This window comes from Myxine glutinosa, chromosome 5, assembly GCF_964187855.1.
Source record: "Myxine glutinosa chromosome 5, kmMyxGlut1.1, whole genome shotgun sequence".
Taxonomy (NCBI): Eukaryota; Metazoa; Chordata; class Myxini; order Myxiniformes; family Myxinidae; genus Myxine; species Myxine glutinosa.
Window position 1 is genome coordinate 51,269,865 of NC_136265.1, and position 72,089 is coordinate 51,341,953.

A 72,089-nucleotide genomic window follows, 5' to 3' on the forward strand; every position below is an offset into this window, starting at 1 on the left:
GATCCCACGCCGGCTGCAATCCTTCGGGCAGCGTCGGCAGGTTGGGCCTCAGCAGGAGCATTGAAGTCAGTTGGCTCATCAGCAGTTTCATTTGCCAGAGTGGGTGTGTGTAGGTCGTAAGAGCAGCCGCCAGATGGCGCTCGAGTCACGTGAGAAAGATCTCTGTCGTCTGCAGATTCATATGCCAAAGTGGGTGCATGTAATTCGTAAGAGCCGCCGCCAGATGGCGCTCGCATCACGTGAGAAAGATCTCTGCCGTCTGCAGATTCATATGCCAAAGTGGGTGCATGTAATTCGTAAAAGCCGCCGTCAGATGGGGCTCGAGTCACGTGCTGCGTTTGCCGCACATCGAGAGGAGTTTCCAAAGCAGGAGCATGTCGCTTGTTTGAAGTAGGCGTTCGAACGCCAGTCAAGGTCGGTCGCGCTGTGGCTGGTCGCGTTCGCGCCATTTGTTTCGGCGGCCCGGTGTATCTCACCAAGGTCGGGCGTGTAGCCAGAGGCCCGCGAGAAGGAGAGCGGCTCTTCAAAGCCGAGTGAGGCGCCCCGTCCGGCGCTCGATCCGTTGGCTCCGCGATGAGCCCATTCAAGGTCGCGCGGGGACGCGTGCCCCGAGCGGCCTTCCTGCAGACCTTTGCAAAATGGCCCTTGGTGGAGCACAGGTGGCATGTAGCCTCCCGGGCCGGGCATTCAGAGCGAGGGTGCTGCCGATTCCCGCAAAAATAACATTTTGCATACCGGTCAGGCCGTGGCCGGGCAGCGGCGGCAGCAGTGAGGCCGGAAGTGGAGTCCGCTTCAGGAGCTCCCAGAGACTCGGCCGTAGTGGTCGGGTCCTCCTCCGTATCCTCGGCGGTAGCCCTCTCCGGTCGCGCGAGTTGCGAGGTCCCGGTCGCGCGAGTTGCGAGGTCCCCGCCACGACTCGTGGGTGATCATATGCGGTGGATTGTTCTCGGGCATCTGTGTATACGCGTGCCAGCCGTAGTGCCTCTGTAAATGTCAGATCCGCGACCTCCAGGAGCCGGAGCCGCAAAACTCCAGAATTAATTCCGGAGATGAATGAATCTCGGAGCAAGTCGTCCTGCACTTGCTCGTGGGTCCGGACGTCCGGCACGCAGTCTGCCAACAGGTAGCGCAACTCCTGCGCGAAGCGATCGATCGATTCAGATGGTTGCTGTCGCCGCTGAGAGAGTTGATGCCGGCCGTGCACAGCGCTCCGTGTCTTTACGTAGAGGCGCTTCAGCTCGGCTAGAGCCGTAGCATACGTCCCAAATCGAGAAATGTTCCGGAAAACGGTGTGATAGACCTTCGACTGTAACACGGACAGCTTTATCGCTGCGGTGGGCTCTGTTTCGTGAGCAGCAAAGTAATTCTCCAGCGTTTTGAGCCAGTGAGTGAACTCCGATGCTGATCCCTCAGCTTGAGGGTCGGCTCCGAGAATCGGTACCACGATCATCTTGTGGTCAGCCATTCCGGCGATCTAAATGATATTAAATGTCGTGAAAATCAAGCTCAGACACGACTTGACCTCTGGGTAGGTTTAATATCATTTAGATCTGTAGTACATCCTGTAAGAATACATGCATGCAACAGGCATTAAAATCAGAGTATTTCATGAGCAATGGTCGATTCAATATAGCAATGGTCCAACAGAGAGGACAGTCAGCGCAGCATTTAGGGGCGTACATACCATTCAAACTACAGGACTATGTCACAGTGAGTTCCGCTGGAGTGTCCGCGCGCCCCGGTTGTCCCGGGTCTTATAGACGCCCCTTCTGTAGCGAGCACACCCTGGGTTCACCTTGGTATAATTTCACTACATAATCTACCTGGTTTTCCCCTAATATTAGTGCTTCTCTGTTATTCCTTATACTACGCACATCCCATGTCATTATCAACCAACTAGTCTACTCTACGTCCCCACTACAGGTACAATGTCACTACTTAAATCTTGTGTCACCTATGGTCATTTTCTAGATCCCTAAACATTTATCCTAACCCTCCTGGGCTAGTTTGTACTGCCACCCCATAATCTATTGCTCCTCTGCCCCAAAATGGATGTGAGGGATGGTAGAGCTACCATCCCTCCACATCACCATATACCATTTGCCATCATCACTATCACTATTCGTTCACTAAACTTGAGCCTCTCGGTGCGTCAATGCATTTCTACTGCTCGGTTTCGAAAAACCGAGCAATGCGTACGGATGGTCTGTCTCCTGCAGGTTGGGTCCGCCCGGCATTCGGATTCAGGGGAGGAGGTTTTGTCGGGCCAAGGCTCCAAGCACCATCCCTACGCAGGGCCTTGCGCTCCCAAGCACGATGGCCCAGCCTTGCCCGGCCGGAGCGCCGCCACCACAAGGGGGCGCTGCTCTGACCCCTCCTACCTCCCCTCGAACCGGGCCGGTCGCCTTGCCTGGCAAAGCGCGGAATCGACCGTACAGGGCGGAGCCCGGCGCGGATCGCGCACGGCGGTTCTTGAGAAACCGCCGCGGCTACGACCTCCGCCGGTCCCCGCAGCACACAAAGCTTGTCACGGACCGAGAGCTCGCCTCGGCGATATGTCGGCCTGAACGCTAACCCGGTTAACGTCGATGCTCGATTCTCACACCACGCGTTCCTTTTCCTACTCACACATCCAGGTGTCTCCATACACTCCGCACATTTCGTCACCGCACTCTCTCTCCGTGCACACCACCCAGGCACACTCATTTTGCTCACAGACTTCATTACACACCTCTCTCGCGCACCTTCTTGCACACACATACCCACAGGTGTGCAATCCCTCGTCGCACACCCAATCACGCGCTCTGGTGTGCTCTCACGCACACGCTCCTCAACCAACCCAGGTGTACATTCCCGCACACTCGCCACAACCAACTCACTCTCCGTGTCACTCTCACTCTCACACATACACTCCACCGTGCATTCTCCTCACTCTCGACAACACACTCCGCTCTCCGGCGCCATTCGCACATGCGCGCCAATTCTACTCATACATCTCACTATGGACCTTCCACAAGCGCCCGAGTGCCGTCTCGATCCCAAATGCGCGAAAATTCTTTTTGCACCATATACATTTCTGTTATATACACTCCTGCTCACCTTGGCGCTTCTTCTTCCTCGCTCCACCACCTGCAAATCTTTATTCAGGTTAAGCACGGCATCACGATGTGGATACAGACTTTGCACAATTCCCATTTCTTCCTTCCACAAGTGCTTTTCTAAGTCCGTCTCTTCCGCCCCAATATCAACTATAACCATTTGATTCTGAATTAATTATTTTCCTCCGACAACCGCCGGCGCATATGAATTTGCCTTGTCCAATTCGGCGGCCGTCGGATTTTTCACACCCTGAGTCGCGATTTCTATCCCGGTCCACCCAGCTGTGCCTTGCTCAACGTCGCTCAACCCGCACTCCTCTAACCGCGTTACCTCATTGCGTACAATTGCGACCTCCTCGCTTGCCCCGCGGTTAACCTCCCTCTCAAATTATTTTGCCTCATACCTGGCTTGCCCCCTCGCTAGTCCATCATTTACTTCCCGGGCTTGGCTTCCCAATTCCCCAATTTAACTTCCCATATCATTTCTCAATTCACCAATTTGACCCCAATTGCTCCCCCATTCTATTTTCCATTCCCTCACTATTGGCCCTCATTTCTCCCATCTCTTTCCTCAATCCCCCAATTTGGCTTCCCAATTGCTCACCCATTCTATTTTCCATTCGCTTGAAGCTATCCTCTGTTTTGACCGTAAAGGCCATCATGTGGGTCACAAATAGGCCCCAGTCTACTGGTGCCGCGGGCTCGGCTGCCGCGGCCATGTGTGAGGCGCCGCCATTTTGTGTGCCTGCAACCCCCTCTACCGCACCTTCATTATTCTCCTCCTCCATTACTCCCACCTCTTCCCTGGGGTCCTGGGTTGACGCTAATTCCTCCTCTACCTCCTCATTTTCCCCACCGGCATCCGATCGCCTTGGGTATCCATGGCACAACTATAATTTGGATGTTAAATAAAATTTTGGCCGCTCGTAATTTTGACCAATTTTTTTTAAGATGGTATAAAAATTTGGTTCTGGTCCAATCCCACTCCCAGACACCAATTGTTGCGGATTCGGGGGTCGGCGCTCCCCTTATCAAGGGGGGGGTTAATCCCCTTGTCTTTTAAGCTGGCCGTCCCCCAATCCTGGAAATTATGACGCTCTTCCCGGTCGGAATCGGCTTGGGTGATTGGTCAATGGAGTCCCAAATACCGACTTACTAACCCCGACCGCGAGCAAGGAAATAACTCCCGCTCGGACCACGGATAAGATGGAAATTGCCGAGCGGTTTAGCAACCCGCGATTCGAGCTATTAACAAGGGCTAACCCGATTATAGCGGTTCTGATCGTGCCACAGGTACTCGATTGAGAGAAAGGACGGATGCGATCGGATGGAGAGGAAAGCAGAGTAAAGAAAGAGCAAGTGAATTTATTAATTACTAGGGCATGCCCGTACGTGGGTGCAATGCCCGTACGTGGGTACGTGGGTACGTGGGTGCGAGTACGGTGACAATCCCCCCCCCCTCTATTTACATGAAATGGTTTGGTCCATGAAATGTTTTGGTCCATTCGCAACGCCAAAGCGAACGGCGAACGCTTTACATGAAATGGTTTGGTCCATGAAATGTTTTGGTCCATTCGCAACGCCAAAGCGAACGGCGAACGGCTTGCGAGTACAGTGACAATCCCCCCCCCCCCCCCCCCCCCTCTATTTACATGAAATGGTTTTAATTAGTTTTAAAACATAGTTTAACGCCAACATAGCGGCAACATAGTTTGCCAACGTGAAATAAATGAATACGCTCTCAAATGTGCCGTCCGAGGCAGAGTGTGTTCGCCACGTTCGGCACACGCGATAGCTCGCTGCTCTCTGATTGGTTGAATCGTTTTTTGGACATAGCTCGGTAAGTAATTGTCCGATTAATATGAAACCTTGAAAAGGCACATCCTCGGGTCCCCAGCAATATACCTGGCAAGTTTAAAGTATATCGGACCGGTAGTTGTCGAGAAACAGCGGTCGCATACACACACACAGAGATTAGTGGAATTATAGATAGATGTACAACCAAACCCAAAGAGGAAACGAAAGGGAAGAATGTACAAGGAGAAGAGGAAACAAAAGGACACAGGGCAGGCTTACCTAAACAGTCTCAACTTATCATGACCCCAGGACAAACAGACAGCCTCACACAGAATGGTAGTGGTAGGAGGAGAAGGTCCAAGCAGATGGTTCCAGGCTCTGGGTCCGCGGCGAAGAATGGCAGGCAGCTAGCGCGTATCGTTGGCGCGCCACTGGACCTTACATATGGTGGGGGGGGGGGGGGGGGGGGGGGGGGGGGGGGGTGGGGGAGTCCTTCGCAAGTCCGTATGCGCAGTTCCTATGAATTCATATGAATTAGGAGTTCCCCAGCGCGGCTCGTTCCAACGCAGCTCTGTCCGTGCCCTCTCTGTTGGCGCGGCTCTCCCACTCAATCTGCTCGTGAACCCCTTACTCAGCTTCTCTCCCTCCTCTCTTCCTGGTGTTCCCTCAACAGCAACGGTCCCCTACGCAGTCGTTTTAAGCAGTCCTCGCGCTTGCGCTTATATAACGCGCTTAGAAATCAATGCGCGCTTCATCGAGCCACGCCTATCAGTGAGCTCACCTCAGCCCTGATTGGGTAGCGAGGGCTCACCGGCTCCGCCCTTGACGGAACGTTGACAGGGCCACGCCTCGTTCTTGGTGCTCCGCCCCCTTCTTCTCCAGCTTGACCGCGTGCGCAATGGCGGCCGGGGCGAGCGCTTAAGGCAGCGATGACGGCTCAATGCAGCGAACGCTGCTGGCAAGCGAAGGCGCGTTATAGAATTGGGAGGGACAAGCCCCGACTGTAGGTGGGCATGATGGGGTAGCTTGGAGAGAGAGAGAGAGGGGAGAGAGAGAGAGTGGTTCGAATGTGATGAATGGGGCCTACCTTATTTGATTAATGCAACGCAGATTCAACTATTGGGAACACAGCCTTATCTGAAAACACATACTAAGGAAATAACTGACAGTCCTATGGATGTCCTACGTGTTGCATATGGACCAACTATGGGTGCGACCTCCGACCTTATGAAATGATGGGATATTTACAAGAGTTATTATTTACAAGTATTTACAAGTGAGGGGTTCTCAAACCACACAATATATTATATATATATATATATATATATATATATATATATATATATATATATACTAGTGGAACCTTGACTTACGAGTGCCCAACTTACGAGTTTTTCGAGATACGAGCCGTCGCTCCGGCGGTTTATTTGCTTTGAGATGCGAGCCGAGTTACGAGCTTTCGCCACCCGGTCACGTGGTTATCTTGCCGTTCAAGTACAGTATCTCTGTCGTATAGCGCTGCATTTTAGTTTTCGCATTTCGGTTATTTTGAGTTTACGCCGCCAGGTGGGTTCCGGTCACGTGGTTATCTTGCCGGTGCACGTACAGTATCCTCTGTCGTATAGCGCTGCATTTTAGTTTTCGCATTTCGGTTATTTTGAGTTTACGCCGCCAGGTGGGTTCCGGTCACATGGTTATCTTGCGTGCACGTACAGTATCTCTGTCCGTATAGCGCTGCATTTTAGTTTTCGCATTTCGGTTATTTTGAGTTTACGCCGCCAGGTGGGTTCCGGTCACTGTGGTTATCTTGCCGTGCACGTACAGTATCTCTGTCGTATAGCGCTGCATTTTGTTTCGCATTTTTGGTTATTTTGGAAAATTTCATGTTCATGTCGAACATTTCATGTTCATGTTCATGTTTTCATGTTCATGCCATGCCAGGCCACAACTTGTTCAGAGTGCCGGCGATAGCTCGCCTTCTCTTGTGGAAAACACGGTGAGATCCTTAACATCCAACAACTATGGGACGCAAACGGGGGCGCCCAGTTTAGCGGTACACACATTGATGAATCACCCTGCCTGTGAAACACCGACATGACAGGTTATAGCTGGGTCGGGATTCAAACCCAGGCTGGACAGTTTAGACTTTAGAATCAAGTGTGCGTACCTCCAGTCCAGGCCATCCTGCCAACTTGTATGCTGCATACAGGTGAAATATAAAGCGCGAGATATTTTTATATATACTGTATATTTTTAAAAAAATTGGTGTGGTTTTTGGCGGGCTGGAACGGATTAATAGCATTTCAATGCATTTCAATGGGGAAATTTGATTTGAGATACGAGCAATTTGAGTTACGAGCTCGGTCACAGAACGAATTAAACTCGTAAGTCAAGGTTCCACTGTATATATATATATATATATATATATATATATATATATATATATATATATATATATATATATATATATATATATATATATTGTTACTGATCGCGATTTAGATGTTATGATGGGCCGGGCGGATGGTCCAACCGCGACCGTTACAGGATCCCCGACTCACCCGATTCCACCCAAACGTTGGCCGGATCGCACCGCAGCTATTCAATAGGGAAAAGACAAAGGCGACACGGATGTGAAGAAGAAGAAGAAGACAAAAAGGTTGGAAATACTACTAAATTTATTCCTACTATTTACATGCTCAAAGTAACCAAGGAGAAGGAAAGATAATAAAATAATATACAGAAGAATCAGAGACACAGTGCAATTATTAGCTTATACAGACTTAATTAACCCCGGGACAGAACAAACAAAACAAACTCACGTACACAAGAAGGGTGGAAAGGCAGGAGGTGGATGGCTGGAGGGAGAGGAAGGTCCAAGGGGGTCCTGCAGCACGATCGGCGCGTTTAGCAGCCGCCGTTCCTTCGCGGCCCTGCTCAAAACCGCCGTTCAGGCCCCAAGCTGCTGTTGTGGCTGCTGTGGACGTCGCGTGCTTTCCCAGGACTTGTTTGACTCCTCTGGTCCAAACCCTCAACTCTTTCTTGGTCCACTCACTCTTTACCACCGACTCCTCACCGCAACCAACGCAACCAACTGACCACCACCACCGACTCCTCACCGCAACCAACGCAACCAACTGACCACCGACTCCACTGACTGACTCCTCACGACTCTCTCTTTTTTTCATTCAACGCTTCTTGCGCGCGCGCCTTTATAGCGCCTCCAGCGATCAAGCCGCCGGCCTTCAGGACACGCCCATCGGTGTGCTCACCTCGGCCCTGATTGGTCGGCACGGCCCTCTAGCTCCGCCCTTGATGACGACGGGCGGGCACGCCCCTCTTCCCCTCTATGACGAGGTGGAGACACGCCTTTCTTCTCCGACCCTGCCTCGTGGTCAATGGCGGTTATTGGAGGGGAGGTAATTGGCAATCGAGGGTTGGCAATCACGAAAGGGGATGTCAAAGGGAATGGAGATTTTGGGGATTGGAATGAAAGGGGATCTATTCTCTTTCACTGGTGCAATGGAGTACTTCAATTAATGGGAGACACAGCCTTACTCTAAAACACAGAATAAGATATAACTATCAAACAGGTGTATTCTATTATTTGGCTGACGTGTATGCTTGTGGACTAATTATGGGATGCCCTTTCACCTTTACACAGCTCCGGAGGCAGGGGGGCGCAGAATAAACAATAATAACAATTCACACAATCAAAAAAATATACAGTTCTCATATCCGCAACAATATATATATATATATATATATATATATATATATATACAGTATATATATATATACAGTGAAACCTTGACTTACGAGTTTAATTCGTTCTGTGACCGAGCTCGTAACTCAATTTGCTCGTTTCTCAAATTAAATTTCCCCATTAAAATGAATTGAAATGCTATTAATCCGTTCCAGCCCGCCAAAAACCACACCAATTTTTTTTGAAATATATATATATAAATATCTCGCGCTTTATATTTCACCTGTATGCAGCATACAAGTTGGCAGGATGGCCTGGACTGGAGGTACGCACACTTGACTCTAAACTGTCCAGCCTGGGTTTGAATCCCGACCCAGCTATAACCTGTCATGTCGGTGTTTCACAGGCAGGGTGATTCATCAATGTGTGTACCGCTAAACTGGGCGCCCCGTTTGCGTCCCATTAGTTGTTGGATGTTGAGGATCTCACCGCGTCTTCCACAAAGAGAAGGCGAGCTATCGCCGGCACTCTGAACAAGTTGTGGCCTGGCATGCTCTTCTCCTCTGCCGTTATATACGTCCTCCTCGGCATCTTTTTCCAGAAGAGCCCTGTCTCGTCACAGTTGAAGATTTGCTGGGGGATGTATCGTTCGGCTTCTATCAGTTCGGCAAAAGTTATAATTAAATCTTCAGCTGCCTTCACATCCGAGCTTGCTGCCTCACCATGCCTGACGACGGAGTGAATGCCGGTCCTCTTCTTAAAATTATCAAACCATCCCCGACTGGCTTTGAATGACTTCCGATGCCTCGTCCGTTGATGTTCCCGCCGTCTGCTGCACCAAATCCCCGTAAATGTCTCGGGCCTTCTCACAGATGATGCTCTCGGTCATGGTATCTCCTGCGAGCTGCTTCTACGTCAACCACACAAACAACAACTTAAAGCGTGGAGTTACGCGCGCTGCTTGCGAGCAAGGAGGAAGCGGACAAGCGGTAACTTATAAGCGTCTTTATTTCAGGAGCTCACTGTAACACTAAGCTGCTCAGGGCTGCGTGCCCCGTGTATATCGTGAGGCCACGCCTCTCTCCCTGGCGTGGCCCATCCCCACTTGGTGTGCGGGGTGATGTCACCACGTCAGTGCTTTCGTGTCCGCCACACGCGCCCCCCCAGAATCCCCGCGCACCTGAAGGGTCAGTTTGCGGGGCAAACGGATGACCCGGCCGAAGCGCCCCCTGGCGACTGGCGGCGTCTGGGATGCAGGGATGCCATCTGGGATGCCTCCGGCTGCAGGACCGGGGGGCGGCGTGGCGGCGGGGCTGGGCGGTGCCGGGGGTCCGCCCGCAGGGGGGCGGCCCCGACGCGGGGGTCGGGCCACTGGCGGTGGATGGTCCACGTCGAGGTGGGCCAGCTTGAGGCGGTCTACAGAAACGCGGCAGGAGTAGCGCCGATGTCCAGGGTGAAGTGCTTCGCCCCGGTCTCCAGCACACGGAAAGGCCCGTCGTACGGGGGCCGCAGTGGTGTCCAGTGGGCATCGTGGCGGACGAAGACGTACTCCGCCGTGCGAAGCTCCAGGGCGACGTGCGTCGGTGGGTGCCCGTGGCATGCCGTTGGCACCGGGGCGAACCTCTGGGCGGTCTCTTGCAGAGCGGAGCGCTGCTGTGCCGCGGACCATGGTGCCGTGGAGTCGGGGAGGAACTCGCCCGGCACCCGCAGCGGTTGCCCGAAGACCAACTCCGCCGCGGATGCGCGCAGGTCCTCCTTGGGCGCCGTCCGGAGGCCCAGCAGGACCCAGGGGAGCCTGTCGACCCAGCCGCCGTCGCGGAGGGTGGCTCGGAGCGCGGCCTTCAATGAGCGGTGAAATCGCTCACACAGGCCGTTAGCCTGGGGGTGGTAGGCCGTGGTTCGGTGCAGCCGGACCCCGAGCCCCTGCGCGACCGCCCCCCAGAGCTCCGAGGTGAACTGGGGGCCGCAGTCGGACGAGATGTCTGAGGGGGCGCCGAACCGGGCGACCCAGGTGGCGATGAAAGCCTGCGCAACATCGGCCGCCATCGTCGACGCCAAGAGCACAGCCTCCGGCCACCGGGTGGTGCGGTCCACCATGGTGAGGACGTGGGTGAAACCCCGCGAGGGGGGCAGAGGTCCCACCAGGTCCATGTGGACGTGGTCAAACCGGCGTTCCAGCACCGTGAACGGGGCCAACGGGTACTGGGTGTGCCGGTGCACCTTGGTGCGCTGGCACGCGAGGCACGTCCTGGCCCAGCCATGAACGGCCTTCCGGAGGCCATGCCAGACGAACTTGTCGGCGATCAACCTTTGGGAGGCCCTCGCGCCTGGGTGGGACAGGCCGTGTATGGCGTCAAACACCTGGCGCTGCCAGCCCGCGGGCACGATGGGGCGAGGACGCCCGAGGGAGACGTCGCACAAGAGGGCCGCGCCTGCGCCGTCGAACGGCACCTCGGTGACGCGGAGGCCCGTGACGGCGGTCCGCAAGGCCTGGACGTCGGGGTCAGCGGCCTGGTCCGCTGCCATCCGGGCATAGTCGATGCCGAGGTGGACTGCATGGGCGACGGCCCGGGAAAGGCAATCCGCCACCGGGTTGTCCTTCCCCGCGACGTGCCGGATGTCCGTCGTGTACTCGGACACGGCCGAGAGGTGACGCTGCTGCCGGGCCGACCATGGCTCGGTGACCTTGCCCATCGCGAAGATCAGCGGCTTGTGGTCGACGAAGGCCGTGAACGCACGGCCCTCGAGCAGATGGCGGAAGTGCCTGACCGCCAAGTGAAGCCCGAGCAACTCGCGGTCGAAGGTACTGTAACGGCGTTCGGGCGGGCGAAGCTGCCGGCTAAAGAACGCCAGCGGTTGCCAAGCTCCACGCACCCATTGCTCGTGCACCGCGCCCACCGCGTAGTCCGAGGCATCGGTGGTGAGGGCGATCGGTGCATCGGGCGCCGGGTGCGCAAGCATGGTGGCGTTAGCCAAGGCGAGCTTCGCGCCCGTGAACGCCGTGTCCATCTGCTCGGTCCAGGTAACGTCGCCTTTGCCCGGCTTACCTCGGAGAGCTTCGTGCAGGGGGCGCAGGAGCTGGGCGATACGGGGCAGGAACCGATGGTAAAAGTTCACCATGCCCAGGAACTCCTGCAGCCCTCTGATCGTGCGGGGGCGCGGAAACCCCTTCACCGCCTCCACCTTGGCCGGCAGGGGGACGGCTCCGTGCCTGGTGACACGGTGCCCCAGAAAATCGATTATGGCGGCGCCGAACCGGCACTTTGCGGGGTTCACAATCAGGCCATGCTGGCCCAGGCGTTCGAAGAGCGTGCGGAGGTGGCGTAGGTGCTCTTCGCGGGACGCGCTGGCGACGAGGATATCGTCCAGGTAGACGTAGACAAAATCCAAGTCGCGCAGGACGCTGTCCATCAGTCGCTGGAACGCCTGAGCCGCATTCTTCAGACCGAAGGGCATCCGCAGTCCGAAGAGTCCGAATGGCATGATGACCGCCGTCTTCGGGATGTCCTCCGGCCTGACGGGGACCTGATGGTAGCCGCGTATGAGGTCCACCTTCGAGAAGAAGGACATGCCCGCCAAACGGGCGGAAAAGTCCTGAATGTGGGGGACGGGGTAGCGGTCGGGAGTCGTGGCGTCATTGAGACGGCGATAGTCCCCGCACGGTCGCCATCCCCCGCCGGGCTTCGGCACGATGTGCAGCGGCGACGCCCAAGCGCTCTCTGAGCGCCGAACGATGCCGAGTCGCTCCAGGGTAGCGAACTCCGCTTTTGCCACCGCCAGCTTCGTCGGCTCGAGGCGGCGTGCCCGGGCGTAGACCGGTGGCCCAACGGTGGGGATGCGATGGGCCACCCCGTGCTTGACGGCCCCCGCCGAGAAGGTGGGCCGCGTGAGGGCCGGGAAGCTGGCGAGGAGGCGGGTGAATGCGTCCGCTGCCGGAAGCGTACAGACCAACGTGGCCGGAACCGAACCCTTCGGCAAGCCGCTTGGCAAGCCGCTCGTTGAGCTGCTCGATGAGCTGGGCAGCGCACAAGCGAGCGAGCTGAACGTCTCGGGCCTGGAAAAGACGTCTGCGCTTTACGTCGACCAGGAGCCCATTAGCGCACAGGACGTCCGCGCCAAGCAGTGCCATGGGCACGTCGGCGGTGACGAACGTCCATCGGAAAACCTGCCCTCCGAACCGCAGAGAGAGGCAGCGTTTTCCATACGTACGGATGGGCGTCCCGTTCGTGGCAAGCAGCGCGGGGCCCCCGCCCGCGGCGTGCTTGTCTGACATACCGGCGGGAACGACACTCACCTGCGCTCCCGTGTCGCACAGGTAACGGCGCCCGGATAAGGTGTCCGTTATGAACAGCAGGCTGCTCGAACGGCCGGCGCTCATCGCCACTTTTGAGCGCCGGCCCGGGCGTTTCCCGACCTGTTGAAGGAGCATGGCGGATGACACTGCCGAGCCTCGTGGCCGAACTTGGCGTGGAACCAGCACCAGGTGGTGGAGCTGGAGGAGCGCGGCTTGCTCCGCCAGGCCGGTGGAGTTGGCGGGTTTCCCCGCGGTGGCGGTTTTCGCCGCGGCGGTGGGCGGGGCGTGGCGGCGGTCACGAGGTGCGTATCAGCATGCTGCGTATGCTGTGTAAGCTGATGCTGTGGATCAGCATCATCAGCAGCATCAGCCTCGAGGTCCGTGACGGCCGCAAAGTACCTGTCCGCCTCGGCTGCCAATGCTCGGGGTTCCGTTAGCGCAGTCCCGGCCAATGCGAGGCGAACCTGCGCTGGAAGTTGGCGATGGAAAAGCGCCCGGAATAGAGAACCGGGGGCTTCGTCGCCCAACAGTGACAGCATATGGTCCATTCGGACCGACGGGCGCGTGTCGCCGAGCTCGGGGAGATCCAGGAGGCGGTCGGCCCATGCGTCGTCCGTGAGGCCGAACGTGGCTAGGAGTAGCCGCTTGAGTGCCTCGTACTTGTGGCCGTCCGGTGGGTGGCGAAGGACGGACACAACTCGAGTGGCCGTGCCGGGCCCGAGGGAGGCGACGACGTGGCAGTAGCGCGTGTCGTCGCCAGTGAGGCGCCGAAGCTGAAATTGGGCTTCGGCTTGGACGAACCAGACTTCGGCCTGGGCCTCCCAAAATTCGGGAAGTTTGATGAAGTTGGCCATGGCAATGGCGTCGTGCGTGGAAGGATCGCTCCGGCAGATCCAACGTCGAGGGTCACCAGTAAAGCGCGGCGTTACGCGCGCTGCTTGCGAGCAAGGAGGAAGCGGACAAGCGGTAACTTATAAGCGTCTTTATTTCAGGAGCTCACTGTAACACTAAGCTGCTCAGGGCTGCGCGCCCCGTGTATATCGTGAGGCCACGCCTCTCTCCCTGGCGTGGCCCATCCCCACTTGGTGTGCGGGGTGATGTCACCACGTCAGTGCTTTCGTGTCCGCCACAAACTTCTCTATCTCTTCATGGACAGAGGTCCGGAGCTTTGAAATAATCGTAACGCCCTTGGCTGGCGTTATAGCCTTTATCGACTCCTTCTGCTTCAAAATCGTACATATCGTAGAAGTACTACGATCGTACTGCCTCGCCAAGTCGACAACACGCACACCTCGCTCATGTTTTTCGACGATTGCGTGTTTTATATCCAAGCACATCTTCTTCTTCTTCTTCTCAGCACTGCCCTTGGCACTCAATTTCTTAAGACCCATGGTTAAAACTAAGAAATTTTCCAAAATAACAAAAATGCGAAAACAAAGCAGCAGCGATACGGCAGAGATGCTTGCACGGCAAGATAACCACGTGACCTGAACGCTCGTTGGGCCAACTAGTGGCGGGTGGCGTAAGCTCGTAACTCAGATCTCGGCTCGCATCACAAAGCAAAAAACCGACCGAGCGACGGCTCGTATCTCGGAAAACTCGTAAGTTGGTTGCACTCGTAAGTCAAGGTTTCACTGTGTATATATATATATATATATATATATATATATATATCAAAAGATTTACATAAGAAAGTCTTGGGCCAGAATGCCGGAGATAGCTACCTTGCCGAACTGCATGCATGCAGTTATTGTTACGTGCATGCAGTTACGTGGTAGTTATTTTGGATAAGCAAACTTACATGCAACTGTATGAATTACAGGTATATTATCTCCGAATTGTTACCCAGTTTTGCCTTTTGTAAAACTCAAAAAACTGCACACAATTTCAACTTGTATAAAAAGAAAGGTGCATTAGACCCATCCCCCACAGGCCAGCGCAAAGCAAATCATCCACTTCTATTGTCTAACGGGAACTCTTTGTCTAACTCTGCAAAATAATTACCAAGTATATAGAATCTTCCGGTCTTGCCGGCGAGGTTTCGTGTATTCGCAGCTCTCAACGCTCTCCATCGAAATCGAAGTTAAGTAATTGTTCCCATTTGTATTTTCGTTATAACTGTATTTATTTTATAGTGTGTGTACGTATATTGTGTCCCGAGGAAGATTTTCGGTGCAAATCTTTCATACCTGTATTGAAAATCGTGTTAATTCGTGTCGTGTCTTGAGGCCTTGTGCAGTGTACAACCTTGAGGCTTTGTTTTTCTCTCAGCGGTCTGTCGTTTGTGCTCCAATAACTTTCGTTCTCTGCTTTTCCCAGTCTTTTCACCCCATAGCCTACTTCCTTGTGTAAATCTCAACTCAAAAAAACCAAAAAAAAAACATTTCCTTCTCTGTTCTTATTCTTTGTTCTCATTCGTTTATTCATTCTTATTCGTTCGTTCGTTCTTCGACCACGTGTTTCTCCCCCATTTCCCCAGATAGTTTTCACTGTTATTAACCTTACAATGTTTACACTTTCCCCTCAAGTTCTGTATTCCGTCATATATTATAACACCTTTTTCTTCTTCTTCTTTAAAAGGCTGCTTTCGACTTGCTCACCAAATCTATTCATCCCAAAAAAAAATTCCATCTCCTATAGTGTCTTTTTTCTACATTCCCTAAACTCTCCTGCACTGCATCCTCCATCCAGAGTCCTTAAACGTATTTTTGACTTGAAGGTCACAAGAAACTCATTTTGCAATAAATGTTCATTTCCCATTAATCGTACACTTTCTAAAATCCAATCTCACCCCTCCCCTCCAAATCTTCCCCATCACCCCTCCCCTCCAAATCTTCCCCATCAACCATCCCTTTCAAATATTCCCCCTTTCCCCTCCTCTCCTAATCCTCCCCATCACCCATCCCTTTCAAATCTCCCCCCTTGCCCCCTCCCTCCTAAACTACCCCCTCACCCCTCCCCTCCAAGACTCCCCCTCGCCCCTCCCCTCCCCTCCTAGACTCCTCCCTCACCCCTCCCCTCCAAATCTCCCCAATATCCCATCCCTTTCAAATCCCTCCCCTTGTCCCTTCCCTCCCAAACTCCCCCCTCCCCTTCAAATCTCCCCACCCTCATTTCTTCTCAATTTCCCCCCTCTCACTCCCCCTCCTCAAAGCATCCTCCCCGCTTCTTCCCCCTTCCAACTCTCACCTCCATCTCCCCCAAACTTCTGCCTCGCTCTTCCCCCTCCTCAAATAACACCTCATTGTGCCTCACCCAATCACCATCAAACCTTTTGTCCGCCCCATCCTTCCCTTTCTCCGAGCTAATCTGAAATCTCTGACACACCTTCAACAGCTCTCCCTACCTCTTCCACCTCTTCCACATCTTACCCTACCCCTCCTCCCCCCTGTTCTGTATCCGATGCTCCCTCTTCCTCTTCATTAACGGTATGGAACTCAAACATCCGGGGCCTTCGTTCAAACTTAACTGATCTCTCCATACAGGTTGCTTCTGTCAAACCAGACGTGATCTGCTTAACAGAAACTTTCCTCCTTCATGATGTCTCTGATTCCTTAGTATCTCTCCCGGGTTACTCCCTCCTCCGGTATGATAGACCTGAGCCTCGTCCTGGAGGTTGGGTTGCTATCTTTATCAAAAACTCTCTTCCTCACTCGTCCTGCACTGCAAACTCTCCACCTCACCCCCAGGAATACCTCTGGCTACGGCTTCCCCTTCGCTCACACCTCTTGTTCATATGTGTGTTGTACCGTCCACCAAACAGTGATGACTTCATCTACATCTCGCTGTCTGATAATATGGACCAACTTCTATCTACTCATCCCAACTCTCTCTTCCTCATATGTGGTGGTTTCAATTGTCACCATGCCAGTTGGCTGGGTGTGGGTACCTCTCTCACCAGCCATGGCTCCTCAGCAAAGGACTTCTGCGACTCACTGGGATTGACACAATCTGTCAATTTCCCAACCCGGATCTCAGTCAACGGAGCATCTTCTCTTCTGGACTTGGTTATGACTAACTTCCCTGAAAATGTCTGCTGCTCTTCTTCTGCTCCAATAGGATCATCTGATCATGTCCTTGTTAAAGTGGACATCTCTCTGACCATTCTCAGGGAGCCTGCTCAGCGTCGATGAGTCTGGCATTTCACTCAGGCCAAGTGGCACGGTCTTCAAGCAGCCACCAATCATCTGGACTGGTCTCCCATCTCTACCACCTCTGACATCAACTCATCCTGGGAATTCTTCCAAAGTAAATTGCTCTCTCTCATGCACAGATTTATCCCATCTCGTCTTCAGTTGTCATACCCTTCCTCCCGTCCATGGTACACGGAATTTTGTGGTGAGGCTGTTGCCCAGAAACAACTTGCCTTCGTCTCCTGGAAAGCAAATCCAACGGAAGGAAATCTCATTTCCTTTCACAAAGCCCGAAACAAGTGTGTGTCCACCCTCAGGAGAGCCAGGAAACAATATCTCTCCGTTCTCAAGACCGAACTCTCTTATCTGTCTCCCTCTTCCAAATCCTGGTGGCGTCTGGTCAAATCTGTTTCTGGTGTTTGTTCCCCCTCCATCCCCTCCCTTACCTCAAACGGCTACACAGCTGACTCCGCACGTGAAAAAGCTGAATGCCTCAACTCTGTGTTTGCCTCTAAATCTTGTGTCCCAAACCCATCCCTCTCTGTACCCACCATACCCAGTCGTACCCAGCTGCTCCTGGACTCGGTGTCCTTTCCTCCTGACAAGGTGGAAAAGTTTCTGTCAACCCTCGACTCTGATTCTGCAACTGGACCTGACGGCATCAGCCCACGGGTCCTAAAATCCTGTTCTTCCACTCTTTCACTCCCTCTCTCTGTTCTCTTCACCCTCTCTTTTGCTCAAGGTCAACTGCCATCTGCTTGGAAATCAGCCAACATCACCGCTTTGCACAAAAAAGGTGCAAAAACAGATCCTTGCAACTACAGACCAATCAGCCTTCTCCCAATTATCAGCAAAGTCATGGAATCCATCATTGCTTCGGATATGAAATATTTCCTCTTCTCCAATGGCCTGATCTCTGATCATCAATTTGGTTTCAGACCAGGTCACTCTACTCTGGACATGCTGCTTCTGCTGTCTCAACAATGGATGGAGGTCCTCAATGCCAAACAGGAAATTAGAGCTGTCTCCCTCGACATATCACGTGCCTTCGATACGGTCTGGCACCCTGCTCTGCTCACCAAACTCTCCTCCTTTGGTATCCATGGAAATCTCCACGCATGGCTGGCGGACTTCCTCTCTAGTCGTCGTCAACGTGTGGCCCTGAATGGGTTTCTCTCATCTCCTCTTCCTGTTCAGGCTGGAGTTCCCCAAGGCAGTGTTCTGGGCCCTGTGCTTTTTCTGGTCTTCATCAATGATCTCTCTGACTCTCTTGAAAATCCTCTCTGTCTCTTTGCTGATGACTCCACTCTCTGCCGCTCCATTCCTCATCCCTCAGATCGGCAGTCTGCAGCCTCCTCACTCTCTGCAGACCTGGACAAAATCACAGACTGGGCAAACAAGTGGAACATGTGTTTCAATCCTGACAAATCTCACACTCTTACGATGTCTCTCCGAAAAGACCGACTGGACAACCCTCCCATCTACTTACTGAATAATCCTCTCCAAGAAGTTCTGTCACTCAAGCTTTTGGGTCTCACTATCTGCCATGATCTTTCCTGGGAAAACCACATTTCCAAGCTGGCCTCCAAAGCCAGTCGCCGACTGGACATCCTCCGTCGTGCGAAGTCCTTCCTTGGCACACCTGAGCTCCTCACCACATACAAGGCTTTCATCCACAGCTCAATGGAGTACTGCTCTCCCCTCTGGGCTGGTGCTCCTGCCTCACACCTAGCTCGTCTTCACGCTGTTGAAACCAAAGCATTCAGAATCATTGGAATCTCCCGCGATGACGCTATCTCCGAGGGCCTTTCACTTAATCACCGCAGACAGGTTGGTGGTCTTTCCGTCTTCTCCCGACTCCTCTCCGGCCTTGCTCCCCCAGCTCTCTCTGGGCTCTGTCCCCCAAATATTCCTGCAGGTCGCACAAGATCTGCCTGCAACCCTCTTATGGTTAAACTGCCAAAATCAAGACTCTCTGCTCACCTTCACTCCTTCATTCCTCTTTTCTCCCGCCTCTGGAACAAACTCCCTCACTCTCTTCAATCCCACTCCTCCCTCCAGGTCTTTAAAACGGCTGTTCACCACCATCTCTTATCTTCCCCAATCCAAAACCTTGATCTTTTCTACCCCCGCTAATTTCACCCCAAATCCACTTTTTTGAGGTGACTTTTGACTTCTTTCCTGGAAGTCCTTGGTGTCCTTGCGTTTTATACCTATCCTGCCTCCCCCCAGGCCCTCTCCCTCCAAAAACATCTCCCGATGTCCCTGCTCTCAAATGTTGTGTTTGTGTGCTGCCTCCCCTTCTCTCCCCATCTTGTCGACCGCTCCCCTTTTTATATACTTTGTTTGCTTGTTTGTTTGATTTGTTTGTTTGATAAATGTTAGCTCTTTCACGAGCCTCGACTCTGTACACAAAAAAAAAAAAAAGTATTTTGCATTTACTTATCAAAACAAGACCTCGCACTGAGTCGCCCACTACTGCCACAATGGAAACAAGTTTGCCGTGCAAATTATTAGTTTTACCAAACAATGGAATTTGTAAACCAATTAAGTGAATGCTAATTACTTCAGACAACCTGGTTAGACAATGTGGCACCAGCTGCTAGTTTGTATTATTTACCAAGAAAACAACATCTTTACTTATAGAACTCAGTATAAAACATTTTCTATATATTTCATTTATCGTTTGGGAAGTACACTATTTTCAAAAAAACATCCTATCTGTAATTATATTACCCTTAGTCATAAAATGATTTACCATTAATAAGAGATTTACCATTGCCTCTCGAGCAAGCAAATTTGGTCAGAGTGCCAGCGATAATTAACCGATACAAAATTGTGTCGCGAGGTGTGCAGGTTGTGGCTCATAAAAATCACTTGATTCATAGATAAATTTACACTTCCACACTGTACATCGAGATTTCTCGATGTCATCGATGATTTCTCGATTACACAGTCCAAGCTATTTCCTATACAGTGCTACCTTTACTATGGGATCCTTTTACGTACCCCCACAAACGTAACAATATTATACGAAAACAAGCACAGCCATCCAAAAAGTAAAACTCAAAATCAACTCTCCGATGTTTCTTGCTAACCACAAGAGCAGGATTAGTCACAGGCAACATTTCACTTGTGATGCACACGCTTTGTCAAGCAAAAGCGAACCACCTGGCATACGCAGCCATTTAATAGGCCACCTGGGATTTCAAGTTGTCCTTACAAGTGAGGTAGAGCATCATAATTGACATATATTCCAGAGCATCATTACTTTCTCTATCAGTGTGACGATTTGGGGTTAAATTTGTATACTTGCATGCATTTTATAATCCATGAATGTGGAACACTATCAAAGGCTTTTTTGGTCTATCGTTCCATAACAGCTTCTCCTACATCAATTCTGTTCTGTCTCTAAAGCTCCTTGTTGAGTGAGGTGTTCAAAAATTTCATCAGTAATTAATCATGTTAAAAGTTTCCATGCTGTTGGTAAGCATGTTATTAGTCTATACTTGTGGGGTCGATGAGTTTCATTAGATTTTAAGATGAGAAGAGTGTTGCCTTCTGTGAACCATTGATCCATTGGCTGCTGCCTGTTGATGATTTTGTTTAATGCTTGAGTGTAGTGAGGGTGGAGAGCATGCAGTTGCTTTAACTGAGTAGTTTGGGATCCCATATGGGCCAGGGATTTTGAAGTCTGCCATATTTGCAAATTGGTGTCTTATCTTTCCTGCATCAATTATTACTGGAGGCATTTCCTTGAAATGTTGTTTCCTCTCTTCCAGGTTTCAGATCCAATCTCCTTCCTCGTTGTGTGTTTTTTTTGTCTTCGCATATCCCTTTCCAGAATTTTTCAAGATCCTCTTTTAGGGGAGGAGTTGCCACATTTTGTTTCCATTTCCCGAGTTCTCTGTATAAATTTTTCAGGTTGTTTTCAAACTGTTGATTTTGCTTTCTTCTGTTGTTGGCCTCATAGTTTTTTTTATTTTCCCTGCTATCTGTTGTATTTTTTGATTACTTTAGGCAGCTAATGGTTCTAGCCCATTATTTTTGATGTATATATTTTTTATTTGTCAGATTCTTTGCTTGAGCTTTGGACTTTTGTTTCCCTTCTTGAATTGTTCTATTTGTCCCGTTTCCTTCCTCAGTCGGTATCTCTGCTTCTCCAGTCTCTGTTTCCATGGTGGTGTTTTGTTTCAGGTCAGATTATCAGATGTATCTTTTTTGCGTTGTTTGCTTGTTATTTTCTATTGGACATACAGTGCTGTTGCAAAACTCACATCGTTAATTTCTCTCAGATTAGGTGATTTGGGGAGCATTTTAGTGACAGCTTGGTTTATTCGCCTTGCTTGTATCTTCAGTTGTTTTTTTATTCGGTGGAGTTGCGGTCTTTGCCTGCGTGATATTTGTCCGATTTCCTCCATTTTATTAGGCAACTCCTCTTCAAGCCTATGCTGTTCGTTGTCAACCTCCTCTTCTTCTTCTTTCTGTTGTTGGCCATTATTCTCATCCTTATTGTGATCCATCTTTGTTGCTCTTATCTGTTTTGTTTGCAAACGTGCTATTTGAGCTGAGTTCGCAACTTCGAGTTGTTCTTCCTCTCGAGGTGTTGCTGCAGCATTTGCTATTGTCAATCTTTGATCCCGTTGTGGAGTTTCCAATTTTGTTTCCCGATTCAATTACTCAGTCTGTTGCCCAATCTCTCTCTAGGGCATTTGTGCAAACTCTTCCCGGTATGTATTCGTTCATGTTCATATAAATGCGATGCTTGAGCAAATGCTTTGGGGCACATGGAACACTTGTAGGGTTTCTCTCCCGTATGTATTCGTTGATGTCGATGTAAAGATGATGATCGAGCAAATGTCTTGTTGCAAACCGAACACTTGTAGGGCTTTGCCCCAGTGTGTATGCTTTGATGTCGGAATAAATTTGATGAACGGTTAAATTCCTTGGAGCACAGGAAACACTTGTGGGGTCCTTTGTGTATTCTTTGATGTACTTTTAAAGATGATAATGCAGTAAATGATTTATAACACACGGAACACTTGTGTGGTCTCTCACTTCCTTGGATATTCTTGAGGATCTCTGTACAACGTTTACAATGGAGTGTGTAAGACACGCTGCGAAATGTGTCGGTTTCTTGACAAACATTCCGAGTCATGTGCTGATTTAAATCTTCCGTGTCAAACAGCTGGGAACAGTTGGAACAAGAAACCAGTTTCATTTGTTTCTCTGTAAAGACAAGTCACAAAAAATCATCAATAATTCACACAAACTTAACAAAATTGACATATATTTCACTCAAATTAGATTGAACATTGGCCATATACCGATGCTCAATTAAAATGACCAGTAAGGATTCAAAAATGAAAGAATTTTGGATCTTCCCAAATGGGTCGACTGAGCACACGGATGTTCTGTCATTCTGGACAGTGTATAGCAATCAAAGGTTTGTCCGACCAATATCAGCTTCTCCTTGCTTCTCACGGCAGTTAACATACTCCGATCAACATTTTGTTGAATCCATCCATTATTAAACCTGTCTGCCAATGCAGAATGACTTGTTCATAGCCTTACCCTCTACAATTTCTAAAAAGAGACGAAGGACAAATAAGTACCAGCCCACTTTTTTTTTCTTTTTTTTTTTTGTATACAAGATCGAGGCTCGTGAAAGAGCGAACATTTATCACACAGAAAGACAAACCGACAAACCGACACATAACCGACAAACCGACACATAAAACAAATAACATCGGGAGCGGTAGACAAGATGGGGAGAGAGGGGGAAGGACACAAACACAACATTTGAGAGCAGGAACCGAGAGACATGAAGACATCGAGAGATCTGTGGGAGGGAGAGGGCTTTGGGGGGGAGGCATGGGAAAGGGGGTGGGAGAGGCATAAAACATATGGACACTGCCAGGACTACCAGGAAAGAAGTTGGAATTACAAACAAGGTGGATCTGGGGTGAATTAGTGGGGGTAGAAAAGATCGAGGTTTTGGATGGGGGAAGATAAGAGATGGTGGTGAACAGCTGTTTTAAAGACCTGGAGGGAGGAGTGGGATTGAAGGGAGTGTGGGAGTTTGTTCCAGAGGCGGGAGAAAAGAGGAATGAAGGAGTGAAGGTGAGCAGAGAGCCGAGATTTCGGCAGTTTAACCATCAGAGGCTTGCTGGCAGATCTTGTGCGACCTGTAGGAATGTTTGGGGGACAGAGCACAGAGAGAGCTGGGGGAGCAAGGCCGGAGAGGAGTCGGTAGAAGACAGAAAGACCACCTACCTGCCTGCGGTGAGTGAGTGAAAGGCCCTCAGAGATAGCTTCATCGCGGGAGATTCCAATGATTCTGAAAGCTTTGGTTTCAACAGCGTGAAGCCGAGCTAGGTGTGAGGCAGGAGCACCAGCCCATAGGGGAGAACAGTATTCCATTGAGCTGCGGATGAAAGCCTTGTATGTGGTGAGGAGCTCAGGTGTGCCTAGGAAGGACTTCGCACGACGGAGGATGCCCAGTCGGCGACTGGCTTTGCAGGCCAGCTTGGAAATGTGGTTTTCCCAAGAAAGATTATGGCAGATAGTGAGACCCAAAAGCTTGAGCGACAGAACTTCTTGGAGAGGATTGTTGAGAAAGTAGATGGGAGGGTTGTCCTGTCGATCTTTTCGGAGAGACATAGTAAGAGTGTGAGATTTGTCAGGATTGAAAGACATGTTCCACTTGTTTGACCAGTCTGTGATTTTGTCCAGGTCTTCAGAGAGTGAGGAGGCTGCAGACTGCCGATCTGAGGGAAGAGGAATGGAGCGGCAGAGAGTGGAGTCATCAGCAAAGAGATAGAGAGGATTTTCCAGAGAGTCGGAGAGATCATTGATAAAGACCAGAAAAAGCACAGGGCCCAGCACACTGCCTTGGGGAACTCCAGCCTGAACAGGAAGGGGAGATGAGAGAAATCCATTCAGGGCCACACGTTGACTACGACCAGAGAGGAAGTCCGCAAGCCATGCATGGAGATTTCCATGGATACCATAGGAGTAGAGTTTGGTGAGCAGAGCTGGGTGCCAGACCGTATCGAAGGCACGTGATATGTCAAGGGAGACAGCTCTGATTTCCTGTTTGGCATTGAGGACCTCCATCCATTGTTGAGACAGGAGAAGCAGCATGTCCAGAGTAGAGTGACCTGGTCTGAATCCAAATTGATGATCAGAGATCAAGCCATTGGAGAAGAGGAAAGATTTCATATCCGAAGCAATGATGGATTCCATGACTTTGCTGATAATTGGGAGCAGGCTGATTGGTCTGTAGTTAAAAGGATCTGTTTTTGCACCTTTTTTGTGTAAAGCGGTAATGTTTGCTGATTTCCAGGATGCTGGCAGATGACCTTGAGCAAAAGATAGGGTGAAAAGAACAGAGAGAGGGTGAGATAGAGCGGCAGAGCAGGATTTTAGGACCCGTGGGCTGATACCGTCTGGTCCAGTTGCAGAATCAGAGTCGAGGTTAGACAAAAACTCCTCCACCTTGTCAGGAGAGAAGGACACAGAGTCCAGGAGCAGTTGGGTTCGACTGGGAAAGGTGGGAACAGAGAGAGATGGGTTTGGGACTAAAGATTTTGAGGCAAACACAGAGTTGAGGCATTCGGCTTTGTCACGTGCGATGTCAACTGTGTGGCCATTTGAGGTAAGGGAGGGGATGGAGGGGGAACAAACACCAGAAACGGATTTGACCAGACGCCACCAGGATTTGGAGGAAGGAGACAGGTTTGAGAGTTCGTTCTTGAGTGAGGAGAGATAGTGCTTCCTGGCACTCCTGAGGGTAGACACACACTTGTTCCGAGCTTGGTGGAAGGAACTGAGATTGCCTTCAGTTGGATTAGCCTTCCAAGAGGCAAAGGCAAGTTGTTTCAGGGCAACTGCCTCACCACAAGATTCGGTGTACCATGGATGGGAGGAAGGGTAAGACAACTGAAGACGAGATGGGATAAATCTGTGCATGAGAGAGATCAGTTTGCTTTGGAAGAATTCCCAGGAAGAATTGATGTCAGAGGCAGTGGAGATGGGAGACCAATCCAGACGATTGATGGCTGCTTGAAGCCCGTCCCAGTCGGCCTGAGTGAAATGCCAGACTCTTCGACGCTGAGGAGGCTCTCTGAGAATGGCCAGAGAGATGTCCACTTTGACAAGCACATGATCAGAAGAACCGATTGGAGCAGAAGAAGAGCAGCAGACATTAGCAGGGAAGTTTGTCATAACCAAGTCTAGAAGAGAAGAAACTCCATTGGCTGAGATACGGGTCGGGAAATTGACAGATTGTGTCAATCCCAGTGAGTCACAGAAGTCCTTTGCTGAGGTGCCATGACTGGTGAGAGAGGAACCCACACCCAACCAGGTGGCATGATGACAGTTGAAGTCACCACATATGAGGAAGAGAGAGTTGGGATGAGTGGATAGAAGTTGGTCCATGTTGTCAGAGAGTGAAATGTAAATTGAGTCATCACTGTTTGGGGGACGGTACAGAACACATATGAACAAAAGGTGGGAGCGGAGAGGAAGCCGTAGCCAGAGGTACTCCTGGGGGTGAGGAGGAGAGAGGGCAGTGCAAGGAGAGTGAGGAAGAGAGTTTTTGATAAAGATAGCCACCCCACCACCAGGACGAGGCTCAGGTCTATCATACCGGAAGAGGGAATAACCAGGAAGAGATATTGAGGAATCAGAGACATCTTGAAGGAGGAAAGTCTCTGTTAAGCAGATCAAGTCTGGATTGTCAGAAGCAACCTGTATGGAGAGATCAGTCAGGTTTGAGCGAAGGCCCCGGATGTTTCAGGTCCATACCGTTAAAGAAGAGAGAGGGGGAGCATTGGGTACAGGGGAGGGGAGGGGAGTGGAGGAGTAGGGTAAGATGAAGGATGAGAGGGGGAGGTAGGGAGAGCAGTTGATAGTGTGTCAGAGATTACAGAAGAGTTCCAAGAAAGGGAAGGATGAGGAGGATGAAAGGTTTGGTGGTGAAGGGATGAGGCAGAGTGAGGGGTTGTTTGAGGGGGGGCATGGGACAGTAGAAGGTTGGGGGGGTGGAGGCATGAGATAGAAGGGAGACGAGGTGGGGAGGAGGCAACTTTGAGGAGGGGGGAGGAGGGAGAATTTGAGAGGAATGGTATGGGGGGAGATTTGAATGGGAGGAGTTGGGGGGGAGTTTTGAAGGGGAGGAGTGAGGCGGGAGTTTAGGAGGGGAGGGGCAAGGGGGGAGTCTAGTAGTGGAGGGGCAAGGGGGGGGGATTTGGATGGGAGGGGCAAGGGAGGAGTTTATGAGGGGAAGGGCAAGGGGGGAGTTCAGGAGTGCAGGGGCAGGGGGGGGGGATTTGGATGGGAGGGGCAAGGGAGGAGTTTATGAGGGGAAGGGCAAGGGGGGAGTTCAGGAGTGGAGGGGCAAGGGGGGGGATTTGGAGGGGAGGGGCAAGGGGGGACTTTAGGAGGGGAAGGGCAGGGGGGGAGTTCAGGAGTGGAGTGGCAAGGGGGGAGTTTAAGAGTGGAGGGGAAAGGGGGGAGTTTAGGAGTGTAGGTGCAAGGGGGGGGATTTGGAGGGGAGGGGCAAGAGGGGAGTTTAGAAAGTGGATGATTAATGAAAGACGAACATTGATAACAAATTGGGTTTGTTGTGATTTTCAAGTTAGCAATCCGATTCAGAACGATGGAGGAAGGATGGAATGAATGTGAATTTAGACCATGTAGTGAGGGAGACGTATAAGATATTGAATTTCTTTTTTTTGACGTGGAATGAGTTGGAGAGGAAATTGATAAAAGCCTTTTAAATAGGAAGAAAAACAGCGTGTTGTAATAAACCACTGAATAAACCACTGAAGGGGAAAGGTTAAACATATTTAAAATAATATTTAAACAGAACTGTGAACAATCTTATATGCACAAAATACCAACGGGGGGAGGGCCGAGAGGGACCACCACAAGTCACGTGAACAGGGCAAAAGGTGCAAGGAGATAATGATGGCAAGGAGATAATGGGGGCAGGGCGAAAAGCACCGCGATACACCTGGACAGAAAGTACAGGATGAGACAACGGCACACGTGGAGAAAGGAAAAATAAATGTTTTTTTTGTTGTTGTTGTTGTTGTTTTTTGGGGGGGTGGGGTGGGGTGGGGATTTAAAACGTTAGACAGAGAGTATTACGTTCGGTGTAACAATACTCTTGGGGAACAACTTGGGGGAACAATACTCTTATAGTGCTCTGGAAAGAGTTCATTGGCAATGTGAAGAAGAGCCAAAGGATGTCGAGGTCTGTTGGCAGACAGGAGCGTTTATGCTGGGCATTCTCCATCTCTTGTAGACATGCCATCAGGCATTGTGATACACAGAGTTCTTTTTTCACATATATTTTTGGTATACAGAATCAAGGCTCGTGGAGGCGCCAGGACACTTAACAGATCACCAAGTAACAGGATAAAAAGAACAGTAGAGAGGGGGAACACCAACAGTGGACTTGAAGGACAAGATGGAGGGAGACTTGGATAAACAATGGGTGTGGAGAGGAATGAAAGGCAGGTGAGGACCATGGGTCGACAAGATGGATCCAGAAGGATACTCTCATTAAGGAAATGATGGAAATTTGGAAGGAGGAGGGCTTGGCAGATGGAAGCTAACTCAGAGCAAATTATAGGGTGAAAATGTCAGAGATGTGCAAGAGCAGCAGAACAGGTTTTCAGGACATGAGAGCTGATTCCGTCTGGTCCAGTAGCATAGTCAGAGTCAAGGGTTGATATAAACTTGTCCACCTTCTCAGGTCTGAAGATTGGGAAGAGGCTGCAGCGTGCCTGTCTGAAGGATGAAGGGACGTCATGGCAGAGGGTGCAGTCGCAGCAAATAGATAAAGGGGATCACTGATGAAGATCAGGAATATAACTGGGCCAAGATCACTGCCTTGGGGCACTCTAGCCTTGACAGGGATAGGAGATGAAAGTCAGTTGAGTAAGTCAAAAAGCCATGTGTGCAGTTGGCCTTGGATGCCATAGGCAGACAGTTTGGAGAACAAGGCAGGATGTCAGACTGTATGAAAAGCACGAGATATGTACAGTGAGACAACCTTGACCTCATGTCTGACATTGAGGGCCTCCATCCATTGTTGGGTGAGTAGAAGCAGCATGTCCAAGGTGGACTGACCTGATTTGAAACCAAATTGGTGATCTGAGATGAGGTTGTTGGAGAAAAGGAAGGATTTCATATCAACTGCGATGATGGATTTCATGACCTTGCTGATGATTGGAAGTAAGCAAATAGGTCTGTGGTTGAGTGGATTCGCTTTTACACCTTTTTATGTAATGCAGTGATGTTAGCAGATTTTCAAGCAGATGGACGATGACCATGCGCAAATGACAGGGTGAAAAGGGCTGAGAGAAGACGTGAAAAAGCAGCAAAGCAGGATTTTACGACACATTGAGCTGATGCCGTCCGGTCCAGTTGCAGAATCAGAGTCGAGGATTGAAAGAACCTTCTACACCTTTTCAAGTGCAAAAGACACAGAGTCCAGGAGAAGTTGGGTATGAATGACTGGATAGAATGGGTACAGAGAGTGAGGGGTTAAAGAGACAATATTTGGAAGCAAACACAGAATTGAGGCAGTCAACCTTCTCACAAGCAGAGACAGCTGTGGTGCAATTTGAAGAGACCGAATGTTGGCCCTCGGGTCGAATGTTGGACAACCCAGCACTATACATGGTGACTCAAGCAATCAGCAGATAGTAGGTGTTTTGAGATTGTCAGGTAACTGAGTTGGTGAACTTCCTTCCACAGGAAATCATCCAAAGTTGGTGTAGCTGATTGTAACACTGATTGCTGGATTTTGAATGGCTTGTGACCAATGTGATGCAACAATCTTGAATTTGTTTAGATTATAGGTTCTCAAAGTGATCCCTACCACCCCCCAGTGGGTGCTGGGAACTTTCAGGGGGGCGCTCCAGAGTCCACGGGCGGTAGGGGGGTGCTGGCAATGATTTGGGGGGCACTGGCGATTTAGAGGAGCAGCGGCGATTTGGAGCGCTCATTGGGCTTCCTGCAGTCTGAACAGGTTACCCGGCGCCATTCGGCAAATTGGCCATCCAATCAACGACCACATTCTTTCCCCATCCGCATGGTTTTTATGATCACATATTCACTGATGTCGTGTCGGTATTTTCTTGTCCATACATGCTCACGCAACAAACATGATAGTGTATGACACCAGCGAAATACTATTGGCCGCTTCCATGACGACGACCAATAGTAAAAACTATTGGCCGCAGTACAACACTAATTTTTGTCACATGGTGCCATTTCAACCAATCGGCTTGCAAGAATCTTTTTATGCGGGATATAATACACTCTATTCGTGCTGGACTATTCAACGTGCCTGGTTCAACTTTACAGCCTGGCCTGGCCAGCACAGACATTGGGCAAGGTATGAACAGTCAGTGTTAGCGCTGGTGTTAGTCTTTCGACATTTTGGCATGTTGATTTCGTTATTCAAAAAAGCTTCACGTCCGGTCGGCTTCAAGATGTCGGCCTCAAAGAAAAAGTGTCGTCAGTATTCCGTTGAATACATCAAGTATGGATTCATTCCATCTCCGACGAACAAACAGTTACCGATGTGTTTGCTGTGTGGTATCACGCTGTCCAATGAAGCAATGAAACCATCTCGACTGAGCGAGCACCTGAGTAAAAAGCACAGTGATAAGGCTCGCGCAGAGGTCAGCTATTTCCAATCGCTGAAAGAGAAATTTGAGAAGCGATCCACGGTCACGACGATGTTCAAAGACAGCCAAAAGCTCGTGGATAAAGGACTGGAAGCGTCGTATAAGCTGTCATTGCTCATCGCCAGATCTGGAAAACCGCATTCAATCGGCGAACAGTTGATCAAACCAGCTGTTGGGGAAGTGATAAAAACCGTTATGGGCCAGGATCCGAATCCAGTTCTCTCGTCGATTGCGCTCAGCAATGATTCCGTGGCCAGGCGGATTGATGAAATGTCATCAGATGTAGAAGATAAGCTGTGTTGTGAGTTGAGAAGCACACACTTCGCCATCCAGCTGGATGAGTCCACTTTGCGTGACAGTGAAGTTCTGTTACTCTGCTACGTTCGCTTCATCCGTGATCAGGAAATGGTGGAAGAAAAGTTTATGACAATCTAAACTTTACATTGTCATAAACTTTTCTTTTAAACTTGACGAGTTCCAGTAATCTCAATTAGTTTGTTATTTCCAACGTTATTTCCAGTGCACATTGGTGAAATACAGACTTTTGGAACTTTATCTTCATGTGTCCAATCAATCCTCAGTTAAGACCAGAAATACTAAGCACAGAATGTTTTTGGATATTTTAAATGTAACAGGTATCCTGTCTGGTTCACATAAACAAGACATTTGAGTGAAACCAATTTAAATGGACTCGTCATTCTGCAGGATTTGTAACAAAACGATTTCATTGTGAAAGAATGAACTAAACAGGTAAACACAGTGTGATGTGATATATTGAGAGCTCGGCTTACCTTCGAGCAGCTGAGCACCTTTGCTTGGCTCCATGGGTGAAGAATCATGTGGTTCCTGCTTTACATGGTAATTTCTCAAAGCATCCTGGGAAGTTTGAAGAAGGATGTTTTGCAAATTTTCTGACTTCACGACTTGAGTATCACCTGCAAACCATGTGACAACAGTTTATTACAATAAAAGAAGGGTAAACAAGCAAATCTAAACCAAAACAATCGTTATACATAGTTGGTAAAAACACGTACGATCTCAAACAGTCAAAATCATTTCCCTACTTCACCAGATAGTAAGGGCATTTTATGAGATATTTCACAAATCTGTTAACTAAATTGTTACCAAAAAATTTCTTCACCAATATGTTTGTAAAGGTGTGTAATAACATGTGTTAAAATGTTGAAGTTCAACTCCCGTGGGAAACCCAGAAAAAAAGCTGTTGAATTCGGGTACCGAAAAATTATTTTCGAGAATTTTTTTTTTTTTTTTAATCGGCCCTTAAGTAACTTATGAGGGGTCAAATAACGGTTTTTCATGATTCTGAGTTGATTGTTAACATTTATATTTTCACTTTTACATTTACACACAAAGTAGCTTTTATTTCACATACATATATAATACTCAAGAGTTATTTCTCATTCACAATGTCAGAAGTTTCAACAGTCATTGTCTATGTCTTCTTCAGACTCAACAACATCATGACTGCAGTTTCTGCATGTAATGCCATTACAGACTCCACAGGCCGAGATGCACGTGACCCCATTATTCTTGCAGCTGCATCGCCGGTTGCTGCAATCTCCATGACAATTACAGCTCGTGAACTGCAATAGCTCCTCAGGAGCCGTGGGGTCCAGTGTTGGAACTGGCTCATACCCCAGCATTTGTGGCCAGAAAAACTGTTTCTCATTCTTCCTCTGCTCAGTCCACCTTGTGACTTGGCTGCCTTCATTAATGTCTGCTCAATGCAAATGTCACACCATGTGCCGGACCACTCATGACTTGAGTAACGGACAACGTGGTTCCCGTGGGCAGTGAGACGTTCTAAGGTGTCTTTGTAAGCAGGCAAAGTTTCTAGTTCCTTCATGAGTTGACAGTACAGCCGTGCGCCCTTGGCATACTGATGATGGCCTGCAGCGGCAAAGATGTGAAGCATCTTGGTAACAATGCAGGACAGATGCCCATTGTGGTCTGCAAGTCGCTCGGTTCTGATAAAGACCTTGATCACATCTACCATGTGGTGGTACTCCACCCAGAGTGCAGGTGTTCTTCCTCCTTTTGCGAGTCGTTTGAAGGTTTCTTCAAACCTTTGCTCAAACACTGGCACTACTGGGTCTGAGTGTCTGGCTCCCATCTTCCCATCAGCCACCTTCTCCATGAAGGTCTTCATGTCACCACGCTCCTCCTCAGTGAAGGCAAGTTTCATGATGTGTTGATAGATGGCTGCATCGATGAGGAGGTGAACACGGATTGCCTTGTCAAAACATCCTCCATCCATGATGTGGTTGGCTGTCGTACTTCCAGGATAGATCAACTGGATCACATCTAGTAGTCCAGAATGTTCCATGATGTTACCCATTGATCCAAGATAAGACTTCAGCAGGTGAAAACCACCCAACCTTGGAATGACGGGTAGATTTGCCTGCTTTATTATATTCACAGCCTTCAGCCAAATCGGAAGATCAAAGGTCACTATAGCGACCCCAGCGCGCCGTATGCACTCTTTCAGAGTGGTGAAGATGGTGTTGAGGTCATTAGGGTCTCCTTCAATAACTGGGAGGAACTCGATCTGTGTGCTCTGCTTTGCATCATTAGCATGGATTCTCTTCATCCAGCCATTCCAGTTGGAGTGTGGGAACTCAGGATCGTTGGCTTTGATCACCCACCCCGCTGCCCAGAGTGTGTCACCTGGAGTGAGGAGTGGCTGATCATGAGCCAGGGAGGAGGAAAGCTCAGCGAGGGGGAGAAACATGATCGCGTTCGTTCCTATCTGTTTCCTGTTCGTAAATGGAATAATCTTTACTTCAGTTCCTCTCAGGATCTTAGCTTTGTCGAGTGCCTTCAACTTCACCCGGGGAAAAGCTGCTGTTGTCTGTGGATCTGGCAAAGGTGGTGCCGGAGAGGTGACTTCGATCCAACCCATTGAGTGAAAGGGAGTGTTTCCGTGAATAGAGACAATGTTTAAATCTATATTGTCTCCAACAAACTGAGTGACTGCATTGTTTGTTTCCCCAACCTCCATAAAGACCACCTGATCATTACTTGACAATTCACTTTCACTGGCTGGCACTTTGGCTGTCATCACTGATTGATCCTCAAGCGCAGCATCAACCGCAACCTCATCATTGATCTGTTCATCGGTTTCCTCCACAATGGTGTCAAGAGTGCCAGAAGTATCTGGAACATCATCTCCACTCCTACTATTAAGGAAGCAGTATTTGTAGTTTAGTGTCTCCGTGTAAGACTCAGTGTATCCCAGCCGGTGGAACTTGTTGAGCATCCATTTTGACCCAAATCTATGATCAAGTTGTATGGCAAGCCCCATTTGGTGTGGCAATACTCCAGACCGAGGTCGACAGGCCTTAATAAAATTCTGCCCCCAAACGGCAACTCTTTCGTCTGTCTTGACAATCGGTCTCAAGAACATCTGAAGGCTTGCAGGAACAAGTGTCAGCTGACTATCGATGTCAGTCATACTGTGTGTGGTGGGGTATGACTTTGGACCTAAATCAATCAAGGCAATATCATTGGATATGAACTTGAGTGCCGTCTTTATGATCTGAGTCTTCCCATCTCCATGGTCAAGATTAGCATGATGCTCTCGCAGAATATTGTCGGTGCCATCTTTGAGACAGAGTACATCTGCCCTTCTTTCCTGTGTTGTGAAATACAAGGTGTCTTCGTATTTCTCTAGAAGTTTTATCTTTAGCCAATGCTTTGAATAAGAAAGGCTCTTCTCTGGTGACTGATCAAACTCCTGCAGCTTTTCATGGACTTGGTCCATGTTCATTACCCCATGCTCTAATTCTGAGTCTAACCATTAGCAGAATTCAATAAAAACTGCCTCTCGCTCCTCATCAATACTCCTCTGTCCTCTCTTCCTTTTTCCTTCCTCATCAGTCTTGGACAAACTGTCACCTCTCGCAAACATAAGTTTGCATCGCAAATGGTACAGTGTTTCTTCTGCTACCAAGTCGTTGATCCCTTCCAGGCGTCCAGTGACTTCAGTGCCCCAGTCATCCCCGCGACTCCGTGCTGTCTTCAGCAAGCTTGCCTTCAGTGTATCTGCAGTCAAATTATCTGGCACTCTGTATTTCTTTCTAGCTTGTGCTGGATTATTTTTGTAGAGCTGGGCTGGTTGGTTGCAAAGAATGCATACATCCTTATACAGGAGGTCAACTGACTGTGATCTTCTAGAACTGCAGCCAGTTGATGAACTGAACTCACAAGTAGTGCGTCTTCTCTTCAACTTTGATGACTCTTTCTCTGCCTTTGATGCTTGAGCTGACTTCTTGGTGGTTGCAACAAAGTTGTTGTACAGATCATTTTTACACTTCTGGTGGTACCTCAGTTTTCCTTCCTTTTGAGCCTCCTTCATACGTTCCACAACAGTAACATTTTCGACAGTTTCTGCTTGTTTCAATAAAGTTGAGTATCCCTTTGGTGAAGGTGAAGAAATATTGGTGAAGAAATTTTGCCTGTATGAGCCTTTCAGCTGGTGTATCCAAGCGTGCACAGATGAAGCAATTGAGCACAGGTGGAGTAACGTCTTCATCCATATTGCTAGACTCCATGTCCTGCAAAGTAGAAAATTAGATATATTTAGAAATTATTTTTCCACAAAGGAGTGTCTGTGGTGAAATATAAATGTTAACAATCAACTCAGAATCATGAAAAACCCTTATTTGACCCCTCATAAGTTACTTAAGGGCCGATTTTAAAAAATAAAAATTCTCGAAAATAATTTTTCGGTACCCGAATTCAACAGCTTTTTTTCTGGGTTTCCCACGGGAGTTGACCTTCAACATTTTAACACATGTTATTACACACCTTTACAAACATATTGGTGAAGAAATTTTTTGGTAACAATTTCGTTAACAGATTTTCATATGTTTCCCTTACTAAGAGGACAACAAAGGAGAGGTTGATGAAAAACTTTTTTTTTTTAAATCGTGAACATGAAAGGGTAGGGTTGTCTGAAAATTGAGGAAGTGCATGATGAAATAACATTTTGGTGTTCTCGCTGATCAATGCGGAATAGCCGGGCATGTTTCATTGCCTCGCAAAGTCAATTCTGTGAACTTTTAGTTCGTGCCCTGGTATTATTATCTCCACCGCACTACGCGCCGTTTGCTCGAATTCAAAGTCTCAATCATTTGCCACGGCTTAGTTAAACAAGGGGTCACTTTTGATCATCACCTTTTTACCTCTCCTACTTCTACAGGTGACACTACCTCTCACACCCACTATCGCCAGATTCGCTTGGTCTGCTCCTAGATTAGTCACTGTCATGAGATATCAAAATAGAGAGTCGGAATTTGATGATCACAAATGATCACATGACAGTTCAAAAACCTAACAAACACTTTTCACAACTTTCTTACTTTGTTCATGGCAACTCATCAGTTATTCTAATCGCATTGTATATATTTTAGGTAAACCTAAAATCTATTCCTCCAGAACATATTGTCGTGTCCATGCCGATAAAGACTGGCCTCGGACGAATGACCGATCGAGCTTACCTCTGAGGCATTCAGTCAACTATGGCGGATATTCTACACACGCGAACGAACGGAGAGTGACGAGGCTTACCCGCACGGGTGTACGCGGCACGGGTGGTTTCCCGAATCACTGACAGATAAACAGGACAGGGCAAGGAATTAAAATGCAACAATACCGGGTTTAATAAAAGAAATGCAGGTAACAAAAAAAAATGCACAGTAAACTAAAATTCCTAATTGGAGCATCCCCATACGGACTCGTATACAACACAAGGGGAAAACGAAAGTGAAAAATAAATGTGTGTGTAATGAATGTTAGTGGGTACTCAGCTCCCTTGACCGTCCAGGGTCATCACAGGCCCCGCGTCCCTGCGTGGGAAAACACGCCTTGGTGCGAAGCCGCGTTCACCGCCACACCGACGCACGATAACAGGCCCGAGCTCCCCCCACGTCCTCCTCGCTCGGCTGCCCTGAGCCCCGACGTTCCTTCCAGGCGCACACGGCACCAAGCCCAGCCATCACGAAGCCAGCACCAAGGAATCAGGGAAATGATGCGTCCACCTTCACTCACAGCCAGGAACAGAGGGATTGGAAAGGCGACTGCTCGCAGCGAAGGCCAGCATGGAGAGTGCACAAACTGCGACCGCATGCAACGAGAATCCCAGCACAGGAGAGAGAAAATGGCATTCACTTTTCCCTTTTCCTCCTGGCCCAGAATGTTCTACCATGACGTCGCACACGTACGCCAATCAGCGGGCGCCATTGCATCACTTCACGGCCACGACCAATCATCCCTCTCGGGGTGGGGCCTCACGGCCTTCTTCATGCCACTTGAGATCGTTCGCTGGGTGGTGTCGGGGTAGTGTCCAATATCTGAATCCTGGTGGCTTTTATTTAGTGTTATTAATTTGGGTCCCGATCGCTTGGCTGGTAGTGTGTGTAGTGTAGTGTCATAAGGACCAAGGGAAAAATCACAGGGGCAATTTACACACAGGGGATTTACCCTTAACCCCTAAGAGCCACCCTCTGTATGGCCACACGTCACACTTAATCCGAACACACGGAGCTGACTCAAGTCAGAGGTTTCTTCTTCTTCACAACAGTCGGAGCACACTACCCTATACAATCCTATCTGACCCTAAGGTATTTCATTGCCTACCCCCCACAAACATAACAATATCTTTATTACCTCATTGTTTATCAAAATATCAAATTAAACTGTGAAATGCCGAAACGCATGAGGAGGTGCCATTACAATGCCTCTTTTCTGTTTTTCTCATTATTTTATAATGTACAATAGGAGTGCCCATGATGAATGACAACATGGTTGATACAATCATTTTTACCTAACTATTTAAAATGTAAATGCTTCTGTCACAGCCGTCAGTCATTACACCCATATTTACCCTGAACATCCCAAAGAAATAGTGTGAAGCTTCAATGTGCAGAGAGGAATCCGTTAATGAGCTGGGTCATTAATAACGTGGCCTAAAGACAAGTCTAACAGCATCTCTCACAACTTTCTGTACAATGTACATGTACACATGACTGTCAGTAACTGGAACAAGCAGAATGTTGTTGAGGTTCAGACCTTTCTCTTGAGATATTGAATCATCCTCAAACTCAGATTCCACCTTCACTTTCACAATCAAATCTAAAAAGAAAAACATCACATTAAAACTGAACGTTCTATTTTTCAAGTTCTCAGGCTTATGAAATACCTGTAACACAACTTGCACACACACATCATACATGTCCCCTCCCTGGGAGCAGGGGGGGGGGGTGGGTGAGGTTTCACCTCTGCCTCCTAGAAGAGGAGGGGAAGTGGTTCCCCAATCTCCTAGCGCAGAGATTCTTAACCGCCAGTCCGCTACTAGTCCACGAAAGAAAAACTACCAGTCCATGAAGTAATGGCAGAAAAATAAATAAATAATACATTCTTAACTTCCATTCACCCGCTAGTGACGCCTGACAAATCTATATATAATGGAGCAAGTGCATATATGCATCATATACTCTCGGGGCGGATCCAGGATTTTTTGAAAGGGGATTTCCAGAAATTAAAGAAACAGGGTGCATACTCGCCTAGATGCTGCAAGCGCGAAGCTATCAAGATGTGGGGTCCGGGGCCCACTTAAGTGGCATGGAAGCTTTGGGATTTCAGGAAACATTGCACCAAACCAATACCATGCCCAAGTCACTCGTAAATAATTTATGACTGTTGTTTGATCGAGATCGACCAGAAACTTCATTTGGCAAAGCAAACAAACATGGCGTTCCCATTTTATAGTAAAGAATAACTAAAAATAACTATAACATGAAGATTGTTGTCCGACAAACCTTTGTTGAGTGAGGACTGGTCCAGAAACTCGGACTCCACCTTCACAGCCACAATAAAATCTGAAGATAAAACATCGCACTCGATCTCAATTATAAGGAACATTTCTCAACAAACTCGTTATCACAACACGTGTTCAAGAAGTCTTTGATTTTCACTCTCCGATAAATACTTATTTTACATATATTTGAAAAAGCAAACCCAATGATCTGTCCCTGTCGATCAATGATCTGTCCCTTGACAAAACGAGTAGTTCACATAACCTTTGAACTTTCTTTTCTCTTCGTACATTATTAACATAAAACCCACCAGTTGGTGAAACCAAAGACCAAATGTTCAAACAATGGAAGAGAACAACAGGTGTTGTATAATGTTTGGTTATGGTAGTCTGGAGGCACAGTTATTACTTGTATTATGTACATCTACAAATGCGTATAGGCGACAAAAAGGGTTGGCGGCAGGAAGGGCATCCGGCCGTAAAACATTGCTTCAAAAAGGGGACCGAAAAACAACAACAACCACGGTCCCCGAAAAAGGCCAACCCCCGCTTGAGGGGAAAAAAATGGCCTCTAAAGGTGTTTTTTATTTTTATTTTTACAAATGCGTATTGGAAACCTGGAATACAAAGTGGAATGTGATATTGGATATGTGTGGAATATTCTACATCAACAGTCAAGTACAGACTTTAACCTTTAAATTATAATAACGCTTTGTTCAGTCCACACAAGAACGCTTTCAGTGGTTGTTGTTGGAGATGGAGATAAATATTCAGGAAAAAGGTGAATTTGTTTATCTCGACCACACCGCATCGCTACGTCAACAACCGTCTCCACCTCAAAGAGCCAGAAATCATCATTTGACTCCTGGAATGTCTTTAAATACACACCTGGAGAAAAATGAAGATCCAACTACATTTCCATGGATCATCGCAATAACCAAGAAAATGAACATATGTCACCCACAGGGTGAACCGTATCTTGCCAAAATGTGAAAATTCCGTTTTTTCGTCATGACGTCATCAAATGACGTCATAGCGTCAAACTGTTTACAGATCTGGGAAGCACTCATCAAGGGCATTCATATGAGGTATTACTCGATATGGTACCTACGATTTCAAAATTTGACCTTGGGGTCAATAATTTTCGACCTCCAGCGCTAACCATGAAGGTCAAGGCCGATCGCCACCAAAAACTAATCAGCTGAGCACCGGACCATATACTAGATTCCCATGAAGTTTGGAGACGATCCGATCAAAGTTACTCAAAAAATTAGTGTTTCGTCGACCTCCATGATTGACCACAAAGTGACCTTGACCTTTGACCTTGACCTTCAAAATTTTGTGTGCTGAAGGGTATCTCTATAGGACTCTGATATGCGAAGTTACAGGAGTTTCCAATAATAACTGTGGTCTACAGAGTGATCTAAACGTGAAAAAAAATGATTAACCACAAACAAAAAAACAAATAAATTATGTCACCCACAGGGTGAACCGTATCTTGCCAAAATGTGAAAATTCCGTTTTTTCGTCATGACGTCATCAAATGACGTCATAGCGTCAAACTGTTTACAGATCTGGGAAGCACTCATCAAGGGCATTCATATGAGGTATTACTCGATATGGTACCTACGATTTCAAAATTTGACCTTGGGGTCAATAATTTTCGACCTCCAGCGCTAACCATGAAGGTCAAGGCCGATCGCCACCAAAAACTAATCAGCTGAGCGCCGGACCATATACTAGATTCCCATGAAGTTTGGAGACGATCCGATCAAAGTTACTCAAAAAATTAGTGTTTCGTCGACCTCCATGATTGACCACAAAGTGACCTTGACCTTTGACCTTGACCTTCAAAATTTTGTGTGCTGAAGGGTATCTCTATAGGACTCTGATATGCGAAGTTACAGGAGTTTCCAATAATAACTGTGGTCTACAGAGTGATCTAAACGTGAAAAAAAAATGATTAACCACAAACAAAAAAACAAACATACAAACTGACTAATACATCTTGCAAAAACTTCGTTTTGGCAAGATAAAAAACCGTAACGTTTATCAAAAATATAACCGGATATTGGTAAAGTGTACACCTTGAGACAAACTCATGGGTTTTGTGGATCTCTTAAAAGTGATTTTAAATCAGCAAATGAAGATGTCTGTACTTCTTCTTCTTCTTTGTTTATATGCAGCACCAGACAGTGGGCTGGCCTCATTGGCTGAGTCCGTGGCTGTGCTGCTGATGCAATGCCCTCTGCTGGTTCAGGGAAGGAATTTGTAATTGATCCATTGCACCGACGATAGTTCGTCTACTCTTCACGATGTCCTACGATGTCTTCACGGTGTCCCATGGGATGTTTCACGTCCACCAACAAATGCTGGCAGACGGGACGCCCGTTTAATGTTCATCCGAGGGATGACTCCTACCTACCTGTGACTCCTACCAGGACCAGTGTGAGACCAGTGTGACATCACTCCTACCTGTGAAATACCGGGATTACAGCTTAAAGCCAGGCTAAATGATTGGAGACAGTGTGTGTACCTTGAGTTTAACCTGCCAGTCTGGCATCTGTCATAGCAGTATTACACAAAAACCCTGATGTCTTCAGAATTGGGCTGCTGACAAACCATCCTGTGATGTAATGGCAACCACTGACATAACAAAGGAAAGAATGTTTTAAAAGGTCAATAATGGGTGTAGCTACACACCGTTTGAAGGAATAACTGGTGCAACCCTCCTCATCCCCTGATGAATCTGCCGGAGAGAATCCAAAGGTAATTGTTGCCAAATGCCAATCCTGGACCCTGGTGCATGGCAGTCTAACTCTGCCAGAGTCTGCACAGGAGGCTCCATCTTAAATCTACTCTGATTACAACGAACGGAATCGATTCACCGGCTCAGGAGATCGACACGATGTTGTACGAGGGAATCCGATCCGGACATGATGTGATTCCCACATAAACTATTAACGTACTTAACGTACATAGTGCACAGCACGGACCCCGCACGGTAACAAGAACATCACGTACCGAGTCCGAACTCCTTATCCCCGGGAGATCCTCCCGGACCGAGCAGGTTCCTCCCATCGGAGACCCTCGTGGATCCCGGAGGGTTCACCTTGTGTTCCTCACCTGAGAGATCTCGGTTCATCGGACACAGTACAGTAGGCCTACAGTATAGCACAGTACAGTGTAGTGTAGTCCCACACAGTCCAACACAATGGAACAACAATGTCCGAGTGAAGACCCCCTGCACCCCTCAAACTATCTCTCAAACACCTTTCACTCGACAATTCCAAGTCGCAGATTCGCCACAAACCAAAGATATATTTTTAAACATTCCGGGTTATGTTGTTACAAGTGAAGAGGAGGTGAGCTATCGCCGGCACCCTGAACAATTAAATTTCACCCGACAAAGGGCACTGCACCAGCGGCACAGCATCGACATCAGCCAATGATCGTACCCCGCAGGCTCGTGCTGCATTTTAATGAAGAAGAAGAAGAAGCTTTGACCACGTGTGCCACGTTTGTTGAAATATCTCCCACGTGATAGATCAGATACAAACACGAGGATCTTCCCTTATTATCACACTCCATGTTCATTTAATCACTAGCGAGGTACCTGTGCTATTGTTACGACCTGGTCCCTGCGTGAAGGGCTCGGGGCCATTTGCTCAAATTTTTGATTTGATTCATTCATTTGCTCAATTGCAAAAAGTTTAATTTAATTAATTTTAATTTAATTTAATTTAATTAATTATAATTTAATTTAAGTAATTTAATTAAATTAATTTTAATTTAATTTAATTTAATTAATTTTAATTTAATTTAATTGCTCAATTTGCAAATTCATTTGCTCAAAACACAACACTGAAGGAACTGCGCTCCAACGCGAGTCGAAAGAATTGACGCGACCAAAGACGGAATTCGTCCGAGTTGCTTTATTGAAACAAAACAGCTCAGGTATTCTCCCTAAGCCCGTTTATCGGGCAGCAATATATATACACATTTATGTCGGGAAGTTTGCCCGGCAAAAGCTATACCGGGCATGCCCGGGTGTCAAGGGCGAGCCTTGGAAAGGCGAGTCTGGACCTGCCCGGGCGTGTTTGGCTGCGGCCTGGCAAGTCGAGGCTGGGCGTGCCCGGGCGCTCTGGGCGAGCCCTGGAAAGGCGATAGCGGGCATGCCCGGACGCTCTGGGCGAGCCCTGGAAAGGCGATAGCGGGCATGCCCGGACGCTCTGGGCGAGCCCTGGAAAGGCGAGAGCGGCCATGCCCGGGAAAGACGAGACCGGGCGTGCCCGGGAGGTTCGGGCGTGCCCGGGAACAGTGAGTCCGGGCATGCCCGGGAGAGGCGCGTCTGGCCGTGTTCTGGCCGGTGCAAGGCGATTGTGTGCATCCAGCGGTAACCGCTACACACGCCCCTCCAGAATCGACCTGCACCGGCAGGGTCAATTTAAGGGGGGTCCGGATGACCCGGCTGAAGCGACCCCTGGAGGGTCGTGGGGAGGGGTCCGACGTGGTGGTGGGTGGTCGAGCGGGGGGAACTGTGGACGGGGGGCGGCCTCGCCGCGGAGGAAGGGCCAACCGTGGTGGTCGGTCGACGTCCATGTGCGCCGGTTTGAGGCGGTCCACAGAAATCCGGTCCGGCCGGCCGCCGAAGTCGACGATGAAAGACTTGTCGCCCCGTCGCAGGACCCGGAAAGGCCCGTCGTACGGCGGCCGGAGTGGCCCCCGGTGCGCGTCATGACGCACAAACACGTACTCCGCTGTGCGAAGCGCCGGGGGGACGTAGGACTGGGGGCCACCGTGGTGGGACGTCGGCACGGGGGCAAATCGTCGGGCGGCCTCCTGGAGATCCGAGCGCTGGCGAGCGGCGGACCAGGGACTGGTAGCGTCGGGCACGAATTCGCCCGGGACGCGGAGCGGCTGGCCGTAGACGAGCTCGGCGGCGGACGCCTGGAGGTCTTCATTGGGGGCCGTGCGAAGGCCCAAAAGGACCCACGGCAGCCGGTCGGCCCAACCGTCGTCCTGAAGGCCGGCCATGAGTGCGGCCTTCATGGAGCGGTGAAACCGCTCGCACAACCCGTTGGCTTGGGGGTGGTAGGCCGTGGTGCGGTGCAGCGTGACCCCCAACGAACGGGCGACCGCACCCCAAAGCTCAGACATGAACTGTGGGCCGCGGTCGGACGAGATGTCCGCTGGTGCGCCGAAGCGCGCGACCCAGGTGGCGATGAACGCCTGCGCCACGTCGGCGGTGGTGGTGGAGGCGAGGGGCACGGCCTCCGGCCACCTGGTGGTCCTGTCCACCATGGTGAGCAGGTGGGTGAACCCCCGCGAGGGGGGCAGGGGACCCACCAGGTCCACGTGGACGTGGTCGAAACGCCGTTCATGCACGGCGAAAGGTGCCAGCGGGGCCTGGGTGTGGCGGTGGACCTTGACCCGCTGGCAGGCCGTGCAGGCGTTGGCCCAGTCGCGGATGTTTCGTCGAAGGCCGTGCCAGACGAAACGCGCCGACACCAGCTTCTGAGAAGCTTTCCGGCCCGGGTGAGAAAGGCCGTGGATGGAGGCGAAGATGCGGCGCTGCCAGGAAACGGGCACGATGGGGCGAGGCTGGCCCTGGGAGACGTCGCAGAGCAGGACGGTGCCCGCGAAGGGAATGTCGGCCAGGCGGAGGCCCGTGTCCGCCGCACGGAGTGCCTGCACCGAGGCGTCGGTGGTCTGGTCGGCCGCCATGAGCGCGAAGTCCACGCTGAGGTGGACCGCGTTCGCGCTGGCCCGAGAAAGACAGTCGGCCACGGCGTTGTCTTTGCCGGCGACGTGCCGGATGTCCGTGGTGAACTCCGACACGGCGGAGAGGTGGCGCTGCTGGTGGGCCGACCACGGCTCCGTGACCTCAGCCATTGCGTAGACCAACGGCTTGTGGTCGACGAAAGCCGTGAACGGGCGGCCCTCCAGGAAGTGTCGGAAATGGCGAACGGCCAGGAATAGCCCGAGCAGCTCGCGGTCGAACGTGCTGTAGTTTAACTCGTTCCGCCGGAGTTGCCGGCTGAAAAAAGCGAGTGGCTGCCAAACCCTGTCCACCCATTGCTCATGGATGGCGCCCACCGCGTAGTTGGAGGCGTCCGTAGTGAGGGCGATGGGCGCGTTGAGCACCGGGTGAGCCAGCAGCGTTGCGTCGGCGAGGGCCCGTTTGGCGCTGGCGAAGGCCGCGTCCATGGCCGCGGACCAAACAATGTCATGCTTGGCCGGCTTGCCCCGGAGGGCCTCGTAAAGGGGCCGCATGAGCTGAGCAGCGCGGGGCACGAATCGGTGATAAAAATTCACCATGCCGAGGAACTCTTGGAGGGCCTTGATGGAACGGGGATGCGGGAACGTGGTGATGGCCTCGACCTTGGTCGGCAGCGGCACGGCCCCGGTCTTGGTGATGCGGTGGCCCAAAAAGTCAACGGTCGTCGTGCCGAAGTGGCATTTGACCGGGTTGACAATTAAGCCGTGCTCGCTGAGGCGACCGAACAGTGTTCGGAGGTGGAGGAGGTGCTCGGCGCGGGACGTGCTGGTGAGGAGGATATCGTCCAGATAGACGAAAAGAAATGGCAGGTCGCGCAGCACGCCGTCCATCAAGCGCTGGAACGCCTGGGCCGTGTTCTTGAGGCCAAACGGCATCCGCAAAAATTCGAACAGGCCGAACGGCGTGATGACGGCCGTCTTCGGGACGTCGGCCGCCCGGACAGGTACCTGGTGGTAGCCCCGTATCAGGTCAATTTTCGAAAAGATGACCCGTCCCGCCAAACGGGCGGAAAAGTCCTGAATATGCGGGATCGGGTACCTGTCGGGGGTGGTAGCGTCGTTGAGACGGCGGTAGTCGCCACACGGGCGCCATCCACCCCCCGGCTTTGGCACGATGTGCAGTGGCGAGGCCCACGCGCTATCGGAGCACCGCACGATGCCGAGGTGCTCCACCGCGTCAAACTCGGCCTTCGCCACGGCGAGCTTGGCCGGGTCGAGGCGGCGGGCCCTGGCGTAGACCAGCGGGCCCGTAGTGGGTATGTGGTGCTCGATCCCGTGCCGCACCGCGACGGCCGAAAACGTCGGCCGCGTGAGGGCCGGGAATTCCACGAGCAGGCGAGCGAACTCGTTCGCTGCCGGGAGGGCGCACGCCAGTTCGGTCGGCACGGAGCTGCTCATCGTGCACGCCAGGGAGCTGAAGGTCTCGGCGTTGACAAGGCGACGACGTTTGACGTCGACCAGCAGCCCATGCGCACAGAGGAAGTCGGCGCCCAGCAAAGCCATGGGGACGCAGGCGGTCACAAAAGTCCATTGAAAACGCTGGCTGCCGAAGCAGAGGGTGACGACGCGTGGGCCGAAAGTGCGTATGGCCGAGCCATTAGCAGCGACCAAAGAGGGGCCGCAAACGGCGTCCCGCCTGTCCTGCTCGGAGGCGGGTATGATGCTCAGTTGGGCGCCGGTGTCACACAGGAAACGCCGCCCAGACGCTTTGTCCCGAATAAACAGCAAGTTGCCCGAGTGGCCGGCGCTCATGGCTGGGAATGAACGCCGGCCCGGCCGTTTCCCGACCTGCCGAAAGTGCACGGGGGCCGGCACGTCCGAGCCTTGTGTCCGAACCTGGCGTGGTAATAACACCACGCCCGGTCAGGTGGAGGCCCCGGCCGTCGTGTCGGAAGCGGGCGGTGCGGCGTGGCGGCCGCCAGTTGCACCGGCAGTTCGGCCTCCAACCGCGCAGGGCGCTCGGGCGTCGTGGGCGTCGCCTCGGACGGCGGCGGGCTCCAGGTAACCGCGCCAATGTGCTGGCCCGCCGAGGAGATCTTATCGGCTTCCCTGGCGAGGGCGCGGGAATCCGTGATCAACGTGCCAGCCAGGGCGAGGCGTACCGGGTGAGGCAGCTGGCGAAGGAACAGCTCGCGGAACAGAAAATCCGGAGAGTGCTCACCGAGCAACGAGAGCATATAGTCCATGCGCTCGGACGGGCGCGTGTCGCCGAGCTCGGGCAGAGCGAGCAGGCGCCGTGCGCGTGCCGCCGGTGAGAGGGCGAAAGCGTCGAGGAGGAGTGTCTTCAGCGCGTCGTATTTGTCAGCAGCCGGCAGGTGCTCGAGGAGGCTCAAGGCGCGGGCCGCGGTGGCGGAACCGAGCGCCGCCACAACATGGTGGAAGCGGGTGTCGTCCGCGGTGATGCCTCGCAGGGTGAACTGAGAGTCCGCCTGAGCGAACCAAACAGCCGCGTGAGCCTCCCAGAAGGTAGGCAGTTTAAGCGTCACTGCCGTATCCATGTCGGTAGGTCACCAATGAAGGAACTGCGCTCCAACGCGAGTCGAAAGAATTGACGCGACCAAAGACGGAATTCGTCCGAGTTGCTTTATTGAAACAAAACAGCTCAGGTATTCTGACAAGCCCGTTAATCGGGCAGCAATATATATACACATTTATGTCGGGAAGTTTGCCCGGCAAAAGCTATACCGGGCATGCCCGGGTGTCAAGGGCGAGCCTTGGAAAGGCGAGTCTGGACCTGCCCGGGCATGTTTGGCTGCGGCCTGGCAAGTCGAGGCTGGGCGTGTCCGGGCGCTCTGGACGAGCCCTGGAAAGGCGATAGCGGGCATGCCCGGGAAAGACGAGACCGGGCGTGCCCGGGAGGTTCGGGCGTGCCCGGGAACAGTGAGTCCGGGCATGCCCGGGAGAGGCGCGTTTGGCCGTGTTCTGGCCGGTGCAAGGCGATTGTGTGCATCCAGCGGTAACCGCTACAACACTGCCTTTTGCTCAAATTGCCTCCCCCTCGCACCTCACATGCTGAATTAAACACAAAGCCCAATTAAATAACTTTATTACAAATCAAATTAGGTACAGTACATTTGCAAGTAAACAGTTAAAGTTTTGTTTTCTGCCTTTGTTTTATTTTGTTTTCAAAAAATTGTGGAAATTATGTAAAAAAATGAATCTTTGATAAATTGTATAAAAATTGGCTCAACCTATTCAATAAGAAGACAGAAGTAGTTCAAAAGCATAAATACAATGTAACTTCCACGTCCACGCGTTAAGAGAACTAGGGCATGCCCGTACGTGGGTGCCCGTTCCTTGCCAAAAAAAAAAAAAAACGCTACCCGTACGCTCTACCCCGCCCGTACGCCCGTACGCCCGTAAACAAAAAAAACAACGCTCTTCGCTTCCGCCCTTCGCTCTGACTGAATTGGGAGAAATAATGCGCATAAGAAATCGAGAAATTATTATTTTCTCCGGAAGAAATCGAATTACGAACCGTAATGGCGCACGCGCTCGGCTCGGCTCGCTCTCACATCGGCCACGCCTACGCAACAACGCGTTCTGTGATTGGCTGCCGGAAGTGCAGTCTTCACTGTCCGGAAGGTCGCATATCGCAGTTACGATGAATCGCAAATTAGTTTTAATTAGTTTTAAAACATAGTTGAACGCCAACATAGTTTGCCAACGTGAAATAAATGAATACGCTCTCAAATGTGCCGTCCGAGGCAGAGTCTGTTCGCCACGTTCGGCACACGTGATAGCTCGCTGCTCTCTGATTGGTTGAATCGTTTTTTGGACATAGCTCGGTAACTACTTCTCCGATTAATATGAAACCTTGAAAAGGCACATCCTCGGGTCCCCAGCAATATACCTGGCAAGTTTAAAGTATATCGGACCGGTAGTTGTCGAGAAACAGCGGTCACAGACAAACAGACATACATACATACATACATACATACATACATACATACATACACACAGAGATTACTGGAATTATAGATAGATAAAAACATAGGGGCAATACCCCTCCCTGGTGCTCACCTGGTAGAATAAACAGTGTGCTACACTGACAAAAGGTATTTTAAACCAATTTCAATGGTTTCTAGAAGACAGGGCAGCATATAGAATCATACTAACATAATCATAAGACTTTATAAACAAACAAAGAAAAAAACACCTATTTTGGGGGGCAACCCCCCCTCCCCCACAAATATATATGACCCTCCCACCCCGTGTACCTCCTCAGACCCAAATTTTTCCAATGCTTTTTTTTTTTGTTTTTTTGTTTGTATACAAGATCGAGGCTCGTGAAAGAGCGAACATTAATCACACAGAAAAACAAACAGACACATAAAACAAATAACATCGGGAGCGGTAGACAAGATGGGGAGAGAGGGGGAAGGACACAAACACAACATTTGAGAGCAGGGACCGAGAGACATGGAGACATCGAGAGAACTGTGGGAGGGAGAGGGCTTTGGGGGGGAGGCATGGAAGGGGGGGGTGGAAGCGGGGGTGGGAGAGGTATAAAACATATGGACACTGCCAGGACTTCCAGGAAAGAAGTTGGAATTTCAAACAAGGTGGATCTGGGGTGAATTAGTGGGGGTGGAAAATATCAAGGTTTTGGATGGGGGAAGATAAGAGACGGTGGTGAACAGCTGTTTTAAAGACCTGGATGGAGGAGTGGGATTGAAGGGAGTGTGGGAGTTTGTTCCAGAGGTGGGAGAAAAGAGGAATGAAAGAGTGAAGGTGAGCAGAGAGCCGAGATTTCGGCAGTTTAACCATCAGAGGGTTGCTGGCAGATCTTGTGCGACCTGTAGGAATATTTGGGGGACAGAGCACAGAGAGAGCTGGGGGAGCAAGGCCGGAGAGGAGTCGGTAGAAGACAGAAAGACCACCGACCTGCCTGCGGTGAGTGAGTGAAAGGCCCTCAGAGTTAGCTTCATCACGGGAGATTCCAATGATTCTGAAAGCTTTGGTTTCAACAGCGTGAAGCCGAGCTAGGTGTGAGGCAGGAGCACCGGCCCATAGGGGAGAACAGTATTCCATTGAGCTGCGGATGAAAGCCTTGTATGTGGTGAGGAGCTCAGGTGTGCCAAGGAAGGACTTCGCACGACGGAGGATGCCCAGTCGGCGACTGGCTTTGGAGGCCAGCTTGGAAATGTGGTTTTCCCAAGAAAGATCATGGCAGATAGTGAGACCCAAAAGCTTGAGCGACAGAACTTCTTGGAGAGGATTGTTGAGGAAGTAGATGGGAGGGTTGTCCAGTCGATCTTTTCGGAGAGACATATAATAGTAAGAATGTGAGTTTTGATGTGTGATTTTCCTTCCAATCACCATCTAACCTTGTGAAGAAAAACATGCATTTTCCATCCATTCACCATGTAACTTTGTGTATAAAAACATGCATTTTCCATCCAATCACCATGTAACGTTGTTTTAAAAAACATGCATTTTCCATCCAATCACCATGTAACGTTGTTTATAAAAACATGCCTTTTCCATCCAATCACCATGTAACTTTGTTTATAAAAACATGCATTTTCCATCCAATCACCATGTAACGTTGTTTTAAAAAACATGCATTTTCCATCCAATCACCATGTAACTTTGTTTATAAAAACATGCATTTTCCTTCCAATCACCCTGTAACGTTGTTTATAATAACATGCATTTTCCATCAAATCACCATGTAACTTTGTTTATAAAAACATGCATTTTCCTTCCAATCACCATGTAACTTTGTTTATAAAAACATGCATTTTCCATCAAATCACCATGTAACTTTGTTTATAAAAACATGCATTTTCCATCAAATCACCATGTAACTTTGTTTATAAAAAGATGCCTTTTCCATCCAATCACCATGTAACTTTGTTTATAAAAACATGCATTTCCCATCCAATCACCATGTAACTTTGTTTATAAAAACATGCATTTTCCTTCCAATCACCATGTAACTTTGTTTATAAAAACATGCATTTTCCATCAAATCACCATGTAACTTTGTTTATAAAAACATGCATTTTCCTTCCAATCACCATGTAACTTTGTTTATAAAAACATGCATTTTCCTTCCAATCACCATGTAACTTTGTTTATAAAAACATGCATTTTCCATCCAATCACCATGTAACATTGTTTATAAAAACATGCATTTTCCTTCCAATCACCATGTAACTTTGTTTATAAAAACATGCATTTTCCATCAAATCACCATGTAACTTTGTTTATAAAAACATGCATTTTCCTTCCAATCACCATGTAACTTTGTTTATAAAAACATGCATTTTCCATCCAATCACCATGTAACTTTGTTTATAAAAACATGCATTTTCCTTCCAATCACCATGTAACTTTGTTTATAAAAACATGCATTTTCCTTCCAATCACCATGTAACTTTGTTTATAAAAACATGCATTTTCCATCAAATCACCATGTAACTTTGTTTATAAAAACATGCATTTTCCTTCCAATCACCATGTAACTTTGTTTATAAAAACATGCATTTTCCTTCCAATCACCATGTAACTTTGTGTATAAAAACATGCATTTTCCTTCCAATCACCATGTAACTTTGTTTATAAAAACATGCATTTTCCTTCCAATCACCATGTAACTTTGTTTATAAAAACATGCATTTTCCTTCCAATCACCCTGTAACGTTGTTTATAAAAACATGCATTTTCCATCAAATCACCATGTAACTTTGTTTATAAAAACATGCCTTTTCCATCCAATCACCATGTAACTTTGTTTATAAAAACATGCATTTCCCATCCAATCACCATGTAACTTTGTTTATAAAAACATGCATTTTCCTTCCAATCACCATGTAACTTTGTTTATAAAAACATGCATTTTCCATCAAATCACCATGTAACTTTGTTTATAAAAACATGCATTTTCCATCAAATCACCATGTAACTTTGTTTATAAAAACATGCATTTTCCTTCCAATCACCCTGTAACGTTGTTTAAAAAACATGCATTTTCCATCAAATCACCATGTAACTTCGTTTAAAAAAACATGCATTCTCCATCTAATCACCATGTAACTTTGTTTAAAAAAACATGCATTTTCCATCAAATCACCATGTAACGTTGTTTAAAAAACATGCATTTTCCATCCAATCACCATGTAACTTCGTTTAAAAAAACATGCATTCTCCATCTAATCACCATGTAACTTCGTTTAAAAAAACATGCATTCTCCATCTAATCACCAAGTAACTTTGTTTAAAAAACATGCATTCTCCATCTAATCACCAAGTAACTTTGTTTAAAAAACATGCATTCTCCATCTAATCACCAGGTAACTTTGTTTAAAAAACATGCATTCTCCATCTAATCACCAAGTAACTTGGTTTAAAAAACATGCATTTTCCATCAAATCACCATGTAACTTTGTTTATAAAAACATGCATTTTCCATCAAATCACCATGTAACTTTGTTTATAAAAACATGCATTTTCCATCCAATCACCATGTAACTTTGTTTATAAAAACATGCATTTTCCATCCAATCACCATGTAACTTCGTTTAAAAAAACATGCATTTTCCATCCAATCACCATGTAACTTCGTTTAAAAAAACATGCATTTTCCATCTAATCACCAAGTAACTTGGTTTAAAAAACATGCATTTTTCATCAAATCACCATGTAACTTTGTTTATAAAAACATGCATTTTCCATCAAATCACCATGTAACTTTGTTTATAAAAACATGCATTTTCCATCCAATCACCATGTAACTTCGTTTAAAAAAACATGCATTTTCCATCCAATCACCATGTAACTTCGTTTAAAAAAACATGCATTTTCCATCCAATCACCATGTAACTTCGTTTAAAAAAACATGCATTTTCCATCTAATCACCAAGTAACTTGGTTTAAAAAACATGCATTTTTCATCAAATCACCATGTAACTTTGTTTATAAAAACATGCATTTTCCATCCAATCACCATGTAACTTTGTTTATAAAAACATGCATTTTCCATCCAATCACCATGTAACTTCGTTTAAAAAAACATGCATTTTCCATCCAATCACCATGTAACTTCGTTTAAAAAAACATGCATTCTCCATCTAATCACCAAGTAACTTGGTTTAAAAAACATGCATTTTCCATCAAATCACCATGTAACTTTGTTTATAAAAACATGCATTTTCCATCAAATCACCATGTAACTTTGTTTATAAAAACATGCATTTTCCATCCAATCACCATGTAACTTCGTTTAAAAAAACATGCATTCTCCATCTAATCACCATGTAACTTCGTTTAAAAAAACATGCATTCTCCATCTAATCACCAAGTAACTTTATTTTAAAAACATGCATTCTCCATCTAATCACCATGTAACTTCGTTTAAAAAAACATGCATTCTCCATCTAATCACCAAGTAACTTTATTTTAAAAACATGCATTCTCCATCTAATCACCAAGTAACTTTGTTTAAAAAACATGCATTCTCCATCTAATCACCAAGTAACTTTGTTTAAAAAACATGCATTCTCCATCTAATCACCAAGTAACTTTGTTTAAAAAACATGCATTCTCCATCTAATCACCAAGTAACTTTGTTTAAAAAACATGCATTTTCCATCCAATCACCATGTAATGTTGTTGAAAAAAACATGCATTTTCCATCCAATCACCATGTAATGTTGTTGAAAAAAACATGCATTTTCCATCCAATCACCATCTAACTTTGTTTAAAAAACATGCATTCTCCATCTAATCACCAAGTAACTTTGTTTAAAAAACATGCATTCTCCATCTAATCACCAAGTAACTTTGTTTAAAAAACATGCATTTTCCATCCAATCACCATGTAATGTTGTTGAAAAAAACATGCATTTTCCATCCAATCACCATCTAACTTTGTTTAAAAAACACAATAATAATAATATAAGAATAAATAAAATAATAAATAATAATAATAAAAACAACTCCAATCATTCACAGAGATGACATAATCACTCCACAAATCCCATTCAAATTCCCATTAAAATTTTAAGATGAAGTACGGGAGAGGCAGGTTCGTTGATGCACTTTTCAGTTATGTTGGCCTATAATGAAGACTGTTAGCTCGACAGGATTCATGAATTGTCCAAAATAAATATCAGGGTCTTGTACATATCCCCGGTGTGTACCCCGGTTTAGAATAGGTACACCGTATCCCTGCGTGTCGTAAGAGGCGACTAAAAGGGTTGGCGTCAGGAAGGGCATCCGGCCATAAACACATTGCCTCAAAAAGAGAACCATGCCAATTACAACTACATATGGGCAGGGTACAGCCCGAAGTACCCCGTGGGGGACCCCACTCCCTCTCGTCAAAACTCAAGGTGGGGAACCCGATCGAAGCAAGGGTGGAAATCACTCCATTTATGACGACGAAAAGTCTGATGCCCGACGTGGAGTTCGGTTTCTGAGGTTTGGGACGTGGAATGTAGGGACAATGACAGGGAGATCAGGAGAAGTGGTGGAAGTATTGGTCAGAAGAAGAGTGGACATATGTTGTGTGCAGGAGACAACATGGAAGGGAAGTGGTGTGAGAATCGTGAAGGGTAGGCAGGGACAGAAATACAAGTTTGTGTGGCAAGGGTGCCCAGGAGGCGTGAATGGTGTTGGTGTCCTGTTTTCTGAGGAGTTTGTAGACAGTGTGGTGAGTGTGACGAGAGTGAGTGAAAGGTTGATGATGGTGAAAATGATGATTGGAAAGCTCTTGGTGAATGTCATCTCGGGATATGCTCCACAGGTTGGTCGGAGCGATGAAGAGAAGGACAAGTTCTGGTGTGCAATAGAGAAGCTGATGGAAAACGTGAAAGATAAGGAAGTTGTTGTGGTAGGAGGAGACCTAAATGAAAATGTGGGAGGGAGTATGGACGGTTTTGAAGGAGTTCATGGGGGTTACGGATATGGTGTGAGAAATGGAGAAGGTGAAAGGATTTTTGAGTTTGCTGATGGAGCTGATTTGTTGATTTGTAATAATCAGTTCCAGAAAGAGGATAATAAGCTTGTTACATACACGTCAGGTGGGTCGACGACAACCGTTGACTACCTGATGGTGCGTAGGCGAGATAGGGGGCACCTCCGGGACACAAAGGTGATCCCGGGGGAGGAGACTGTTTCACAGCACCACTTGGTTGTCTGCGACATAAGGTTGAAAGGTGCGAGGAGAGCTCGGCGGTTGAAGTACCAACCGAGAATGAAGGTGTGGAGGTTGAAAGAGGTGACAGTGAGGGAGGCATTAAAAGAGAGGCTGAGTATGGTGGAGGATGATGTGGTTGAGCTTGAAAGTTGTTGGATGTCAATGAAAGAAAGTCTGTTGGGAGCCGTTGGTGAGGTATGTGGATGGACAAAAGGACCATCGAGGCACTGGGAAACATGGTGGTGGGATGATGAAGTTGGAAAGAAGATTGACGAGCAGAGGAAGAAGTTCAAGGAGTGGCAGAAGGCGAAGGGTACGGGGGCAGAAAAGGAAGAGCATGAAAGTTATAAGGCAGCCAAGAAGGCTGCAAAGAAAGAGGTAGCAAAGGCGCAGGAGGCATGTCGGAAAATGTTCGGAGAACGCTTGGATTCGGAAGAGGGTCAGAGAGCGGTATTCAGGATGGCAAAGCAGATAGCGAAAGAGAGGTGTGATGTGATGGGGGTGAGTTGCTTGAAGGATGAAGTGGGACAAATCGTTGTGGACCGAGATGGAATTAAAGGAAGATGGAAGAGATATATGGAAATACTGTTGAATGCAGAGAATGAATGGGATGGCAACATAGAGAGTAACCCAGTTTTAGGACCGGCAGAGAAGATAACCGAGAAGGAAGTTGAGGAAGCGATTAAAGCAATGAAGAGTAGAAAAGCGGGAGGGCCGACGGGAGTTGTGGGAGATATGTTGAAGGCAGCAGGAAGTTGGGGTGTGAAGAGAATGACAGAGATCTGTAATCTGGTGGTGAAAGAAGGCTGCATTCCAGTGGTTTGGGAACTGAGTACCCTCGTCCCTCTATACAAGGGGAAAGGTGACCCTCTGGACTGTGGCTCGTATCGAGCGATAAAGTTATTGGAGCATGGAATGAAGGTATCGGAAAGGGTGTTGGAGAGGAGGATAAGAAAGAAAGTTAAGATTGACTAAATGCAGTTTGGATTTATGCCAGGAAGAGGAACGACAGACATGCTTTTTATTGTGAGGCAGTTGCAGGAGAAGTACATGGAGAAGAGGAAGAAGTTGTTTCTTGGATTTGTTTATCTGGAGAAAGCATTCGATAGGGTTCCACGTGAAGTAGTGACATGGGCATTGAGGAAGTTAGGAGTGGAGGAATGGTTGATCAGAGTCGTGATGGCAATGTACAAAAGAGCGTGCACAGCTATAAGGACGAAGGACGGGAACAGTGGTGAGTTTGAGGTGAAGGTGGGAGTGCATCAGGGGTCGGTACTAAGTCCACTACTATTTGTAGCTGTGATGGAGGTGCTGGCTCGGAACGTAAAGGAGGGTTTACCATGGGAGTTGTTGTATGCAGATGATCTGGTGTTGATTGCAGAAAGTATGGATGGACTGAAGGAGAAGATGAACAAGTGGAAGGAATGTATGGAGACGAAAGGTCTGAAGGTGAATATCGGAAAAACAAAGGTGATGGCAAGTGGTAAAGCATGTGGTGAGGTGCAAGGAACTGGGAAGTGGCCATGTGCTATGTGCAGGAAGGGTGTCGGAGTGAACTCAATTCAATGTACAATGTGCGCTGAGTGGGTTCATCAAAAATGTAGTGGTTTGAGAGGGTCATTAACCAGTGTGGCAGCTACATTCAAGTGTAAGGTGTGCACAGAGGGAGCTGCAGATGGAGGAAATGTTGAGTTGGATCTTGGAGACGGCGTGAAGCTGGAAGGTGTGAAAACATTTTGTTACCTTGGAGACATGCTGAATGGAGAAGGTGGATCAGACTCGGCAACGGTTGCTGGAGTGAGATGTGCATGGAAGAAGTTTCGGGAACTGAGTGGCGTGCTGACGAGGAGGGGAGTGTCGTTGAAGCTGAAGGGAAAGGTGTATGCTGCATGTGTGAGAAGTGTTATGATTTATGGGAGCGAGACATGGGTAATGAACGTAGAGCAGCAACAAAGGCTGGAAAGGGTGGAAATGCGAATGGTTCGGTGGATGTGTGGAGTATCGTTGAGAGAGAGGAAGCCAAATGAGGAATTGCGAAAGATGATGGGAATAGAGCCTGTGATGGATGCTGTGAAGAGAAACAGTTTGAGATGGTTTGGTCATGTGTTGAGGAAGGATGAAAGTGACTGGTTGAGAAGAGTGATGGAAATGAATGTGGAAGGAAGTAGAGGACGGGGTAGACCGAGAAAGACTTGGATAAAGATGGTCGAAGAAGAAATGTGGGCAAGGGGGTTAACAAGGGGAGATGCAGAAAATAGGGCAAAATGGAGAACATTGTCATGGGGACTGCAAGGCTAACCCCCGCTCTTGCAGGGAAAATGGCCTTTTAAAATGCCTGTTGTTGTTGTTGTTGTTGTTGTACATATCTGTGAAGCATGCCAGATCCGCTGCATTATCAAACTTGGAATGGTGGCTCACAAAAAAACTGTTTGTCAAACGTATCATCTGACCTGACCAAGTGGGTTAGTTGATACACCTTGGTAGGCGTGAATGGGTTCGATGATACATTGATTAACATTGTGAATGAGTTCGATGATACATCGATTTTTCATGGAATTTCTGCCAATGGTAACAAATTAGCATGCACATACTAACAGATACACATCAAACTAGGCTACATGCCATCATTTCTGTATAATATTTGTACTAATGGTATTTTCAGAGTCAATGAGCACTGTTAATTAAAGCTGTTTGTTTGTTATTTATTCAGTTGTATACCTGCTATGGATACATAGGTAATGTAAAGTATATCTAACAATAGGGCTAAAGGTTAAGTTAGAGAGAGAAAAAAAGATCTGCCAAACAAATGAATCGGCAAGCATCAAATATCAGGAAAGGAACAAGATTCACAACTCAGATGGACACAACTCTTATATTCTAAAGATGTACAGTGTAGGCTATATAGGCCTTACATATATTATGATGTATGAAGCCCAGTTACAAATGGCTACAGCATTGTCTTGTAAAAAAAATAAAAATTAATGGATTAGTTGATACAGGTCGGTAGGGTTAGTTGATACGCATATGTATACATAGGTAATGTGTATACAATGTATTGTATTGCAATGTATTCATACGTTTAAAAAACATGTATACATCGGTAATGTGATACGCGTATCAACAAACCTACTCAGACTGTATTATCTAACCCATCCATGGGTTTTTTGCAACACATGTTGCCCACATGCTTAGGACCTAATAGGTGTAATATCCTGGCAATCAAAGCAGCGTAGGCTGAAAGCCAAGTTCACAAGGTATAATCAACCAATGAGAACTCTTGTGAAATCTATGTAGTATTATCATAATAAAGGATCTTACCTTTTGTTGGCGTTTTTACTCAGGAGGACACAAATCAGGGTTTTTGGAGAATCACACCCTTTCTTTGTCTGTAACTTCTTGACCTACTTATCAATGATACGTAATGCATCTAGCTAACAACACAGGGCAGCATTTACACAAGTTTCATTTCTGAGGGCTGGGAGGAAGGTTGTATCAACTAACCTACTGTATCAACTAACCTGCCTCTCCCCTAATAATTCCACAAACACCATTCAAATTCCCATTTAAATCTTATCAAATAAATAATGAAAAAAACCCAAAAATTCCCACTCTAAGCACATTTAGGGACTTTAAGTCGGTTGTCTCGTCTGCTTGAACTTGTACACGTAAAAATCCCCTCGAAAAGAGAAGGTCATTGTGTTCTGGTGCTCTCTCCTGGAGATGTTGAACGGGTCTTGATGCCAAGTTTGAAGGTGCATGGTTCGAATTGGTTCATACATTGAACTTCAGGAAATTGATGAAGCACAGGTGTATTGGTCCAAATGTCCACCTGTGAGGGTTTTCTTGAACATTTTGATGATTAAAGATTGACAATTCAGGAGGCGAGGATGGTTCACGAGCGAGCGGTATTCAATGACAAAGGACGGACTGTAACCGAAACAGGCCCGGACAGGTCAGGCCCGGAAATGTCAAAACGAAGGTTACTGACCTTGAAATGAGATAGAAAATAATGTATAATCAGTAATGAGGTTAGTTAGCTACGTAATACCGAAAATTTGGTGAAAAATGAAATGGAAAAAAAAATATGAAAAAAAAAAATATGAAAAATCGAGCTCTGTGGGGCTGGACACATGACATTGGCCTAACCAAATATCGAAACCCCCGTCAGATTCCACCAAACCCCTCGGAGGAGATGTAGCTTGAATTCGATTACCCCCTAAAAAGACATCTTTTTGGGCGTGGCTCCGCCCACAATGGGCGCAATACGCCCACTCTAGGCAGGACACAACTAGATCATGATATCAACCTCCCACCCAAGTTTCATCAAGATCGGATGATATCATCGGGTAGTTATGCTGCGGACAGACAGACACACACACAGACACACACACAGACACACACACAGACACACACAGACAGACGCACACACATGACGAATATAGTGGTCACTTACTGGTGAACCAATATAAAACGCACAAATGGAGTCACGTGGAAACATCGAGAATTTTAACCTGTTTTTGTAAATTTCATTGGTTCATTAATTCCTTGGAGTGAAATAAATTATCATTTTCGGTGAAGGTAAAGGTGTGTGCCGGGTGTGACGTCAGAGAAGCAGGTGTTTGTGTTTATTGTATAAAAAGGTGAGTCTGGTGTGAAATTCATTCGTTTCGTCATTCACTTGTTTGTGCCGTGATTCCGGTTGGTTGCCTGGTGCTTGGGTTCTCCCTTACTGGTCCAGGTGATCTCGCTCGTTTCTTTCATTGTGAGTCGTTTCTTGTTTTGAACAAAATGGCTTTGGAGGTTCAGACCGTCGGTACCAAGGTGAGTTATTTGGTTCTTCAGGTGAACACGGCGAATCGGTTTAGTGGGAAGAACCGGAAAATCCGTGGGGAGTTAAACATGATTCGTTAAAGTTGTTTAAACGGTTTTATGGCTGGGCGAACTGATGGATCGGTCTTTGATCTGACTGATCGTGGGGCTGGTGGGGGCGGGTGTATTTTTTTTGGGGGGAGGGGGGTTGTAACAGGAGGTAACGGGGTGTCGGGCGTGGCTGGGTTGGAATCCCTAAATTCATTTTGTATTCCTAACAGTTTGAATCCCTATCCTTTGTCATATAATCCCGAATTTAATTTGTGTTGCAGAGCTTTGTAATATGTCCTGCCGGTGTCTGGCTGAGTCCTGAGTTTCTTAACCAGTAAATGCTCGTGATTAAAAATACCACATTGAAGAACAAAATAACTAAACGATAAAAACATGTTTTAGGGATGCGCACATAAAAAAAAAATTTTAATCCTATTTTTATAATAAATTAAATAAATTTTACGAAAACAAAACATTTTTTAAAAAAAATTTGATACATGAAATTGTACCGGAAAAGAGGACCGTGGGCCAAATTTCAGCTCTCGGACGAATGGAACCGAGAAAACGAACGGCTCAGATTTAAAACGGGACAAACAAAGTTCAGATGAAGTTGATTCAAAGTATAAAAATGAACCCACTTTATTCATGTGCTAATGGACAACTGAAAATGGGTGAATGTCTTTAAATAATACACCTTAGGTGGAAGAATAAATAAACTGGTTGAGGCAGCGATTTGGTGCTTATACACTGCCTCGGTTAGTTATTTATTTTCCTGAGGAATGTTTTCATTCAGTGGAACAGAGAGCATCAGCCTATTTGTCAGGGAATCTGATGTAACGAGACTTAACTCTCTGCTTTGCTGTGAGGTGTAAAAACACAAACTAATCGGTTGATGTTCATTTCTAAACCTGGATTGATAAGGTTGGTTTGTGGATTTGATATTTGATGCCCAGCATCATCCGCTCCGAGAATCTCAATCTGTAAATCCCAAAAAGTTTCAGAATGTGAGATGTCCTCATTGTTTTAACTCTTCTTTGTCCACAGAATGTCATTCAGAGATTGTATGCACTACCGTTGTTCAGTTCTGCTGCGGATGACTTGGTTCAGGCCTACAAGTCTGGGAAAGAGTCGAGGCCTGTTCTTCTCTCTTTTGGTAATATGGTAGAACAGGGTGTTACAGGGGTAGCTGTGATCGCCTGCAGTGGGATCGAACCAATCACCAGGATTCTTCATCCGCAGAGTGAGTGAATCTGTGCAGATTGGACGTGATTGACTCGTGTAATTTTTTTTTTTTTTTTACCTACAACTTTATTTTCCCCATTTTATGGAAAGTTGTCTTTTCTGCAGAAGCATGGACATTGTTTTGGATAGTTTTTCAAATTGTCCCCTTTGTGTAATTTATTTATCGGTGATCTTTGAGTTTCCATAATGTAGAAGTCGACAATGAATGAATGTAGAAGGAAGTAGCGGACGGGGAAGACCGAGAAAGACTTGGCTAAAGATGGTGGAAGAAGAAATGCGGGCAAGGGGGTTAACAAGGAGAGATGCAGAAAATAGGGCAAAATGGAGAAGATTGTCATGGGGACCGCAAGGCTAACCCCCGCTCTAGCAGGGAAAATGGCCTTAAAATGCATGTTGTTTGTTTTGAGTTTCCATAAAATGTCTTTTCTCCAGTTAAGTTTGTTGACGAGCTCGCATGCCGAGGTCTGGATCTTGTGGAGGAGAAAGTACCAATCTTGCACCAACCTGCCAACAAGGTATTGGGAATAGAGGCAGTGCCTCAGAATATTCCTGTCATGTAATTCTTTAAATAGTGCAATGGAATATGGTTATAGAGATGCATGGAATTGGAACTGCCTACTTTGAAGTGGAAAAACAAGTAAATCTTACAATTGTTTTTGAAGTAACTTGAATTTTCCTTTGTGCAGTGAATGGATATTTCCTTGTTTGCAGGTACTTGATGATGTGAAGAAGAATTTGCAAATCGCACAAAAACAAATGGGAGTCTTCCTGGATTGTTCCCAGGTCGGAGTGGGTATGGAGAGATCCAAGCAGGCCATGTTGGACGGTGCAGACTCTCTGCTGAAAACCAAGTTTGGAGAGATGATTTTGTCAGGTGCAGACTCCATGCTTTCTCAAGTCGATGGATACCTGCCACATGATCAGCCAGGTAAGTTGGTACTGTGTGGATTTGAAGTAATTCTGCAGAAAGTTTTTTGTTTTTTTTTACTTCTGCAGAAAGTAATACCTGTATTTTCTGCAGAAGGTGCAAGTACTGATGAAGAGAAAGTTGTTGTCCGAAGCTCCTCATCCCTTGACCTTTACCGTCGGCTCGTTGCTGTATCCAGCAAGGCCGGACGAGAGGTGTTCAAGAAGAGTTCTTCCGGAATCCAAAGTGTTGCAGAGACCAGTCGTGCCCGTTTAACCAGTGTTCTGGAATCTTTCAGTGCAGCATTCGACTCCGTTGTGAAGGAAACTCCGGTGAACCAGGTGATCGATGCGATGCACCAGGAACACGATTCAGATCGCTCCGGTGATGTCTGTAAATCCTCCGGTGCGGAGACCCTGGGTAAACAAAGCAAATGAGTAAATGTCCGCAGGTGATTTCTCATTCGGTAAATGTTTTTGTGCAGCTTCACATTGAATGGATTGGATTTGCTGGGTTTGTCAAGTGATGGAAATAAAGTTCTTGGTGAAAGTGATTTTTGTTTTGGGTCCTGAATTAATTCTTCATTCACCACCATCTCCTATCTTCCCCCATCCAAAACCTTGATCTTTTCTACCACCATTAATTCACCCAAGATCGACTTTTTTGAAATACCGCCTTCTTTCCTGGAAGTACTAGCAGTGTTCATGTGTTTCATACCTCTCCCACCCCACACCCCCCCCCCCCCTCCGACCACACTTCTTTTTTTTTTTGATCAGTCTTACATGAGCCTCGATCTTGTATACAAAAAATAAAAGAAAAAATCCCATTTTTGTCGTAATCTCGTTGTGCAGATGGTCTTCCATGTGGCCATTGTACCCATTTGGGTTTGAGCTTGGGCATGTTTGTCCTTGACAAGGGTGGGTTGAATAATCCTGAAGTCTATCTTTTTAAATTTTTATTCTTCCTCCAGTGTTTTAGGTTTTGCTGATGCCATACAGTGAATGGATTAATTTCTACGCAAGAATGCAATTGAAGGAATTTTTATTTTTCCCTCCCTGTTTGTACATGTGGCCATTGAGCTCCTGGTTTGTTCGGTACTCATGCATAGATGGCAGCCTTCTTGCACTGTGGCTGTTGCAGCTTTGATGGGGGTCTGGCATACCCTTCTTTGATCAAATTATTTCTGCACAACAGACCTCAGTTTATCTGGTTAAATATGACAATGGTGTGAGCCATCTTTGGCGAATCTCTTCCCTTCATGGGCATACTCGGTGAACATTATATGTTGTATGATCTCTGTTGTGGATTTTTAATTAATTTAGCCTTGAATGATTTAACAAGACTCGTTAATCAAGGTCCAAACTCATTCAGAAGACAAACTGATTTACTGACATGGGAGTACTTCATTCATTGGTACCAAAGGTATTTACAGAATACACTTCAATAACAAGTTACACGAATAAAATGAAATCGCCACGCTACATTCTACACACATTCGGACAAGAAATGAGCCAAGTTTTCGACCTTGCTGTGGTACGACTATTTATGGTCATAGGTCAAATAAGGTTCAAAGAGATAAGCATTGTGTGATTCTTCAACTCCTTGGGTCAGCTTTTTCCTTCATCTCCAAATCTCCCAGCCACAAATGTCATGAAGAAACAGATTTCTTACATCTTACAAAATAAACAAAGCCTACTGCTTTTTTTCAGATAGCATGCCTGGCATGCATGAAGAAATCTCCCTGCTGCAGAAAAACAGGGTTGCAAAAGTTCAGCACACATTGTTACAAGTTCTATATATTAAATCTTTTTAATACAGACTTGGCATTTAATATGGAATATTTTTTTTGTGGGGGTGAACTTACTTTTCAAGATGACTTAGAACCAAAAGTTCATTGGAATTATGTTGAAATTATTCTAGATTTTGTTAATGTGACCTTTAAAAGAAACAAACACATTTGACATTTCGAAGCAAATAAATTTATCCTTGAAAGTGATGTAAACTGATATCGAACTCAATTCACGGACAGTACTGTGTTAAACTTCTGTACGTTTTCCAGAAGTATCTCTTTATTTTGCACATTAGCCAAAAAAAAATTTCAACAAAAACAAAAGCTAAATTATGACTGGGATTACAGACTAAAATTACAGTTCAGTACTTCGTGTAACCCCCATGAGCATCCAGGAGAGCATGTACACGTCGAGGCATGCTGTTCACGAGATTTGCCAAGGTTTGGACAGGAATCGCTTGCCATGCAGTGACAATAGTCTGCTGCAATTCACGCACAGAGGTCGGCTGCTGGTCCAAGTTGTCGATTTGACGCGTTAATTCTGCCCAAAAGTTCTCTATCGGATTCATATCCGGGGACATGGCAGGCCACTCCATATGCTCTACACCACGGTCAGCAAGAAAGTGTTGGATCATGCGAGCACGATGAGGCCGTGCATTGTCATCTTGGAAGACAAAGTTTCCTCGAAAGGCTGCCCGAGCAAATGGAAGCAATGCTCCTTCCAGAATGACCCGGTACTTGAACTGGTTCAGGTTTCCATTCAGAACAACCAGGTCAATTTTGCCCCCTGCATGAAAAGCAGCCCAAACGGTCACCCCACCACCTCCAGCTTGGACTCTTGGCACTATACAATCTTCGTTGTGGGCTTCATGCACTTGTCTGCGCACTCGGACGCGGCCATCTTGACGATAGACCAGAAATCTAGACTCGTCACTGAAGGTCACGTGATTCCAGTATCCTGGCTGCCATTGACGGTGCTCTCTGGCCTACTGCAATCGACGCTGGCTGTGTTGTCTGGTCAGGCGTGGCTTGCTCAGGGGACGCCTGACACGATAGCCTGCTTGAACCAGTCGTTGGTTGACTAGCCTTCTGGATACAGGCACATTTGTCAGTTGCTGCCACTCAGCCCGAAGCCGATTAGCTGACTTGGTACGGCCATTGCAGACTAACCGGTGCAGCTGGCGATCATCTCTCCTTGTGGTTCTGCATGGACGTCCTGGCCTCGTTATTGGAGTAGGGACACCCCTCTGAGCATTTCGTTTCAGGATCTTTGACACCTGACCTTGAGTGATGCCATACTGCCGAGCAATAGCATGCTGTTTCATGCCAGAATTTCGTAAAGCCACCACTCTATGACAAACAGCATTGCCAAGTTGACGGACCATCTCCAGAGGAAGCGGCATTAACTTTTGGAGATGTGCAGCAGTTGTTTTCCACTAATACAGAACGCAACAACCCTTATATACCCGATTGTGAAGCCAATCGTCAAATGTACCTGTCCTTACATTTTGTTACGCCACCTGTGATATAATCCTGTTATTGACTTCTTGCTGCGAAAGACAATCAGTGACATGGTTCTTTCAACAAAGAAATCACCGAAGGGTAAAAGAAACTCACCAGATTGATATACTGAGTTCAGAAAGTAAACCCAAGTCAAGAAAAAAAAAATATTCCATATTAAATGCCAAGTCTGTATATATGTGTAAATAGGTATTGTATGAAAAGTCGTATCATACAAAAAGGTATACCATTTATACAATATCAGGCTAACAAGGGACTTTAACACTGATTAATATCTGTATTCATTAAGTTTACGTGTTTGCAATGGCAAGGTCGAGGCTCAGGGAAATCCACTTGATTTACACAAATTACGTACGCAAATAAATTTTGCTTTCACATATCTAAGGTGGGACCCACAGCGGCTACCACAAATATTTCTGGTATAGATTGGTCCGTGCGGAAATGGACGTTGGCAGGTTTTCCTTTCTTGCCTCTGCCGTTCCACAATAACAAGTCTCCCACAGCCAAAGTGGTCCAGACCTGTGGCAACTGTTACACCAAGCTGACTGTTTGTGGCCTGACGTTCACAGCTGACAACTGGGATGGCACAAGACTTGTGTACATTTAGGACGTCCTTGTAGCACTTTATTTGTCCACAACATGACCGTACCACATTTAAGTTGTCCATAGAAAAGCGCTTTTGGGATTTTATGGTCTTCCATGCATGAGGTGTTCTGGCCACCAAAACTGGGCTTGCATCAGGAAATGCTCAACTCCTTGGATACGGTAATGGTCTAAGATTGAGGTGTTAGGTATTCTGCCTCGCTAGGTGATGCCAATCATCTTGGAAAGGCATCGCATATGGAATTGATCAAGGCATTTGATAGGGTGTCCAAGATTTGCAGAAGTGTTGATAAGACAACGGCACGATGGACACTGATCTTGGTGTCCAGGCAAATGCCAAAGGGGGGTGTTGATCTTCCAGAGGACACATGCTTTACCGAGTGTTGATGTCAATCATTCCTTTTTGAGATAGGACACCTGCAGGTAGCAGAACGTATCTCCAACTTTGGCGTGTCATCATGGCAATGGATGGGATGGCATATGTATATTTTGGTCTGCATGAGGCTAATCAGTCCATAGCAACGAGCAGATTGTGCAAAGGAGTTGACAAACTGCATATCTACGAGATTACGACTGAAGAGCGCGCAGTCATCGGCGAAAAGTAGATCAGGGAGCAACATTTCCGTAATTCTGGACTTGGCCTTCAGACACTATAAATTAAAGACACGACAGTCAGTTCCGAAATGGATGATCACTTTCCGGGTGATATCTTCGAGGGCATCACGAAGTATATAGAACACTGCGAAATAATGGGGGAGCTTGGACACAACCTTGCTTTGTGCTGTTGGTAACAGGAAATGACTCAGAAGTGCATCCACTGTCCCTCAAAAGAGCAACCGCAACGAGGAAGGATCTGATGGTGTTGATCAACTTAGTGGGACAGCCAACTTTGTACAGTTGCTTCCATATGCCTTCTCCACTGACCTGATCAAACACTTTTGTAAGGTCGACAAAGACCATCTGATGATCGCAATGTTTTCTGCTCTTCTGAAGTTGACGAGGAGAGAACATCATATTGGTCGTACCACGTCCAACACGAAAGCCGCTTTGGCTTTCTTGGGTGATGCTGTTGACAATTGTTGGTGACATGCGGGCAAGTATTTTCCCAGCATGAGATAGAAGGGCCATGCCACGGTCGTCGGACACATGACCTATCACCTACACATGACCTATCACCTTTGCATTTGTACAGGGGAACAATCGTGGCATCTTTGAAGACCTGGGGTACTGATTCCTCATTCCAGATGGTATAAAAGAGTTGATCAGTCGGGTGAGGAGGTTGGCACCGCCAAACTTGAAAACCTTGGAGGAGATACCATCGTCACAAGGGGCCTTTCCAGATGGCATATCTGATAGCTCTGGTGGTCTCTATTTTAGTTGTGCGGTCAAGCTCTTCTAATATATGCTGCTGGGGAAGAGTCAATGGCCACGTCTGAGTTAGAGAAGGGGCAATTGAGGACACCCTTAAAATGTTCAACGTCGTGCTCCAGGATCTTGTTACCCTTGCCTGAGGAGAGGGTATTGCATTTGATTCCGTTTGTCTGTCTGTCTGTTTGTTTGTTTGTCCGCACAGAATAAATATGGTTTTCTCTGCAACCGTTGTTCCGATTGACAGGAAATTGTCACCACAGGTGCAACTCCACCTGTATAATTTTCTCATTATAATTATAACGTCGTAGGTCATGTGGTATTGGCGCCATCTTGGAAAAACCGTAAAACTTTGCACCTCTATATCTCCGAAAGTGCTGCACAGATTTTATTTTTTTTAATGGCTCATTGTAAAGAACTCTCCATGGGGAATAAAATATGTTAATGATGATGTCATTGGTGCCTCCATTATGAGGTCATAATTAGACAAGTACAAAAGTTCATCTGATCAAGATGAAGTTTCTTGAGCATCATCTCGGGATAAATTGGTGGAGGGAAAAAATGAATGATGACGTCATCGGTCACATGGTTCGGCCACCAAATTTGTTTTCCCACAAACGCCATAAAAACCACAAAAAACATTCTAGCAAGGGTCTGAAATCTTTGATTGCTCTTTCCAGTATGGATCTGTGACAAGGTGCTGGCCATCTGAGCTCCTGAGTGTGTCGATACCACGAGAAGACTGTCTATTGGCTGCATTTAGACTGGCATAGAAGCGTCTGAAATTCTTTGTGTCAGCTGCCTCCTGAATTTCTTCTGCTCTTGCTGCCCACCAGCTGTCTTTCATGGAATGTAGTCTTGATTGTGCGAGTCTCCTAAGTTACAGGTAAGAGGAGTGTTTGCTCGCTGAGCCTCTGTCACAAATCCAGCAAAGATGAGCCACATGCACGGAGTTAAGTAAACTGTATATCTGGGAGGTGTTCTCATCTAACCAATCGTTGTGACTCTGCTTAACGAAACCGAGAATGTCAGAAGCTGCCCTGAAGGTGACATCTTGTAAAATGGCCCATCCCACTTCAGCATTGGTCGTAAGTAGATCCAACTGTTCCAAGGTGGCATTGAGATGATGCTGAAGCTGTGATTGCACTTCGCTGCATTTAAGCTGTTGAGTGTTGAGCTTTGAAGCCGGCTTGAGATGTTGCCTTCTCATAGGAGGCTTGATCTTGAATGACATTTTACTCCGAAAAAGCCTGTGGTTGGACCAACAGTCTGAGCGTCTCATGACGTGTCTTTGACATCATGCCAGTCTCGTTGCCAGACGATGGCAAAATCAGTGAGGTGCCAATGGTTAGAGTGTGGATGCATCCATGTAGCTTTGTATTTTTCAGCTTATTAGAACAAGGAGTTTGTCATGACGAGTTCATTGGTTAAACATAGCGACAGCAACAAAGTGCCGTCGGAGTCCTCTTTGCTGATGCCGTGGTGCACGGTCACCTTTTTCCATTTGGGCGTTGAAGTTCCCAAGCAAAATAAGCTTGTCACGATGACATGTTGACTGGATGACTGCAAAAGATTATAGTACAACTTCTCTTTGATCTCATCTGTATTTGTCATAGGATGGGCGTATGTGCTGGTGATGGTATCCTGGTGTTCATTGTCAAGTTTGAGTCCCACAGTCATGAGACGTTCACTGATCCTGGTTGGGACAGCATCTCGAAGGTGTATATAGTTGGTTTTGATTGCAAAACCAACACCTGCCTGACGACTTTCACTTTCTGGTTTGCGGCTAAAGTAAGACTTATAACCGGAGCCTCGTTTCTCATGATGGAAAATACCAGGTAGACGGGTCTCACTGAGTGCTGCAATGTCTATCCCACATTGTGCCAATTCGCGGCCAATAATGGCTGTTTGATGTTCGAGGCGGCTGCCAATGTCTTAGAGCGTGCGCACATTCCAGGCACAGAAATTTAGCGTCTTGTTGTTTATTAATTTATTTTTATTTGTTGTTTCTCAACCGCAGAAATGGATGACCAACCTGTGAAGGCAGGAAGCCTAAGTGGAGCAAGCTTTCTTTGGGGAACTTTTTCTGTCCCCTTCTCCATTTGGAGAGAGCAGTGCTACCCCTGAAGATGGCTGCTCTGATGCCCAAGCAGGATAGCAATCAATGTCACTGTTGTGGTCAATGACAATGACCATCACACTTGGACCGCCATACGTGTCGACATGACTAGGGACTCCCAGCAGCATCGTCTGCCTATCCCCGATATCACTTCTCCCTCGCCGCAGGACTTCGGTAAAAATGGGTGGTGAGCATGTGTGCAGGTGTCAATGAAGTGAAAAACCTGCACATATAAGCGATTAAAGTGATAGAGGTGTGTGCTATCTCTCTCCCACTCTCTATTCCTATGAGCATTGTTGGCTGCAGGTGCAGTAAATGCAACGTGAAGTCTGGCCAGGTCGTCGGTTATGATGATGGCTGTCCTTGATGTCTAAAGTGGACACAGCTGTCTGCAGATGCTGCGCAGTGATTGGTGCCACCACTGACTTTCATGGGCACATTTATCCACGATGTAGCACTGCCCAGGCGGGTGCGGTTTGATGTCCGAGTGTCCTTTTTCATAGCCTTAGCCTGAAGAGGCTTCCCCCACAAGGCAGTGGGGATCCGTTAACCTGGAAAAGGGGCCCATACCAAGTACTGTCAGCTGGAGCCAGCTGGATCTGGTGCTCGTGTGATCCCTATAGGTACAGGTGACTCTCATATAATGAGTTTTTGCTGTAGTGCAGATTTAGTTCACAGCAACTTTCAGAACAAATTTCCCCAAAAAAAAATTCCCAAGCAAAATTTACAGCAATTCATAAAATCACAGCAGATTTAACTCCGTCGAGCCTTCTCCAGGTTTATCAGGGAATTTGATGCAGATGATGACCTCAGCATCAGGACATTCTGGTGCAAGCTAAACATCAAGATGGCAATTTATATCACCGGTGATGCCTGGGATGAAGTGACTAAACCGTGCATTCATGGAGAGTTGAGGAAACTCGGATCAGGGACAGTGATTGAGTTCAGAGGTTTAATGGAGGCTGAAGTCAGCGGAGCAAGGCAACAGATTATGGGCATGATTCAGCAAGTGGGATTGGAGGAGGTCGACAAAGATGATGTTGAGGATTTGCTTCTCTCCAACAGGAGGAGCTGAGCAATGAAGATCTTCTGGCTCTGGAAAAGGAGCACATCAGAGAGGAAACAGATTCAAGTCCTGAAGAGGTTGAGCCTTTTGAAACTCTCACGACAAAAGTCATAGCTGAAGGTTGTTGGTCAATTAAGCTTTCAAACAGGTCATCCTCCCAAGTTGGTCGACGAAGCTACAGACATCTTTGATGAACATGATCCTGACTGCATGAGAATTTCCAAGGGGTGGAGGGAGATGGACAATGTCCTGAAATGTTACAAGGTGTACGAAGAGAAAATGAAGGCAGCCACTCAAGTTTCCCTCACGACGTTCTTCAAAATAAAACCCCAAGCGAATCAGCCTTCACTTCACCTTCTGAGCCTTCAACCTCAACTGGACACCTTAGCACACCCGAACAAGTCTGCCACAAGCAATGTGTACTGTATGTAACCCCAATCATGGTAGCACAAAAGAAAAGGTAATTTTAATGTTGAGAGATTAGAAGAATTCATTCCACATTCCACATTCCAAAAAATTCATTCCACATTCCACAAATTCATTCCATTAATCATTCCACAAATCCCATTCAAATTCCAATTCACATTTTAAAATCACGTAATCATTCCACAAATCCCATTCAAATTCCCATTTACATTTTAAAATGACATAATCATTGCACAAATCCCATTCAAATTCCCATTTACATTTTAAAATGACATAATCATTGCACAAATCCCATTCAAATTCCAATTCACATTTTAAAATCACGTAATCATTCCACAAATCCCATTCAAATTCCCATTTACATTTTAAAATGACATAATCATTCCACAAATCCCATTCAAATTTCCATTTACATTTTAAGATGACGTAATCATTCCACAAATCCCATTCAAATTCACATTCACATTTTAAAATCACGTAATCATTCCACAAATCCCATTCAAATTCCAATTCACATTTTAAAATCACGTAATCATTCCACAAATCCCATTCAAATTCCCATTTACATTTTAAAATGACATAATCATTGCACAAATCCCATTCAAATTCCCATTTACATTTTAAGATGACGTAATCATTCCACAAATCCCATTCAAATTCCCATTTACATTTTAAGATGACGTAATCATTCCACAAATCCCATTCAAATTCCAATTCACATTTTAAAATCACGTAATCATTCCACAAATCCCATTCAAATTCCCATTTACATTTTAAAATGACATAATCATTGCACAAATCCCATTTACATTTTAAAATCACGTAATCATTCCACAAATCCCATTCAAATTCCCATTTACATTTTAAAATGACATAATCATTGCACAAATCCCATTCAAATTTCCATTTACATTTTAAGATGACGTAATCATTCCACAAATCCCATTCAAATTCCAATTCACATTTTAAAATCACGTAATCATTCCACAAATCCCATTCAAATTCCCATTTACATTTTAAAATGACATAATCATTCCACAAATCCCATTCAAATTCCAATTCACATTTTAAAATCACGTAATCATTCCACAAATCCCATTCAAATTCCCATTTACATTTTAAAATGACATAATCATTGCACAAATCCCATTCAAATTCCCATTTACATTTTAAGATGACGTAATCATTCCACAAATCCCATTCAAATTCCAATTCACATTTTAAAATCACGTAATCATTCCACAAATCCCATTCAAATTCCCATTTACATTTTAAAATGACATAATCATTGCACAAATCCCATTCAAATTTCCATTTACATTTTAAAATCACGTAATCATTCCACAAATCCCATTCAAATTCCCATTTACATTTTAAAATCACGTAATCATTCCACAAATCCCATTCAAATTCCCATTTACATTTTAAAATGACATAATCATTGCACAAATCCCATTCAAATTTCCATTTACATTTTAAGATGACGTAATCATTCCACAAATCCCATTCAAATTCCAATTCACATTTTAAAATCACGTAATCATTCCACAAATCCCATTCAAATTCCCATTTACATTTTAAAATGACATAATCATTGCACAAATCCCATTCAAATTCCCATTTACATTTTAAGATGACATAATCATTCCACAAATCCCATTCAAATTCCAATTCACATTTTAAAATCACGTAATCATTCCACAAATCCCATTCAAATTCCCATTTACATTTTAAAATGACATAATCATTGCACAAATCCCATTCAAATTCCCATTTACATTTTAAGATGACGTAATCATTCCACAAATCCCATTCAAATTCCAATTCACATTTTAAAATCACGTAATCATTCCACAAATCCCATTCAAATTCCCATTTACATTTTAAAATGACATAATCATTGCACAAATCCCATTCAAATTTCCATTTACATTTTAAAATCACGTAATCATTCCACAAATCCCATTCAAATTCCCATTTACATTTTAAAATGACATAATCATTGCACAAATCCCATTCAAATTTCCATTTACATTTTAAGATGACGTAATCATTCCACAAATCCCATTCAAATTCCAATTCACATTTTAAAATCACGTAATCATTCCACAAATCCCATTCAAATTCCCATTTACATTTTAAAATGACATAATCATTGCACAAATCCCATTCAAATTCCCATTTACATTTTAAGATGACGTAATCATTCCACAAATCCCATTCAAAATTCCACATTTGTTATATGTTTTATTTATACGTTGCTTTTTTTTTCTTCTTTTTTTTTCATGTCGGTCTTGTCTTCAACCTTAAAAACTTGAAATCTTCCGCCATTGGGAACATAACCCCTATGTCTCCTTGTTAAATATTGCCCCTATAACACGTTTTCGGATAACACGGCGTTTCGCGGAAACGCATCCCCCACGTTGTATGAGGGTCACCTGTTAAACGTAGGCCATTGGCAACTCAAGGGTTGCTCGTTATGATGTTTGTTTATTCCCCACCTCTGCCAAACTCTGGAACTCTCTTCCTTCCCATGTATTTCCAAACATTTACGATTTTTCATTTCCTCAACAACTCTTCGACTATTTGTTCTTTCTTCACTTTTCTAACAATGCAGCTCTTATATTGAAGGCCGAGCCTCGATGAGGACGAAATAGTCTGTGACTGGATTCTTCAAAATAA

The 72,089-nt window shown here is 46.9% G+C and overlaps 2 protein-coding genes across 4 annotated transcripts; one reads left to right on the forward strand and one right to left on the reverse strand.

The window, feature by feature from the left end:
* Positions 1-20,991: 20,991 nt before the first annotated feature.
* Positions 20,992-40,885, reverse strand: LOC137428416 (uncharacterized). Its single transcript, XM_068118338.2, has 5 exons — positions 40,603-40,885; positions 37,583-37,642; positions 36,834-36,896; positions 30,533-30,676; positions 20,992-22,257 (listed from the first exon to the last, which is right to left on the reverse strand). Exons 1-5 carry the CDS (start codon positions 40,721-40,723, stop codon positions 21,701-21,703), a joined length of 945 nt encoding a protein of 314 aa, XP_067974439.2. The 5' UTR covers positions 40,724-40,885; the 3' UTR covers positions 20,992-21,700.
* Positions 40,886-58,189: 17,304 nt separating this feature from the next.
* On the forward strand, positions 58,190-61,068 carry LOC137427544 (perilipin-3-like). Of its 3 annotated transcripts, none has more exons than XM_068117122.2 (5): positions 58,190-58,327; positions 59,411-59,606; positions 60,041-60,123; positions 60,320-60,536; positions 60,630-61,068. In XM_068117122.2, the coding sequence occupies exons 1-5, from the start codon at positions 58,295-58,297 to the stop codon at positions 60,950-60,952; spliced, it is 852 nt and encodes a 283-aa protein (XP_067973223.2). In that variant the 5' UTR covers positions 58,190-58,294; the 3' UTR covers positions 60,953-61,068. The 3 variants fall into 3 exon arrangements, with proteins under 3 accessions (XP_067973223.2, XP_078634149.1, XP_067973224.2); XM_078778023.1 differs by having other exon boundaries at positions 58,225-58,327; positions 60,392-60,536; XM_068117123.2 differs by lacking the exon at positions 58,190-58,327 and adding an exon at positions 59,144-59,287.
* The last annotated feature ends 11,021 nt before the right edge of the window (positions 61,069-72,089 follow it).

What these genes read in the sequence shown, in the direction of transcription:
- LOC137427544 (XM_068117122.2), top strand. Translation starts at nt 58,295, where the DNA reads ATGGCTTTGGAGGTTCAGACCGTCGGTACCAAG. An exon ending in CAGGATTCTTCATCCGCAGA is followed by an intron (nt 59,607 to 60,040) that starts GTGAGTGAATCT and finishes TCTTTTCTCCAG; the next exon opens with TTAAGTTTGTTGACGAGCTC. An exon ending in CCTGCCACATGATCAGCCAG is followed by an intron (nt 60,537 to 60,629) that starts GTAAGTTGGTAC and finishes TATTTTCTGCAG; the next exon opens with AAGGTGCAAGTACTGATGAA.
- LOC137428416 (XM_068118338.2), bottom strand. Translation starts at nt 40,723, where the DNA reads ATGAACCGAGATCTCTCAGGTGAGGAACACAAGGTGAACCCTCCGGGA. An exon ending in GGATAAGGAGTTCGGACTCG is followed by an intron (nt 37,643 to 40,602) that starts GTACGTGATGTT and finishes TTTTATCTTCAG; the next exon opens with ATTTTATTGTGGCTGTGAAG. An exon ending in TTCAATATCTCAAGAGAAAG is followed by an intron (nt 30,677 to 36,833) that starts GTCTGAACCTCA and finishes CATGGTTTGCAG; the next exon opens with GTGATACTCAAGTCGTGAAG.